The following is a 72089-nucleotide window of genomic DNA, read 5'->3' on the forward strand; positions in this document are numbered from 1 at the left end:
TCCCAACAGCATTTCTTGTAGAAATAGATAAAGCAATCATGAAATTCATATGGAAAAACAAAAGACCCAGAATAGCAAAAACAATGCTAAGCAGGAAGTGTGAATCAGGCGGTATAGCGATACCAGATTTCAAACTATATTACAGAGCAATAGTGACAAAAACAGCATGGTACTGGTACCAAAACAGGCGGGTGGACCAATGGTATAGAACAGAGGACACAGAAACCAATCCACAAAACTACAACTATCTTATATTTGATAAACGGGCTAAAAGCATGCAAAGGAGGAAGGATAGCATCTTCAACAAATGGTGTTGGGAAAACTGGAAATCCATATGCATCAAAATGAAACTGAATCCCTTTCTCTTGCCATGCACAAAAGTTAACTCAAAATGGATCAAGGAGCTTGATATCAAATCAGAGACTCTGCATCTGATAGAAGAAAAAGTTGGCTCCGATCTACATATTGTGGGGTCGGGCTCCAAATTCCTCAATAGGACACCCATAGCTCAAGAGTTAATAACTAGAATCAACAAATGGGACTTACTCAAACTAAAAAGTTTTTTCTCAGCAAAAGAAACAATAAGAGAGGTAAATAGGGAGCCTACGTCCTGGGAACAAATCTTTACTCCTCACACTTCAGATAGAGCCCTAATATCCAGAGTATACAAAGAACTCAAAAAATTAGACAATAAGATAACAAATAACCCAGTCAACAAATGGTCCAAGGACCTGAACAGACACTTCTCAGAGGAGGACATACAATCAATCAACAAGTACATGAAAAAATGCTCAGCATCGCTAGCAATCAGAGAAATGCAAATCAAAACCACCCTAAGATACCATCTCACTCCAGTAAGATTGGCAGCCATTAGGAAGCCAAACAACAACAGGTGCTGGCGAGGATGTGGGGAAAAGGGTACACTTGCTCATTGTTGGTGGGACTGCAAATTGGTGCAGCCAATTTGGAAAGCAGTATGGAGATTTCTTGGAAAGCTGGGAATGGAACCACCATTTGACCCAGCTATTCCCCTTCTCGGTCTATTCCCTAAAGACCTAAAAAGAGCATGCTACGGGGACACTGCTACATCGATGTTCATAGCAGCACAATTCACAATAGCAAGACTGTGGAACCAACCTAGATGTCCTTCAATAGATGAATGGATAAAAAAATGTGGCATCTATACACAATGGAGTATTACTCTGCATTAAAAAATGACAAAATCATAGAATTTGGAGGGAAATGGATGGCATTAGAGCAGATTATGCTAAGTGAAGCCAGCCAATCCCTAAAAAAACAAATGCCAAATGTCTTCTTTGATATAAGGAGAGTAACTAAGAACAGAAGAGCGTGAGAAGAAGATTAACATTAAACAGGGATGAGAGGTGGGAGGGAAAGCGAGAGGGAAGGGAAATTGCATGGAAATGGAAGGAGACCCTCATGGTTATACAAAATTACATACAAGAGGAAGTGAGGGGAAAGGGAAAAATAATACAAGGGGGAGAAATGAATTACAGTAGAGGGGGTAGAGAGAGAAGAGGGGAGGGGGGAGGGGAGGGAAGGGGGGATAGTAGAGGATAGGAAAGGCAGCAGAATACAACAGACACTAGTATGGCAATATGTAAATCAATGGAAGTGTAACTGATGTGATTGTGCAATCTGTATACGGGGTAAAAATGGGAGTTCATAACCCACTTGAATCAAAATGTGAAATATGATATGTCAAGAACTATGTAATGTTTTGAACAACCAACAATAAAAAAAAGAATGTGTTATAATTTCCAAGCAAACATTTTAAAGAAATATTTTGGAAAATAACCCATTTCTAAATTGGAGATTGGTTGACTCATTTTTTAAATTTTTCTTTTCTTTTTTTAATATTTATTTTTTAGTTTTAGGTGGGCACAATATCTTTATTTTTTTTTAATTTTTATGTGGTGCTGAGAATCAAACCCAGTGCCTCACACATGATAGGCGAGCACGCTACCACTTGAGCCACATCCCCAGCCTCATTTTTAAATTTTTCATAATTTTGTCTTAAACTCATGGGTGCCCACATAAAGACTAGGAAAGAGTCTTACAGAAGATGGGTTTCAAACTAAGATTTAATTTGATTCAAACTTTAGAACATGTAATTACTGATTTATATAGCTCTAAGTCTCACTGAGTAGTCTTTTTATTGTTTGCTGTGTCTCATAATATACAATGAAAGGCAATTCCAAACATTAATGTACATTATATGTCTTTATTAACATTGCATATATCACATATATACAATGTATTATGTCTCAAATAATAACAATGTATTGCACGCATTTTATATGGTACAGTATAATCCATACATATATTCAATTTAGGAACAAACAGCATTATGAGATGCTATGTGGCAATACACTATTTTTATGGCATTGACAATGAAGATATTAGGCAGAGGTAAGCATTAAGTTCTGTTATTCATGCCACTATCCAAAACAATATTTTTAAAATTAACCATTTATATTTATTCTTTGAAAGGAATATTCAACATAACTCTCTTTCTTTTTTATTTTGATGTGATTTTAAGGATCGAACCCAGTGCCTCATACTTGCAAGGCAAGGGCTCTGCCACTGAGCCACAATTCCAGCCCTTGACATAACTGTTATAACCTTTGAACATATCTTATAGCTTTGCTCTCCCAGAATATTCCAAAACTTGAATGCTAAAAAGACCCATTACCAAATCTATGTTGTTATTATCATTATCATTATTATTTTGGTGCCTCACACACACTAAGCAAGGGCTCTATCACACCCTGGCCCTCAGATGCTAGATTCTGGGCAGTAAATGTGGCCTGTAGAGTCCCAACTGCAACTGATAAGAAAGTGTACTTCTCTGGATTCTTGGAGAATCCCTTCCCTGCCCTGCAAAAAACAATTCAAAGCAACTTCATCTCCAAAGGAGGAAAAAAAATCATTGTATTCTAAAACAGCAACCCAAAATTGTTAGCCTAAAATATTTCCTCTTTGTACCCCTCTGGAACTCTAACTTTTTTCCTTCTTCCATAACTGCTTCCTGCCAAGCTTCCTGGACAGGCAGGTCAGAAGGGAGCCTCCATTAACGGGGCTGAGTTTTCTCTGTATAGGAAGAAGTAGGTTGTGGTTAGTAGGAGGAAAACCCATACTCAAGATCTACTGGGCCAAGCCAACCCCCATCACACATACCCCTGGGAATGCTTTTGGCAACCCCTTGGCTCATGGACTACATCCAGCTAACACCCCTTGCCGAAACCACTGCTGCTTTTCGCTGATCACACTCCTTTGCATTCCCAATTTAGGTTCTGTTTTGAGTGTTAAGGGTCCCCAGGTGTCTATTTTAACATGGAATCTGCATTTTTTTTCTCTTGGTCTTTTGAAACATCCATAAACACCTAATAACTTTTCTTACCAGAAATACTGCAGCAATTGTTTAAAAAAAAAAAAAAAGTCTAACATAATTCAGTGCGTGGGGGCCTCCCCCTCCTGCCTCCACTCCATTCTTCCCAGAGAGCCCTTACAATGGCTCAGGCCATTCCAAAAAACTGTCAGAACAACTAAAATCACAAACAAAACCAAAACCCAGGGCATTTAGGTAGTAAATACTGCATTTCTCAAGAACACTCCCAGTAAAACCTCAGTAACTTTTAGTAAAAGCAAAAGCCTTCCCTGGTAAGAAGGAAGATGAATAGTGCTTCAGAGATAAAGTAGGCCTTTTCATTCAGAAGCAAATGTACTAGGAATTAAAAGCTCTATAAGGTCAAGGATGAAAAGGTCTAAGAATTCAGCTTTTCAGCACAAGCCCAAAGGTGACTGGAGGCTTTCGTCCCTTATGAGGGGCCGCCAGTTCTTGCCACAGAGCAGCAGCACCACCTCGTGTACAAAAGCGTTCTGCTTTGTTTCCCCAAGAACAATTATCAGCCTACATCTCTCTGCACTCTGAATTGCAAAATATTCATCAGGTTTTGGAATAGAAAGGCCCTGACTTCTGACAGGAAGGAGACATCGTGGAGAGCTTCTGAAGGCACTATCTCTAATCCAGTCTTTAGCACCTTGTATTGTAACTGTTTGCTCAGTTAAGGCACCTGACACCCACTGGCTGTGATGAGCTCCTTGAGAGATGATTCTGTCCTTCATCACTTTGTGCCCACAGCATCCCAGCCTTTAGCACATAATCTGGGAAATAATAGAGACTCAACAAATGCCTAATAAATGAAAGGACTCAGTAGGATTTTTTCCTTCAGCAAAATCAATCAGATCTACATCAATAGCAAATGTTAACTAGCTCTGCAGGTTAAAAACTAACCTTTAGGGGGTGGAGTTGTGGCTCAGTGGTAGAGTGCCTGCCTAGCACGTGTGAGGCCCTGGGTCCATCCTCAGCACCACATAAAAATAAATAATAAAGTAAAAATAAATCCAAACTAAGTATAAAAAAATAACCTTTAGAATTTGATCAAATCCAACAAATGAAACCAACTTCAAAACGTTAAAGTACATTGAAGTGGCTGGAAATTTCAATGGAAAACTAAATTTTCCCAATTGACTTATCTGATATAAGTGAGAATTTCTTAAAAAAAGCAATCCAAGTCCTGACACTCATATAAACTCACCAGAATTATTCTACAAATGTTCATAAAATTAAGTTACATCTCATATATCAGTGCACATTTAGAGATCATTTAGCGAATCTTACAGTGATAACACAATCTAGGGTCACCCAAAATAACCCAACTTCTTTCTAGGAGTTCTATGTAATGTTCTAACATTTATAAAGTAAACAAAATTGATTTATTAAAAAGCCACTCGATGTAGAACTTTGCTTGTTACAATGAAGAAATTACAGCCAATTCATGCACACCCTTCATCTGTCAAGAACCACAGCAGTGAATTCAGCAAGCCAAAAAGTCTTTAACAAAATTATACAGGCCTCAGCTTCCAAGAACAGTCTCTCCACCCAAAACCTTGCAAATTCCAAGGCCAGAGAACTGTGTGACTAATTCTAACTAAAATAAAAACCAGCTGTCTGAAGCACTGTAATAAAATTTTAAGAAAAATGCTTTGGGATTCAAGTGGGATAGAACAAGGTACAGAACAGAATAGTAGTAAGAGGTGAATTTAATAAGCCCAACCTGCTTCCTACTCTCAAAATTCTACTTTAATAACAGTTCATAGGGAAGACTCTTTGATGTACTGATTTCTGACCCCAAACCTTCAAAGGTAACAATAATTCCTAGTGGGATTCAATGATAAAATTATGTAGAAGGCATCATTACAAAACCCTAATTACTGAAACAATTGTACAAAAGTGCTAGAAATAAGGTTTATGTATTATACCATGGATGAAAAACAGGTTTTATCTGTTTAACATATTTGGATTAAGTATGTTAAATAAGCAATCCAAGTCCTGACACTCATATAAACTCATATAAACTTGGATTAAGTATGTTAAACAGATAAAGTACATAAGTATATAAAATATATATGGTGACCTGATGTGCTTTTAAAATTAATTATTTTTCTTTTTAATATTTATTTTTTAGTTATGGGTGGATGCAATATCTTTATTTTATTTTTATGTGGTGCTGAGGATTGAACCCAGTGCTTCACGCATAGTAGGCGAGTGCTCTACCTCTGAGCCACAACCCCAGCCCTAATTATTTTTCTTTTTAAAGGTGCCAGATAAACCTTAAAGAACCTTTGGCTCTTCAGGAGGAAGACAATAAAAAGGTAACATTAATACTTTAAAAAAGTTTTCTCTGAATATTTAATTATTTTATAATTGGGAATTTATACAATTCACGTTAAAATGTCCTTTCATGATGAACTATCACAAGGAAGGAGAGATGTACTAGGGTTACCTGGCAATACGAGTAATGTCTATCTAAAATAAATACTCAGCTTTCCAACACCAGCTGTGGGGAAACTTTGTTTTCTTTGAATATTTGCAAATTGAAGGCACACTAGAAACGCTAAGATGCTATATGGATATTTGTATTTGTTGTTTCTCACAGTAACCTTGGGAAGTAAATTGAAATATCTAAACAATCTTTCTCCCTTTCCCAGATGAGAAAACCAAGAAACAGGGAATTCAGAAAACCCAGCAGATCACACTAGTAAGACTGAGATTGGCATTAGGAGCCTGCGTTTCAGTCAAGCTTATGTGCTCTTATATATCCAGCACTCTACAAAATATAAAAAACGATCCCTCCACGCAAGAATTGAAATCTAACTGGAAAGAAAAGAATACACTTATTAAGCCCTTTGAGCAAGAGGGCAAGATATTAATTTATAAAGCACTTCCCATCTTGTATGTTTCTGCAGGTGCTCTAGAACTTAGTCATTACCATCAGAATTAGAGAAGACTGATCATCCAGATGAAATAGCATACCTAAAAGTTGAGAGATTTACATGGTTTCTGATATGAAACATAAAGTAATTCCAGTAGGACCCAACCTATTCAGCTCCATGGCTCCTAAGTGTTAGTGTGCATAAAGAATCATAAAGGTCCTGGTAACATTCATTAAGAACTGACTGTGGCAAGAGCCCTGTCTTGAGCCGCTCTTGACATATACATCATCACCTCATTTAACGTTCATTGTAGACAAGACACTGAAACTTAGAGTTAATTTGCCCAAAGTCACACTGCTAGGAAGTGATGGTATCAAGATTAGATAGAGGGGCTGAGGATGTGGCTCAAGCAGTAACTGCGAGGGGCTCTGGGTTCGATCCTCAGCACCACATAAAAATAAAATAAAAAGATGTTGTGTCCACCTAAAACTGAAAAATAAATATTAAAAAAATTCTCTCTCTCTCTCTCTCTCTCTCTCTCTCTCTCTCTCTCTCCTATTAAAAAAAAAAAAGATTAGATAGAGGTCATTCAACCCCAGCGCTCATGTTCATTTGTAAGTGCAGTGATTCTCTACCTGGGCTGTGAGCTTTAAAAACTACTCATTCCAGGCCCCACATCAAACCCAAACAATTTGAATCTTTTGGAATAAAGTCAGAACACAAGTTATTGTTTTTAAGTCCTGCCCAGGTCCTGCTAATATGCAACACAGTTATTTGAAACCACAGTTATTTCATGCACCCATAGATGTTGGGATGGGATCTGGTATGTTTAAAACAACCAGCCCAAGTGATTCTAATACAGGGGTCCACAGTAACATAAGGCAATGGTTCTCAAATTTTAGCATACATCAACATCACCTGGGTGTATGAAGCTGAAGAATCTGTATATATATATATATATATATATATATATATATATATATATATATATATATATATCTGTAAAGGAACACAATAGCTTTATTTATTTATTTATTTTGAGAGAGAGAGAATTTTTTTTAATATTTACTTTTTAGTTTTCGGCGGACACAACATCTTTGTTGGTATGTGGTGCTGAGGATCCAACCCGGGCTGCACGAAAGCCAGGCGAGCGCGCTACGGCTTGAGCCACATCCCCAGCCCTATTTTATTTATTTTTTATGTGGCACTGATAATCAAACCCAGTGCCTCACACATGCCAGGCAAGTGCTCTACCACTGAGCCAAAACCTCGGCCCCAGAATCTACTTTTTTTTTTTTTTTTCCCTAACAAGTTCCCAGGTTATGCTGCTGATACTGGACCAGGGAGAACACACTCAGATAATTACTTTGATTTTTTTTAAATCATAGAGGAAAAATATAGGTTGATAGTCACTTGAGTACCTATATTTATATAGTTGTAGGAATTTGTTCATTCTTTTGATAAAATTTGTAAGTTTCTACAGTATATTTACCATTGTTCTAAACTCTGGAATGTGAATATTTCCTGCTCTCAAGGAGCTTTTCACCTGGAATCACAGTTATATGCTATGACTAAAGACCATAAGGGTACATGAGAATCCAAAGAAGGGAGTGCTCAACTTTGCATGACTTAAAATCTTCTTTCAAAGTGGCAATTTAAGTTGAACCTTGAAAGTGACGTGGAAGCTGCCTAGATTGACAGGGTGGGAAAGGGCATTCCAGACTATCTTGGAAATGACAAACTATAATAAGGTTGGTACATGTGGTTCATGGTAGGATGGGTGACGGTTTAAAGCTGGGCATACAAGTGACCAGGGAGGAGTTCAGATTTTACCCAGCAGATAATGGATAGTCCTTGTATGATTTTAAAGTGGGGAGTAACACAATTAGATTTTCATTTTAGAATATCCACTAAAGTAGTAGTGTGGAAAACAAAGAAACGAGGACAAGATTTGAGTCAGGAAGCAAGTTAGGAGAGATTTCAGTCAGGAGAAGATCAGGGTGTAAACTAAGTCAGTAGCAGTGGCTCTGAAGGAAAAAGGATGAACATCCTGAGTTTCCTGTGGGTAAAGTCAACAATAAATAAGATATAAGGCTTAGAATGACTCCTAAGTTTCTGGGTTGGGTGACCAGTGGACCATGCAGTCTTCACACAGATAGAAAAGACAAAAAGATATGTGTAATAAGAATTGTAATGCATTCCACTGTCATATATAAATTAAAAAAAAAGACAAGACAGGAAGAAGAGAGAGTTTGGGAAGAAATAAAGATTTAACATTTATGAGGTAATTTGTATCAGACATTACTATGTTAAATGTCTTATATGCATTCTCTTTTAATCTACAAAAACCTTATGCAGTAAATATAATTCTCATATTATGGATGAGGAAACCAAAGTGAGAGAAATAAAGTAATTCAGACAGGTTACATGGAGAGTAAATGAGGTAGAGCTGAGATTCAAAGCTAGATTCATGTAGCTACATGCGGGGTCAGCAAACTTTTTCTATTAAGGGTCACACAATAAATATTTCAGGCTTTGTAGACAATATGATCCCTGTTGTAGCTACTCTTGTCTGCTATTATTATAAGAAACCTGTAGCCAAATCTAAAAAAATAACATAAACAAATAAATGGGTCCATGTTAGAATAAAAGTTCTAATGAACAACATAGTTTGAATTTCATATAACTTTCAGTTCTCATGAAATACCATTCTTCTCTTGTTTTTTCTAGCTGTTTAAAAATGTGAAATTTGGGACTGAGGTTGTGGCTCAGTGGTAGAGCACTTGTCTAGCATGTATGAGGCACTGGGTTCAATTCTCAGCACCACATATAAATAAGTAAATAAAGATCCATTAATAACTAATAAAAATATTTTTTAAATGTAAAATTCATTTTTAGTTTGCAGGCCATAGCAAAACAAACAAACAACAACAACAAAACAAAACAAAAAAGAGGCAGCAGGCTACATTTGATCTGTCGCCTTAGTTTGCTAACCTCTGAGCTATACAATACTATTTCTGAGAAAGACTGCTTTCCATTTTAGAACATCTATGAAATGTCCTGGTAGAGACATACTGTAAACACTTCGTAAATTGATCTGGAGTTAGAAAGGTAGATTTGGGCTAGAAACCCAAATTTGGGAAAAATTCACATCAAAATGGCTAAATAAAGAAGTTAAAAGATTAAATGAGGAGGAAGAAAATAGAGAAAAAAGAATAGAATGGAGCTATGAGTGACACCAAAATTAAGAAGATTGGAGAGATGGGAAAGTCATGGGGAGAGTAAGAAGAATCTAAGAAATAAGAGAAGAACTAGGAGAAAGTATGGTAATGGAAGCCAAAAAAAAAAAAAAAAGTCAAAAGGGAAGTAGGATTGGTCAGTAAAGGTAATGGCAACTGAGAGGTCAAGAAAGATCTGAGAAACATGAAGATTCCAATGGATTTGGTAATTCGGAGATCAATGGTTGCCTTTGTCATAGCCGTTTCAAAGAAAATTGTAGAATTAAAATTTCACTGCAGTGGGTTCTAAAGCAAGTGTAGGATGAGAAAGGGAGATAATAGGTTTAGTTCCATTTTTTGATAAGCTTGGCTATGAATAAAAAGATATAAATAAGGAGGTAGCTGGACAGGCATTTATCTACAGATATCAGAAAAGAGTACCTTGAAGTCTTTCTTCCTTGTTCATTCTCAAAACTATCTGTCTCTTCTGAGTCATGGGGGCTGTTGAGATATTCAGACAACTGTATATATAGGTGTATAAAGCTATGCAGGGTCCCAGTGGAGTGACATGGTATTGGCCTTTCTTGCCTGTGAACTGGACTCAGGGGTGAATACCAGTGAATGTGGGGAACAACTTGGCATCCTGGAAATGACCACCCTCAACCTTGTGTATGGTATGCTGGTCTTCCTGATATACAAGGCCAGAAGGAGGCAATTAAAGGGCTGTGTCTTCTATGACTTCCATAAAAGTATGAGCAAAGCAAAGAACAGAAGGTATCTGGCAGGAGGGGCTGGCTGCTGGGCCTTAGACCCTTTTTTCATGCACTTCCTGTAGAATTCCTGTCATTTATGAACACGTCAGCAATCAGGCCTGTTGTGCTTTGGATCTGGAATTCCTCTCAAAGGCCCAGGTGTTGAAGGTTTGGTCCCCAAAGCAGCAGTGTTCAGAAGTGGGACTTTTGAGAATTGGATCACGAGGGTGCTAATCTCATTACTGCATTAATCCAAACTATTGGGAAGTGGCTAAAACTATCAGAGGTGGGTCCTGGGGACATGTTCTTGGAGACTATATCTTGTCCCCAGACCCCTTCCTCCCTCCCTCTCCCTCTCCCTCTCCCTCTCCCTCTCCCTCTCTCTCTCTCTCTCTCTCTCTCTCTCTCTCTCTCTCTCTCTCTCTCTCTCCCTCCCTTCTCTCCCTCTCTTCTCCTGCTCAACTGCCACAAGGCAGGAAGCTTTCCTTTGCCCTGCCTTCCATCCATGATGCACTGCTTCACCAGAAACAGTGGAGCCGGCTGACAATGGACTTAAACCTCTAAAATATGAACTGAAATAAATTTTTCCTCCTTTAAGTTGTTTTCCCATGTATTTTGTCACAGCAATAGAACACTGACTAACATAGAGCCTGACCCACAGAGTTATCTCTAGAGAAAAATAACCCCTTATCTCAGGTGATCTAGCAGCCAGAGAGATGAAACAGGCAGAATGACTAGAATGCAAGCCTAATGTGATAGCACTAACTGCTCCTAGAGGAGATTAAACACCTGAATAAATAACAACAAGAGCAATTAAGATGCCGTAATGCAGCACCTCTGCCTGAGACCAGCTAAAAGAAGGTGAGAAGGAATGTAGAATAATAAGGTTTCATACGTGAGGCGGGAAGTTAAAGGAGTATATCCCCAAATGCATGCATGCTGATACATCTGCAGAGAGGAGAAGGTGATTCAATGGGATGCATGGAGCGCTGCTGGATAAAATCACACAGTTGAGAGCTCCGACCTCTACAAACATATGTTCTCCAGCCTCCACCAGTCTTCATCAGTGTGTGACTTTTCACCAGCAGTACTGAGCAGCAAGGGAATAGAGAGAAGGTGATGATGGTATGTAGAGATTTGCAATGAGAAAAGCTTGGAATTTGCGGTGAGAAATGTTTTTCAAATCCAATGTCACAACTCATTAGTGGGTCATAAAATCAATTTAGTTGGCCATGATCTGCACTTAAAAAAAAAGTTAAATATAATGGAATAGAAAACAGTGTGAATCACATTTAGTAACTGTTATGGTTTATATATGAGGTGTCCAAAAACTCATATATGTGAGACAATGCAATAAAATTTAGAGGTGAAATCATCTGGTTATGAGAGTCTTAACCTAATCAGTGTATTAATTCACTTGAATGGATAGTTGGAGCAATGAAGATGGCTGTCTATGCATTGAGACCCCTAAAACTGTGAGCCCCCAATAAACTTACTCTCCTTTAAAATTTTTCTTATCAGATCTTTTGGTCACAGCTATGAAATAACTGACTAAAACAATAATTTTGTCTCAAGTTATATGCATTCATATTTGTATTATATGTTGAGTTGTGACAGAAAAGATACTTTTATAACAGGATATGATCCAAATACCTGAAAATCTCTGGTCAAGGCTGTTCACAAAATAAAGTTGGCAAATATTCTGGTTCCCTCCTATGTTAGTTAGCTTTCTGTTACTTTAATCAAATACCTGAAGTAATTCACTTATGAGTGGAAAAGGTTTATTTTGGCTCACAGTTTTGGAGATTCTAGTCCATAACTGATTGGCCCCATTGCCTTGAGTAGTAAGGCAGCAGCACATCATGGAGCAACTGTGTGACAGAGAGCAAAATCACTTATATCATCAGCCAGACACAGAAAGAAAGAAAGAAAGAGAAAGAGAGAGAGAGAGAGAGAGAGAGAGAGAGAGAGAGAGAGAGAAGGGAGGGAGGGAGGGAGGGAGGGAGGGGAAGGAAGGAGAAGGGTCCCCATAATCCTGGACAAGAGCATGCCTCCAGGGACTTACAGACCTCCCCCTAGTCTCCACCTCTTAAGGTCCCACTACCTCGCAATAGCACCACCCTGTGACCAAATCTTTAACACATGTAACTTCAAGGAACACTTACCTAAAATAGAGCACCCTGCTTTTATGAACTCCACTGAATACCATAGAATCTACCCACAATACCAGGTAGGAATAAAGCCTGTGACTTCTGAAGGGAAAACAAACCAGGCTGTCTCCTGGTAACTTTCCTTCCTAGGATTTAGTTATATAAGTTTGCATCCATTTCTGTGTAGAAGACAAGCATTCCAATATACTGGCACATCTAAGAACTTTAGCCAGTGTCACCAAGACCAACTGGCCTTCTTTCAAAAGTTTCCTCACTTAAAAAAAGTTTATTCATTAGTTTACCTCTATTAAGTAACTATATAGTGCTGCAGTTACAGCAAGTAACTTACAAACAGTGCCTCTGATTCTTTTTTTTTTATTGGTTGTTCACAATATTACAAAGCTCTTGACATATCATATTTCATACATTAGATTCAAGTGGGTTATGAACCCCCAATTTTACCCCAAATGCAGATTGCAGAATCACGTCGGTTACACATCCACAATTTTACATAATGCCCTATTAGTAATTGTTGTATTCTGCTACCTTTCCTATCCCCTACTATCCCCCCTCCCCTCCCCTCCCATCTTCTCTCTCTACCCCATCTACTGTAATTCATTTCTCTCCTTGTTTATTTTCCCATTCCCCTCACAACCTCTTATATGTAATTTTGTATAGCAATGAGGGTCTCCCTTCATTTCCATGCAATTTCCCTTTTCTCTCCCTTTCCCTCCCATCTCATGTCTCTGTTTAATGTTAATCTTTTCTTCCTGCTCTTCCTCCCTGCTCTGTTCATAGTTGCCCTCATTATATCAAAGAAGACATTTGGTATTTGTTTTTTAGGGATTGGCTAGCTTCACTAAGCATAATCTGCTCTAGTGCCATCCATTTCCCTGCAAATTCTATGATTTTGTCATTTTTTATTGCTGCATAGTACTCCATTGTGTATAGATGCCACATTTTTTTTATCCATTCATCTATTGAAGGGCATCTGGGTTGGTTCCACAGTCTAGTTATTGTGAATTGTGCTGCTATGAACATCGATGTGGCAGTATCCCTGTAGCATGCTCTTTTAAGGTCTTCAGGGAATAGTCCGAGAAGGGCAATAGCAGGGTCAAATGGTGGTTCCATTCCCATCTTTCCCAGGAATCTCCAAACTGCTTTCCAAATTGGCCACACCAATTTGCAGTCCCACCAGCAATGTACAAGTGTACCCTTTTCTCCACATCCTCGCCAGCACTTGTTGTTGTTTGACTACTTCATAGTGGCTGCCAATCTTACTGGAGTGAGATGGTATCTTAGGGTGGTTTTGATTTGCATTTCTCTGACTGCTAGAGATGGTGAGCATTTTTTCATGTACTTGTTGATTGATTGTATATCCTCCTCTGAGAAGTGTCTGTTCAGGTCCTTGGGCCCATTTGTTGACTGGGTTATTTGTTATCTTATTGTCTAATTTTTTGAGTTCTTTGTATACTCTGGATATTAGGGCTCTATCTGAAGTGTGAGGAGTAAAAATTTGTTCCCAGGATGTAGGCTCCCTATTTACCTCTCTTATTGTTTCTCTTGCTGAGAAAAAACTTTTTAGTTTAAGTAAGTCCCATTTGTTGATTCTTGTTATTAACTCTTGTGCTATGGGTGTCCTATTGAGGAATTTGGAGCCCGACCCCACAATATGTAGATCGGAGCCAACTTTTTCTTCTATCAGACACAGAGTCTCTGATTTGATATCCAGCTCCTTGATCCATTTTGAGTTAACTTTTGTGCATGGCGAGAGAAAGGGATTCAGTTTCATTTTGTTGCATATGGATTTCCAGTTTTCCCAACACCATGTGTTGAAGATGCTATCCTTCCTCCATTGTATGCTTTTAGCCCCTTTATCAAATATAAGATAGTTGTAACTTTGTGGATTAGTCTCTGTGTCCTCTATTCTATACCATTGGTCCATCCGCCTGTTTTGGTACCAGTACCATGCTGTTTTTGTCACTATTGCTCTGTAATATAGTTTGAAATCTGGTATCGCTATACCGCCTGATTCACACTTCCTGTTTAGAATTGCTTTTGCTATTCTGGGTCTTTTATTTTTCCATATGAATTTCATGATTGCTTTATCTATTTCTACAAGAAATGCCGTTGGGATTTTGATTGGCATTGCATTAAACCTATAGAGAACTTTTGGTAATATCGCCATTTTGATGATGTTAGTTCTGCCTATCCATGAACAGGGTATATTTTTCCATCTTCTAAGATCTTCTTCTACTTCTCTCTTTAGGGTTCTGTAGTTTTCATTGTATAAATCTTTCACCTCTTTTGTTAGGTTGATTCCCAAGTATTTTATTTTTTTTTGAGGATATTGTGAATGGAGTGTTTTTCCTCATTTCCGTTTCAGAAGTTTTGTCGCTGATATACAGAAATGCCTTTGATTTATGCGTGTTGATTTTATATCCTGCCACTTTGCTGAATTCATTTATTAGTTCTAGTAGTTTCTTTGTAGACCCTTTTGGGTCTTCTAGGTATAGAATCATGTCATCCGCAAATAGTGATAATTTAAGTTCTTCTTTTCCTATTTTTATGCCTTTAATTTCTTTCGTCTGTCTAATTGCTCTGGCCAGTGTTTCAAGAACTATATTGAATAGAAGTGGTGATAGAGGGCATCCCTGTCTTGTTCCAGATTTTAGAGGGAATGCCTTTAACTTTTGTCCATTCAGAATGATGCTAGCCTGAGGCTTAGCATAGATAGCTTTTACAATGTCAAGGTAAGTTCCTGTTATCCCTAGTTTTTCTAATGTTTTGAACATAAAGGGATGCTGTACTTTGTCAAATGCTTTCTCTGCATCTATCGAGATGATCATATGGTTCTTATCTTTAAGACCATTGATGTGGTGAATAACATTTATTGATTTCCATATATTGAACCATCCTTGCATCCCAGGGATGAATCCTACTTGATCATGGTGCACAATTTTTTTGATGTGCTTTTGTATTCGATTCGCCAGAATTTTATTGAGGATTTTTGCATCTAGGTTCATCAGAGATATTGGTCTGTAGTTTTCTTTCTTTGAGGTGTCTTTGTCTGGTTTCGGAATCAGGGTGATGTTGGCCTCATAGAATGAATTTGGAAGAGCTCCCTCTTTTTCTATTTTCTAAAATAACTTGAAAAGTATTGGTATTAATTCTTCTTTAAAGGTTTTGTAAAACTCCACTGTATACCCATCTGGTCCTGGGCTTTTCTTGGTTGGTAGTCTTTTGATGGCTTCTTCAATTTCATCCACTGATATTGGTCTGTTCAAATTGTGTGTATCCTCCTGACTCAGTCTGGGAAAATCATATGACTTAAGAAATTTATCGATGTCTTCACTATCTTCTATTTTATTGGAATATAGGTTTTCAAAATAATTTCTAATTGTCTTCTGTATTTCTGTAGCATCTGTTGTGATATTGCCTTTTTCATCCCGTATGTTAGTAATTTGAGTTCTCTCTCTTCTTCTCTTTGTTAGCATGGCTAAAGGTCTGTCTATCTTATTTATTTTTTCAAAGAACCAACTTTTACTTTTGTTAATTTTTTCAATAGTTTCTTTTGTTTCAATTTCATTGATTTCCGCTCTGATTTTAATTATTTCTTGCCTTCTGCTACATTTGCTGTTGTTTTGCTCTTCCTTTTCTAGGGCTTTGAGATGAAGTGTGAGCTCATTTATTTGTTGTTTTTTTATTTTTTTGAGGAATGACCACCAGGCGATGAATTTCCCTCTTAAAACTGCTTTCATTGTGTCCCATAGATTCTGATATGTTGTGTCTGTATTTTCATTTATCTCTAAGAATTTTTTGATTTCCTCCTTTATGTCTTCTGTAACCCATTGATCATTCAGTAACATATTGTTAATTTTCCATGTGATGTAGGATTTTTCCTTCCTTCTTTTATCATTGATTTCCAGTTTCATTCCATTATGATCAGACAAAATGCAAGGTATTATCTCCACCCCTTTATATTTACTGAGGGTTGCCCTATGGCATAATATATGGTCTATTTTTGAGAAGGATCCATGTGCTGCTGAGAAAAAAGTATATCCATTTGATGATGGTTGATATATTCTATATATGTCAGTTAAGTCTAGGTTATTGATTGTGATATTGAGTTCTATAGTTTCTTTATTCAACTTTTGTTTGGAGGATCTGTCCAATGGTGAGAGAGGTGTGTTGTAGTCACCCATAATTATTGTGTTGTGGTCTATTTGATTCTTGAACTTGAGGAGAATCTGTTTTATGAATGTCGCAGCACCATTATTTGGTGCATCAATATTGATAATTGTTAGGTCTTGTTGGTGAATGGTTCCTTTTAACAGTATATAATGTCCTTCTTTATCCCTTTTGATTAACTTAGTCTTGAAGTCGATTTTATTCGATATGAGGATGGCCACCCCTGCTTGCTTACAAGGACTGTGTGCGTGGTATATTTTTTCCCATCCTTTCACCTTCAGCCTGTGTATGTCTTTTCCAATCAGATGTGTCTCCTGGAGGCAGCATATTGTTGGATTTGTTTTTTTAATCCATGATACCAGCCTATGTCGCTTTATTGGAGAGTTTAAGCCATTAACATTCAGAGTTACTATTGATATATGGTTTTTACTTCCAGCCATGTTTGATTATTTATCCTTTTTTTAAAAAATTTAGTTTGTTTCTCCATGATTATCCTTCCCCTCACCCTCTGTCTTTACCGAGGCACTTCCTACTGATGGTTTTGGTTATTGTTTTTCATTTCTTCCTCGTATACTGTTTTGCTCAAAATGCTTTGCAATGCTGGTTTTCTGGCTGCAAATTCTTTTTTTTTTTTAAAGAGAGAGTGAGAGAGGAGAGAGAGTGAGAGAGAGAGAGAGAGAGAGAATTTTTAATATTTATTTTTTAGTTCTCGGCAGACACAACATCTTTGTTGGTATGTGGTGCTGAGGATCGAACCCGGGCCGCACGCATGCGAGGCAAGCGCGCTACCGCTTGAGCCACATCCCCAGCCCCTGCAAATTCTTTTAACTTTTGTTTATCATGAAAGATTTTTATTTCGTTGTCATTCCTGAAGCTTAATTTTGCTGGATACAGGATTCTTGATTGGCATCCATTGTCTTTCAGTGTTTGAAATACATTGTTCCATGACCTTCTTGCTTTCAGGGTCTGTGATGAAAAATCCGTTGTTAACCTTATTGGTTTACCCCTGAATGTAATCTGTCTCCTTTCTCTTGTAGCTTTTAATATTTTCTCTTTGTTCTGTATATTGGATATCTTCATAACAATGTGTCTTGGCGTTGGTCTACTGTGATTTTGTGTGCTCGGTGTCCTGTATGCATCTTCAATTTGTATATCTGTTTCCTTTTTTATTTCTGGAAAGTTTTCTGTAATTATTTCATTCAGCAGGTTACTCATTCCCTTGGTTTGAATCTCTGTACCTTCTTCTATCCCGATGACTCGTAAGTTTGGTTTTTTTATGTTATCCCATAATTCTTGGATGTTTTTCTCGTGATTTTTTACCAGCCTTTCTGAGTTGGCTACACTCTTTTCAAGATGATATATTTTGTCTTCATTATCTGACGTTCTGGCTTCTACTTGCTCCACTCTGTTAGTGATACTCGCAATTGAGTTTTTAATTTGGTTTATCGTTTCCTTCATTTCTAGAATTATTGTTTGATTATTTTTTATAATCTCTATCTCCTGATAAAGATGCTTAACTTCTTATTTTATCTGTTTATGTAATTCATTCTCAATGTGTTCTTTTGCTGCTTGAATTTGCTTTCTCATATCCTCTTTAAGGTTCCATTCCATCTGTCTAAGGTGTTCCTTGAGTTCTTTATATGACCATTTTTCTGATGACTCTAGGTCCTCCTGAATATTTAGGCTGTCCTGCATTGTTTGTACTCCTTTTCTTCCTTGCTTTTTGAAGCTGCTCATGTTACTTCTTGTTCTGTTTGACTGATGAGTTACTGTTTACTCCTATAAATTTATTAGATGCTTGGGAGGAAAGGTATTAGAAGGGAAGGGAAGAAGTCACTAAAGAGAATGAGAGTAAGCAGGTAGAATTCAAGGAAGGGGGGGATAAGATAATTGAAAAGAAATGAAAAGACAAAAGAAGAAAAAAAATAGGAAATAAAAAAAGAAAAAAATTTAAAAAAATAAAAATTAAAAAAAATTAAAATTAAAATTAGAAGAAAAAAAATTTTTAAAAAATTGTACAAAAAATTTAAAAAAACAGCAAGAAAGAAAAATGAAAATGAAAGAAAAACCCAAATCAAAAAAAAGAGAAAAGAAAAAAGAAAAAAAAAAGCTAATAAATGCAGTCTTAGAGTTTGATTAACTTCTCTTCCAGTAGGTGGCGCTGTGCCCACCAGGCCAAGTTTCTCCTGTCAATACGCGGGAACCAATCACTGTGCAGCAGCTCCTCCCAGACTGGGCGAGTCTGCAATCCTGAGTGCCTAGGGCCTCCTCTTGTGTCTAGTCTGTTCCCACTTTTCCTCTAGCCAGGCCCCTCTCACGGGTGCCGCTCACCACAATACTGGCTACACGCCAGGTCTGCTGCTCCCGGGAGCCTTGTTTTCATGAACGACTGGGCACACTCTTCCAGTTTGCCATTCCCTCAGACCCTAAGTTTGTAGAGCTTGGGGCTGAGAATCCTCAGCGAATTTTACTTGCCCTCGGGTAGCCACGCCCCCAGTAGCTGGTGCAAGAGACCTCAGCTGTCAGCACTCGTGGGAGCGGTAGTTCCGCGCCGCGGGTCCCGAGCCACCTCTGATTCCCTCGGTCTGGCTATCGTGCTCATGGGAGAGCTGGGAGGGGCCCTTACGGGAGAGCTGGGAGGGGCCCTTACGGGAGAGCTGGGAGGGGCCCTTAAGGTTTCCCCGATGTGTGGACAGGGAAGGCTAGGGAATTACACACCTGTAGCCGCAGGTTTCAATGAAGTTATCTCCTCCACCGCAGTCTGATGACGTCAGTTCTCTGCCATGGTGGTATCTCTTGCAGATGGCGACAGTTCGTTTCCCTTTGCTGGGCGACCAATGCAGCAGGTGGGTCCTTACTGTCTCTCCCAAGCCCCGTTTCAAACCTGTGGCCACTACCTATGAAGGCTCGGTAGGCATTTACCTCCGTAGGATCAGAAGGGCTGACCAGTTGTTTCAGCTGGATGGATTAGTGCTGAGTCACAGCTGTTTGTCTGCGGGAAGCAGGCGAACGGGAGCTTGAATTCAGCCGATCCGGTCTCAGTGTGTGTTCTGAGAGGACCAGACTGTTCGCCCCAGATCCACGTCAGCTCAGCATTGCCTAGTGATCCTGGACTTGAAGACTCAACAGATGGCTGGTAATTTGACAGGAAAAGAGTCCACAGACAGTCTAAGTTTATCGAGTGACTGTGCCAGAGAGTATTCCAAGACATTAGTCAAGACCCAGAATATGTGAGGTACTGGCCTCCACACCAATTTGATGGGGATCAGGAACCAGATTCAAGTCCACCTCTGATTCTTAATGGCACTGTTCTAAGGTGATCTAAGCAGCTTCCAAACTGTTTTGTGTTTCAGTTTGCTGTTCTGTTTACCAGTAACATAATCATATTCACTTCACAGGAAAGATGCAAGCCTTAATGTTTACAAAACACTTTGACATCCTTTAATGAAAAATACTATATCTAAGTGACATATAATTAGAGGCTGCTTTGTACCTATGATCATTGAGAGAGAAAAAAAGCACATAGAAGTGATAATTGCACCGTTATCATTGTTTCTTATTCAGTCATCAAATTCTTGACAAATATATATCACCATCCTAATGTTCTAGTTAAGGAAGCAAGTCTTTAATGTCTACAAATAAAACACATGAAATTACCACATTACCTTCTGCTTCCAAAGCAAAGGACACATTTTCTCTTCTACCAAACCAGAAAATCTGGGACTCAGTCCAATTTACTTAAACACAGCAAGAGAAAAAAAATAGACCTGAAGAGGTAAATGAATGACTTGCCCAAGGTCAATCTAAATTTGGATGCAGAAAACTTTTATTCCAATCCTAGGCCTCTAATTTTTCATTTTTAAAATAATCAAAATTGATAAATCAAGTCACACAATAGATTTTTAAGAGGCAGAGGGGTTTGGAGTGGGGTTTGGAATATCGGACTGTTCAAGTAGAAGTTTTTCTCTATGCCAATCAGAGAACAGACTCTTTTTTTTTTTTAAAGAGAGAGTGATAGAGGGGCTGGGGATGTGGCTCAAGCGGTAGCGCGCTCGCCTGGCATGCGTGCGGCCCGGGTTCGATCCTCAGCACCACATACCAACAAAGATGTTGTGTCCACCGAGAACTAAAATAAATAAATAAATAAATAAATAAATAAATAAAAAAAAGAGAGAGTGATAGAGAGGGCGACAGAGAGAGAGAGAATTTTAACATTTATTTATTTTTTCTTAGTTCTCGGCGGACACAACATCTTCGTTGGTATGTGGTGCTGAGGATCGAACCCGGGCCGCACGCATGCCAGGTGAGTGCGCTACCGCTTGAGCCACATTGCCAGCCCCAGAGAACAGACTCTTAAAATATCTTAATTAAATGGCTATGAGGATTAAGAGTATAACTGAGTGGTAGAGTGTTTGCCTAGCATGCATGAGGCCTTGGATTCCATCCCAGCAAAAAGAAAAAGAAAAAAGGTGGCTATGGGCCAATGACTTGTCTTCCAAAATATTTTAGTTTTGCTAGTAATGTCCTTTCCATATCTGGAAATATGAGAAATAGCAGATTTCTCATATTTTCTCTGGAAGCATTCCCTAAGCTGTTTCATAATAGATGTCTTGCTACTAAAGCCTATGATGGTCCCACAAAGCAAAACTCTCACAGCACATTCAGCTTCTTGGCCACAGAGACATGTGAACCAAGATCTGGAACCAAGGAATCATCTTGAAAACTTCCACATTTTTACATTTAAATGCCCAACTTTTGTGCTCTTTCATCAAAAAGAGCTTTGTGGAAAATAGCTAGAGAAGTAGATTTTAATATTTGCATCAAATGAGTTGATGAATATGTTAATTGCTTGATTTGATCATTATGCAATTATACATGTATTGAGATGCCACAGTGTACTCCATAAATATATACAATTATTATGTGTCAACATTTTAAAAATTTACAAAGAGCTGTGTGAGAGGTAAAGTTATTTTTAATCTCATTTGCTTATCAAAAAATGTAGAGACTGAGGATATAACTCAGTCAAATGTTTGTCTAGCATGTGCAAAGCTCCAGATTTGATCCCTAGCATACACACCCGCGCACATGTGCACACATACCAGTGCACATGTGTGTGTGTGTGCGCGCGCACACACACACACACACACACAGAAAAGAAAGGAAGGAAGAAAGAAATGTGGTTTTGCTCTGAAACTATCATGATTTATACACAATAACTACTTAAGTACTGAAAACCATTTTCCTTCAAGATAAATGTCCTGTCCATCCCTACATAGCACATTTTATAATTCCTATAAGAACACCCTTGAAAAAGTGAATTAAATTTCATGTTAATAGCTTTTAGACTGCAATGTATGAAACTTAAAGGGCCTAAATTTATTTACATATGTCAGTGTGGATAATGTCCTATTATTTAGTTATTTAGTTTTAAATATATTAGAATCCACCTATTTTATTTTTTTCTAACAGGAAATTACAATGATTTTTCTTTTGGTATTGGAGAGGAAGACTCTGAATGGAAAAGTTGCTCATTTTTAGAAAAGAAAAAGTAAGATATTCCTCCTATGATAATATACAAAATGTGTTTTTGCTTCAGTGAAATGAAAATAACATTAATTATAGACATATTTACAAACTTCATTGCTCTCTACAGTTTTTTAAAGTCCTGATTAAATGTATAATAATTCTGAAATGTACAATTGGCTCTTTATTATTTAATCCAGAGGTTGGCAGTACCAACAAAAAAGCAGAGTGACAGAAAGGGTACCACAACTTAATGACTTGGTGAGAATCACATGTGGAAAGAAACTCTCGTAACAAAAACCAGGTTGGAAATGCTTGTGGCTCTTGGTATTGCTCTTCCAGAAAAGTTTTCATTATATTAGTTAACAGTATTTTTAAAGGAGAGAAAACAGAGGGAAAAATAAGCAGAAAATAACCTTTGTTTGGGGGCAAGGTTACGTGGAGGTAAGAGGGATCCAGGAACATGGATAATAGATTACACTATTATAGATGTGCAGCTTTCCTCCTGGGAACTTCACCAACCTCTGCCTCTCCCTAGAGCCAATGTGGGTTCTATGCATCTATACTAGATTCAAACTCCAGTCCAAACCTACCAGCTTTATGACCTTGTCGTGCTACCTTTCCCCTCTCTGCCACAGTGTCCTTATTTGCAAAACAGGTTATTAGGACCTACCTCATAATGTTAATGATTACATAGGTGATATATGAAAAGCACTTAGAATACTTCACAGCATACAGTAAAACTGTCTGTATATTAGCTATTTGTATTATTATTAACATTTCTATTTAAAATGCATTGATTTTAAACTAAGTCCAACTAAAGGGTCTTTCTCAAATAAAAATCACTGCTTGCATGCCAAATAATTATTTTTGCTATCTTTTCTATGCAAATATGACATTGCTTCTCCTTTCCTATCACATCAGCTACACTCCCACCTCTTGGAGGGTCACTTACAGAACATGGACATTTGAGACACAGACATGAGTAGAATATAAACCATCTGTGATAGCTACAAGATCGACAGTCATACAAAGTGCTGGGGATGGATAAAAGGGAGAGCAATTTTGTCTAGTGGGGGAAATCAAGGAATACTTTAAAGAAGGAGAAATATTCAATCTAAGTTTTGTGGTCTTCACACAGTGTTTTTAAAGGGAAAGTGGTAGCAAAGAGTCTACTCCAGGACATGAGAACCAATACCCCCATGTGAAAGAGACAAAGAAGGGAAATGAGAAGAGATGAGCCTAGAGAGTAGGCCCATATTATGGAGAGCTGTGGGAAAAGAGCAAGTGGGATGAGGGGTGATGGCTAATTTCAGATCTTAACTTGATTGGGCCAAGGGGTGTCCAGACTTTTGGCTAAATGTGATTCTGGGTGTTTGTGAGGGTATTTCTGGATAACAGTAACATTTGATTCCGTAGACTGAATAAAGCAGATTGCCCTCCCTAAAGTGGATGGACCTCACCTAGTCTATTGAAGGCTCAAATAGAAAAAAGAAATTACCCTCAAGTAAAGAAGAGGGAATTCCTCCTGCCTAACTGCCTGTAGGCTGGGACATCATTTTTTTCTGCCTATAAATTCAAACTGAAACACAAATTCTTCCTAGGTGTTGAGCATTCAGACTGGAACTACCTGGAATTACACCATCAGCTCTCTTAGTTCCCCAGCCTATGTCCCACTTGGGACTTCTCAGTGTCCCTAATAACATGAATCATTCCTTATAATAAATTCTTCATATATACATTCATCCTATTCTTCAGTTTCTCTGGACAACTTGACAAATATATGTGGGAAAGTATTCAAATGTCCCTATTCACAGCTCTCTCCCTCAATTGCCTTCTGAGGATAATTCTGTGACATCACATAGATTCTTAGATGTGTCACTGGGGTCCATAAGTAACACTGAAAATTTAAGAAAAAGAGAAGAGAGCCCAGCACAGTGGCACATGCCTGTAATTCCAGGGGCTTAGGAGGCTAAAGCAGGAGGATTGCGAGTTCAAAGCCAGCCTCAGAAAAAGCGAGGCACTAAGCAACTCAGTGAAACCCTGTCTCTAAATAAAATACAAAATAGGGCTGGGGATGTGGCTCAGTCGAGTTCCCTTTATCCAAAATCTCCAGTACATCCCCCCACACACACCAAAATAGAGGAAGAAAAAGAGAAGAGGAAAAATTGATTTCCAAAATAGGTAGCAGCATCAAGCTTCTTTTATTTATTTATTTTTAAAAAAATATTTATTTATTTATTTTTTAGTTCTCGGCGGACACAACATCTTTGTTGGTATGTGGTGCTGAGGATCGAACCCGGGCCCCACGCATGCCAGGCGAGCGCGCTACCGCTTGAGCCACATCCCCAGCCCCATCAAGCTTCTTTTAAAGAAAAAAATTGACTAAAAGGAAGAGTAGGAAAGAGAGGTGCACAGAGTTTGGAGTAGCAATTAGCAAAAAGAGTTGAGGAAGTAAAGATAGCTTAATGTGTGACTGGAGAAAGAAAGCTGTGTAAAAAGGTTTTGGGGATGTTTTGCAGTAAGCTGCAATTTCCCATGCCCAGGAGTCTCCTATGACACCAACACTGCTTTTTGAAGTCAGATTTGTATTTCTTGAATCACCATGCTGACGGAGGCCTGAAGGGAGGGGCCCAATGGCCCAGTTTTATTTGAGTTGTTCAAAATAAGCCTTTCAGAAAGGAGAAAACCACAAGAAACAAAGAAAATAAACTCCTCACTGGAACTCCTTTCAGGAAGAGCATTGTCAGCCAGGATGACATTCAGCTGCATAACAGAAACCCAATAAAAAAATGGCATAGTTAAATATGAGATTCTGTTCTCTTTCATAACAATAAGTCCAGAGGTTGATAACTAGGGCAAGAGAAGCAGCAGCTCAAAGCACCCTCAAGGTTGCCCTGCCTTCCACCTGCTCTGCCATTCACCTCCATGGTTACAAGGCAGCTGCTGCCCCACAAATCATTGTATCTGCCCACACAGGAAGAAGGAGAAAGAGCAAAAGGAAATTGCTAGCTGAGTCTGTCCCTTATATCAGGAAGTCATAGTTTTCACAAAAGCCCTGACTAACCTATCTATATTTCACTGGCTATAAGAAAAGCTTGGGGCTAGGAGAGGTGGCACATGCCTGTAATCCCTGTGAGACCCTGTCTCTAAGTAAAATACAAAATAGGGCTGGGCATGTGGCTCAGTGGTCGAGTGCCCCTGAGTTCAATCCCTGGCACGCCCTGCCCCAAGAAAAAGAAAACCTTAGGAAAAATAATATTTTTATCTATTGCTAAGGAATGTTGGTGTCCCTCCAAGATTCGTAAGTTGAAATCCTAACACCCCCCAAGGTGATGATGTTAGGAGATGGAATCTCTAGGAGGTGATTGGGTGATTAGTCCTCGGGAATGAAATTAGCACCCTTATAAAAGAGGCTACCAAAAGATCTCCCTCCCACTTTCTGCCATATGAGACTATAGCAAAAAGATACCCATCTGTATTAGCTTTTCATGGCTGTGACCAAAATACCTGATAACAATAATTTAGAGAAGGATACATTTATCAGGGACTCACAGTTTCAGAGGTTCAACTCCTGGTTGGCTGACTCCATTGCTCTGAGCCAGAGGTGAGGCAGAACATCATATGGTGGAAGAGTGTGATGTAGGAAAGCTGTTCAGCTCATGGCAGCCTGACTATAGAGAGACAGCAAAAAGCCAGGGACAATATATAGTCCCCAACGCATGCTCCACCATGACATATTCTCTCCAGTCACTTGCCTACAATCACCACCCAATAATCCACTCAAATTATTAATCCATCAAATGAATTAATCCACTGATGATTTATAGTTCTCTTCATTGCTAAAGGTCATACCTCTGAATTTTCCTGTACTGGAGATCATGCTTTTAAGACACGAACTTTTTAGAGGATATTTCTCAATCCAAACCATAACACCATCTAAGAAGTGGGTCCCCACCAGAAATAGAATCTACTGTTGCCTTGATCTTGGACTTCCTGGCCTTCAAGACTGTGAGACATTTCTGTTGCTTTCAGGTCATGAAGCCTGAGATATTTTGTTATAGCAACCCAATTGGACCAAGGCATCTGTATTCTGTTGTAAGAAAAAGAAAGTGAACAAATATTGAATAGTCAAGTGGAAGAATCTTCCACATCCAAAATATTTATCTGGGTGGAATTTCATAGTTAGTCAATTCAGAGAGAGACTAAGAATTTGAGTGGATCCAAACAAAGGAAAGAAGTGTCAAACATGAGAAAGAGAATTCTCAATCACAGTGTTACCTTTCTGTCACTGTGACAAAATACCTGAGTTAATCAACTTAAAAGAAGGCAAGGTTTATTTTGGCTCATACTTTCAGAGGTTCCAATCCCCATGGTGGTTTGGCCCACATGCTTTGGGCATGTGGTGGCATAGTATATCATGGCAGAACAGCATGGCAGGTATTACTTTTTGTACTCAGGAAAGTTACAGAACTAAAAACATCTGTGCAGCTTTTCCACAGTTGCAATGTGCAATGTTAGGAGCTTTGTGTAGGGCTCAAGGAGGTCCATTGTTTAAAGTTACTGTTAAGGGGGCAGGCTCAGGAGTAACAGAGATGGTGAAATATTGTGGTTGTCTATCATGAGAATTCCTCTATCCCTGGGAACTATGTGCCTGAGATCAAGGTCAAATCTGTGAAGACTCTTGCACAGAGTCTCCTCAGGCAGGGCTTTGCCATAGTAGCTAGGAATTCTATGCCCTTGCACAGAAACTTTCCCGGGCACTAAGCACGCCACAGCCATGAGGTCATCAGAGAACCCCAGTCTCAGTCACTGCTTTCCACATATTATGATCTCCCACTTTAATTCTCTCTAAACCTTCAGTGATAGGGTATTTCCCCTCTCCCCAAACCCCAAGTTGCCGCAGTCTTTGCTGGGCACAGAATCACGAGCCACCACACAGCTTTGTAGATTCAAACAGCAATTCTTTATTCCCGAACTCACACCGGCCTCCACACACGCTCTGGGGCAATCCCAGTTCTGCTGCCACCCAAATCACCTACTCCACGAGGCTTTTTTTCCCAAAATACTCTCTGAGTCTCATGAGAGCTCAATGGGAGCTCTGGCAGCAGGAACGCCCTAATCCCGGCAGCAATAATCTTCAACCTCCAACTTCCCTAAAACCCTTGTCTTAAACCGGGAACGCCCTTAACCCAAGGACCGGGATACTTCCTCAAACCTGATCAGCTCTAAACCGGGATCCGCCTTGGTCTTTGAGCAAGGTCACCTTACATGCAATGTCAACAGCGAAATCATTAACATGGGGTACGCTAGCAAGGAAATTTTGATGCGTCATTTCTACTTGGTAATGGCCCTCAGCATCTCCCCCCTTCTGATTAATTAAACAACAAGCAATGTGGCTTAAGGACCATGCCTGGTAGGTTGTCCAATTCAACATATGGGTCTTACCCATCATGGGAAAACTGACCTTTAGGCGTCAGCCTCCTGTCTTAGGTTGAATCCACTGCAATCAGATCAACCCGTCACTGATTACCGGTCCAGCATACAGCCATGCTTGTGGATAGGCCTATGCACCAGTGGGGGGGTGAGGTTCTTGCCTCACCTCTGTTGGCCCCCAAATTTAGCCTTGGTGCCAGTGGGGGGGTGAGGTTCTTTGCCTCACCTCTGTTGGCCCCCAAATTTTAGACCATCACTAGTAGAAGGGAGGAAGATACAGAAATGCCACAACACCAAGGCAATTGACGGCTCTTTTGGAAAAATTGCATCACTGGTGACACCATCAGCAAAGATATGCCAGCATTACCACAATTAACATGGGGTGCGCTGGCAAGGAGATTGCATCACTAGTGACACCATTAGCAAAGATATGCCAGCAGTACCATAATTCGCTGCATCAGACGATATTTCACAATGCATGCAACTGATATATAGTCCAGGCAAGTTCTGCAAGCAGTTCAAATCGGAGGAGTCTATCAATATGTCCATTTCCTCCCAAAGTAAATCGAGTCCTTGATTGAGCATAACTTGTTGAGTTATATTCATTGATGCATCAGTTTATACAGTTACTGTGATGGCTATCATAGAAGCTGTAGTTTGGTTTTATCTTAGTCTTCACCGGCACTGGGATGGAGATGGGAATTCTGGCAATGATGCTAAAGAGACATTATCCTGAACAGAATTATTAAATATAATGAAAAGGAAAGGTGAAAGTAAACAAACAGATCTGTTAACCTCCTTAAAAAACAATCCTTAACAGCTGTTTACCTAATTTAAATTAGTAAGCAAACAGATCTGTTAACCACCTTTAAAAACAATCCTTAACAGCTGTTTACCTAATTAAAATTAAACCATTTAAATCACGTGAATAAAAAAAAATTCGGATCCATTTTTTCATGAGCGCTCCTCATAAATGAAATATGGACATACACACATACAGACATACAACACAAAACAGAAATGTGCACACAACATACAACACATAAGACAATAGTAAATAAAGGCCTTGTAGCTATACCTAGGTGAAATCTCCATTGCAATGTTTAAGAACTCCACAGTCAAAAAATAAAACACAGTCAAAAAATAAAACTGATCAGAAAAACATTAACCTAGGTTTGTATGAGCTCAAAAAATAAAATAGAACTTTATGATGTGGGAAAAAGCAATAATAAAATAGATATTGAAAAAAGCACCGTGGTTAATCACTGTCGAAGATGTAAGAATAGCCAAGCTGGAGCTCTGGATATCAGCTGTTATGGATTTGAGTCAAATCATCTTCTTTTTCTGTAGAAATTGCTTTAGTTAATCTCTCTGGAATCCAAATCGGCTGCTGTTCTCCCTGTGGAAACACACAAAGGGAACCCCGATTCCAGACAATAACTGGATCAGGGCCTTTCCATTGTCCTGTTAGAATATCTTTCCAAAGTACCTTAGGCTTATGTACATTTTTTGGGTACATATGTCTTTCCGCAGCACTAAGTCCTGATGAATCCAAATTTAAAAAGTTTAGAGTAAAAAGGGTTATTTTAAGTTTATCTTTGGGGGATATATACCCCTTTCCAATTCCCTCTTTTTGCTTTAATAGGTACGTTTTAATAGTTTGATGAGCTCTTTCAACTATGCCTTGTCCCTGTGGATTGTATGGGATACCTGTTATATGAGTAATACCAAATGATGAGCAAAATTGTTTAAAAGAGGCAGATGTATAACCAGGACCGTTATCAGTTTTTAACTGTTTTGGAACACCCACAGTGGCAAAATTTTGTAAGCAATGAGCTATAACATCTTTAGTTTTCTCTCCGGCATGAAGGGAGCCCATCAAAAATCCAGAAGAAGTATCAACTGTAACATGTAAATATTTTAATTTTCCAAATTCTGGCAAGTGTGTGACGTCCATCTGCCAAATATGGTTAGGTATCAGTCCTCTAGGATTGACTCCAAGATTAACTTGTGGTAGAAAGGTCACACAATTTTGACATTGTTTTATTATATGCCTGGCTTGTTCCTTAGTTATTTTAAAACGCTTTTGTAAAGTATTAGCATTAACATGAAACCTTTTATGAAAATTTGTAGCTTCTTCTAATGTAGAGAAAATATGTACGTCATGTGTAGTTTTATCTGCTAAATCATTGCCCAAACTAAGGGCTCCAGGCAATCCTGTATGTGCCCTAATATGTCCTATAAAGAATGGATCTTTTCTGTCCCATATTAGACTTTGTATAGTGGAAAACAAAGAAAAAACACCAAGTAAAAACTCACAAATGCTGATGTTCATAGATTTTTTTTTTCCAAATGAAAACCAGAGAAGTTTCAGAGTTCTGCATAGAATATAAAAAGCTTTTGTGGTTTTGGGAGCCAGAATCAGAAAGAAGTAAGCCACCCAAAATGGAAAGATCCATGAAAGTGCTTTACTCAACTATACACATGAAGCACATAATTTTTTTTCATCTATCAACCTTCAGAATTTTTAACATTATACCAGAAACTCACCAAAACTTCAATTCAAAACTTCAACCTATTGCCACAAGTCTGCATTTATTTTCATGGTTTTCTTCAACCCTGAGTCAATCAAGAAATACATTGTTGGCCACCAGCTAAATTCTGTGTGAGTGAGATGTGAAGTTTGAATGCAACCGCTTTTGTTTGCTTAGCAGTATTCTTCCCTGCTGGACACATAGGTGATACATTAACCCAAATACCAATTTTCCTGCACTTGTATTCTACTGCTACATCAAATTACCACAAATTTCATGGATTAAAACAACATACATTTATTATCTTGCAGTTTCCACAGGTCAGGAGTCCTGGCACAGTCTGTCTGAATCCTCTGCTCAGGGTTCAATAGGGCAACATTCTCATCTGGAGGCTAAACTGGGGAAAGAATCCACCTCCAAGCTTTTCAGGTTGTTAGTAGACTTCATTTCCTTAGGATTGCTTATGATGAACATGCCTTTTTTCTGGAAATTGGCTGGAGGACTCCCTCAGGATTTAGAGGCTGCCTGGAGTTCTTTGCTATGTGAGCTTTCTTTATAGGGCAGTATGTTCATTCAGCAAGAGTCTCTAATTCCAGTCTGCTAAAATGTCGTCCTACACAAGGTAACATAACCACCCAAATGATACCCTATCACCTTTACAACATGATATAACCTAATCCATCATGTTTTTATATATGTGTTAGAAGCAGTCACAATTCTGCCCACACTCAGGGGAAGGGATTACCCAGGGTGTGAACACTAGGAGACAGGAGTCATTGGATGTCATCTTGGCATCTATCTGACACAATTCATATCATACATACAGATTGCCATCTAGACGAAAATTCTTCTATAGCAAGAACACAGATAAAAGGCCTCAAGCATATATATAAACACCATACCCTTACTGTATATCACAGAGCTTAAGAGAACAATGTATGAAGTTAAACACCTAGTGTCTCAAACACCTATCACTACAGGACTATCTGACTACCTCAAAACTTAGTGGCTTAAAACAATCACCATTTTACCTTGTTCATAATCTATGAGTTAGTTTTTGGACAGGGCCCAGCAGGGATATCAGATCTATATGATATTGATATCTTCAGGGGCTGAAATGCTGAAGATGGCATCTTTACTTACACATCTGGAGTTCAGTCAGGATGACTCCAACAGCTGGGAGCTGACTGAAACAACCCCCTGGGTCATACTTGTAGAGTCTTGGCTCTTGAGGAAAGTCCTCAATACCTACAATATCAGGACCTCTCCCTCTCTGTGTGACTTCTTCACATGATCTCTCCCTGGGTTCTCTCCATCAGGGAAGGTGGCCATTTCATACAGTGTTTGGATTCTTAGAAGCATGAAATAGAAATAGTCTGTTTTCTTAAGGTCGGGCTTAGGAGTTCCATAAAGGCAGTTCTGCCACATGCTACTAGTTGAAGCCAATCTTTATGCCTCCAGTGCCTCTTTCCTGTCTTCTAACAGTGTCTTGGCCCCCAAACCAATGTTAAATACAAGTGGTGATAATGTGCCAGTTCTGATTTTAAAGACACCACTTCTAATGTTTCCCCATTTAAGATGATGTTTTGGCTTTGTTTTTTGAAGTTTTTAATTAAAGTTAAAAAGCTCCCTTCCATCTCTATTTTCTAAATGTTTGTTTTTAATTATAAATGCTTTTGCTATAAACTTTGAGATTATCACATTAATTTTTCTCTTTTAATTTATAATTGTGAATTCTTTATATGAGTTTTCTAATATTAAATCATCCTTGCATATCTGGGATAAATCTAACTGGATTGCTATGTATTGTCTTGTCATACAACATTGAATTCAGTTTGCTATTTTTAAAGATTATTATATTTATAATCACTAACGAAATGGGCCTATAATTTTTCATTCTCATAACGTATTAATCCTGGGTTTATTTTGAATATTGGGCAGCATTCTCTCTTTATTAAAATAATTATTAGAGTTTATCTGTTTAAAAATTTCTTAGAACTTTTCTACAAAGCCAACAATGTTTTCTCGGTGGGAAGATTTTTTAATTGACAAAAATTATACTATACATGTCTATTATACTGTACAATATATGTATAATATATGCATACATTGTAGAATGGCTAAATCAAACTAATCTATTTTTTACTTTACATAGTACTATTTGTGCTATTTGTTACACAATGCATATGTTGAAATTTAAACCTAAGTTAGTGGTATTAAGAAGTGGTGCATTAGCCAGCTTTCTGTTACTATTAAAAAAAAAAACAGCTGAGATGATCAGCTTATAAACAGAAAAGATTCATTTTAGTTCACAGTTTGGGAGGTTTCAGTCCATTACTGGTTGGCTTCATTGCTTTTGGGTCTGTGGTAAGGCAGCACATTATGGCAGTGGCGGGTGTGGTAGAGCAAAAACCTGATGGTTGGAAAGCAAGAAAGAAAGAGGAAGAGACCAAGGCCCATAGCCTCCTTCAAAGGCATGCCTCCAATAGGCAGAAAAACTCCCTTTAGGCCCCATGTCTATGGCCTCCCACTGTGGACCCTGTCTTTTAACACATGAGACTTGTGGGGACATTTCAGACTCAAACTATAACAAGTGGAACTTTAGGGGAAGTGATTAAGTCATGAAGAATCCATCCTTATGAATGAGATTAATGTCCTTATAAAAGAGGCTCCAGGGAGCTGCCTGGCCCTTCCATCTCTTCTGCACATGAGAACAGTGATTTCACCTTTTGCTTTTTCTACCATGTAAGGACACAGCAACAAGGCACCATCTTAGGAACAGACAGAAAACCTCATCAGACACTTGATCTGTTGGCAGCTTGATCTTGGACTTCTCAACCTCCAGAACTGTGAGAAATAAAGTTTTGTTGTTTATAAATTACTCAATCTATGATATTTTGCAATAGCATCAAGAATGGACTACACCCTCTAACCTATTGAATTTTGTATAGTGAGAACACAAAACGTACTCTTTAAGACGTTTCCAAGTTTATAATAAATTGCTATGTGTAGTCATCATGTTGTTCAACAGAGTTCTTTAACATATTCCTCTGATGTAACTGACGTTTCATATCCCTGCCTTAACCCAGCACCAATCTACTCTCTTTTTCTATGAGTTTGACGTTTTTAGATTCCACATATAAGTGAGATCAGTTGTCTCTGACATACTGTTCCTGGCTTATTTCACTTAACATGTCTTTCAGGCTTATCCATGTTGTCACAAATTACTTCCTTCTTTTTTAAGGCTGAATGATATTCCTTTGTATATGTGTGTGTTTGTGTGTGAGAGTGAGAGAATATGTGTGCTGCTACACATATCACATTTTCTTTATCCTTTCATCCTTTGATGAAAATATAGGTTGATTTCTTACCTAGGCTATTGTCAATAAGGCTACAGTGAACATGGGATTGTGCAAATCTCTTTGACATGCTGATTTCCTTTTCTTCCCAGTAGTGGGATTACTAGATCATCTAGCAGTTCTATTCTTAATTTTTTGAGGAGCCTCCATATTGTTTGTATACTGGCTATACTGATTTATACCCCCACCAACAATGTACAATGGTTACCTTATCTTCATATCCTCATCAATAGGTATCTTTCATCCTTTTGATAACAGAAGTAGAAAGTATAAAATGATAGTGTGATTTTAACTTGTATTTCCATGGTTCTTAGGAATATTGACCCCTTTTCCTTATACCTTTTGGTTATTTCTGTCTTTTGAAAAGTTTCTGTTCAGGTCTTTTATTGACTTTTAAAAACGTTTTTTAAAGTTTTCTCCTTTCTTAGTTATTGATAGACCTTTATTTTATTTATATGTGGTGCTGAGAATCAAACCCAGTGCCTCACACATGCTAGGCAAGTGTTCTACCACTGTGCTGTAGCTCAGCTCCCTTTTGTTGATTTTTAAATATCAGGTTACTTGTTTCTATGGGAAGATTTTAGACATTGTTTCAGTTATATTAATTATGTCAATAGTTTAAGACTCTTTGAGTTAACTCTTCTAATTACATTTTTCTGAAATTTTGTTCTTTTCAACATTTACAAAATCATTGGCATTGAGTATTTGATAGGGTTCTCTTAAGAGTGCTTGTTTCTTTCTTGTCTCTTTCCTCTTCTCTATTATCCCACTCTTTTCTTGGCACTAACAATTTGGTGATTGAACCCGGGGTACTTTACAACTGAACTATGTTCCCAATTCAGTTTATTTTTATTTTGAGACAGAGTCTCACTAAATTACATACTGGCCTCAAACTTGCTTTCCTCCTGCCTCAGCCTCCTGAGTCGCTGGGATTATAAATCTTATGTTTTAATCTGTTCTTTGTCTTGGTTAAATTCCCCATTTATTCAAAGAATTAGTTGTATCTTCTTCATTCTCTTGATAAATCTTGTCAGTGATTTATTTATATTGTTAGTTGTTTTGAAAACCAACTTTTGTCTTTGTTGGACTCTATAGAATCTTTGTTTTCTATTTCACTTTTAGTCATCTTTACTTCTATTTTCTTTTGACGTATTGTTCCATTCTTTTATCAATACCTTAAAATGAGTATTTACCTCATTAATTTTCAAGACTTTGTTAAATTTTCTAAAAGCATTTTTTTTTTGCATTTCACAGATTTTTCTGAGGCACCAGTTCTAGGAAGTTTTTGTTATTTGTATTTTTTAAATTATGAATTATTTTGGTTATGAAATGTTAAAAAAAAAGTGTTTTATAGATTTTGAAATATGCAGAGGGTTAATTTTTTTGTTTTTGTAACCAGCTTCTAACCTATTTGCATTAAGGTCAGACATAATGTTGCATATGATAATTTGTATTTGAAATTTGTTGGGGCTTTCTTTTTCTTTTTGTACTGGGGATTGAACTCAGGGGCACTCAACCACTGAGCCACCTAACCTAGCTTATTTTTTGTGTGTGTGTGTGGTGCTAGGGATGAAACTCAGGGCCTTATTCATGCAAGGCAAGTGCTCTACCAACTAAGCTGTATCCCCAGCCCCTATTGGGGCTTTCTTAATGGCCTAGTGCATGAATAATTTTTGAAGATATTGGACTAGAGATGTAGCATCAGTGGTATGGTCTTTTTTTTTATTGGTTGCTCACAACATTACAAAGCTCTTGACATATCATATTTCATACATTAGATTGAAGTGGGTTATGAACCCCCAATTTTACCCCAAATGCAGACTGCAGAATCACGTCGGTTACACATCCACAATTTTACATAATGCGCTATTAGTAATTGTTCTATTCTGCTACCTTTCCTATCCCCTACTATCCCCCCTCCCCTCCCCTCCCATCTTCTCTCTCTACCCCATCTACTGTAATTCATTTCTCTCCTTGTTTATTTTCCCATTCCCCTCACAACCTCTTATATGTAATTTTGTATAGCAATGAGGGTCTCCCTTCATTTCCATGCAATTTCCCTTTTCTCTCCCTTTCCCTCCCATCTCATGTCTCTGTTTAATGTTAATCTTTTCTTCCTGCTCTTCCTCCCTGCTCTGTTCATAGTTGCTCTCATTATATCAAAGAAGACATTTGGTATTTGTTTTTTAGGGATTGGCTACCTTCACTAAGCATAATCTGCTCTAGTGCCATCCATTTCCCTGCAAATTCTATGATTTTTGTCATTTTTTATTGCTGCATAGTACTCCATTGTGTATAGATGCCACATTTTTTTTATCCATTCATCTATTGAAGGGCATCTGGGTTGGTTCCACAGTCTAGCTATTGTGAATTGTGCTGCTATGAACATCGATGTGGCAGTATCCCTGTAGCATGCTCTTTTAAGGTCTTCAGGGAATAGTCCGAGAAGGGCAATAGCAGGGTCAAATGGTGGTTCCATTCCCAGCTTTCCCAGGAATCTCCAAACTGATTTCCAAATTGGCTGCACCAATTTGCAGTCCCACCAGCAATGTAAAAGTGTACTCTTTTCTCCACATCCTCGCCAGCACTTGTTGTTGTTTGACTTCATAGTGGCTGCCAATCTTACTGGAGTGAGATGGTATCTTAGGGTGGTTTTGATTTGCATTTCTCTGACTGCTAGAGATGGTGAGCATTTTTTCATGTACTTGTTGATTGATTGTATATCCTCCTCTGAGAAGTGTCTGTTCAGGTCCTTGGCCCATTTGTTGACTGGGTTATTTGTTATCTTATTGTCTAATTTTTTGAGTTCTTTGTATACTCTGGATATTAGGGCTCTATCTGAAGTGTGAGGAGTAAAAATTTGTTCCCAGGATGTAGGCTCCCTATTTACCTCTCTTATTGTTTCTCTTGCTGAGAAAAAACTTTTAAGTTTGAGTAAGTCCCATTTGTTGATTCTTGTTATTAACTCTTGTGCTATGGGTGTCCTATTAAGGAATTTGGAGCCCGACCCCACAATATGTAGATCGGAGCCAACTTTTTCTTCTATCAGACGCAGAGTCTCTGATTTGATATCAAGCTCCTTGATCCATTTTGAGTTGACTTTTGTGCATGGCGAGAGAAAGGGATTCAGTTTCATTTTGTTGCATATGGATTTCCAGTTTTCCCAACACCATTTGTTGAAGATGCTATCCTTCCTCCATTGCATGCTTTTAGCCCCTTTATCAAATATAAGGTAGTTGTAACTTTGTGGATTAGTCTCTGTGTCCTCTATTCTATACCATTGGTCCACCCGCCTGTTTTGGTACCAGTACCATGCTGTTTTTGTCACTATTGCTCTGTAATATAGTTTGAAATCTGGTATCGCTATACCGCCTGATTCACACTTCCTGTTTAGAATTGCTTTTGCTATTCTGGGTCTTTTATTTTTCCATATGAATTTCATGATTGCTTTATCTATTTCTACAAGAAATGCCATTGGGATTTTGATTCGCATTGCATTAAACCTATAGAGAACTTTTGGTAATATCGCTATTTTGATGATGTTAGTTCTGCCCATCCATGAACAGGGTATATTTTTCCATCTTCTAAGATCTTCTTCTACTTCTCTCTTTAGGGTTCTGTAGTTTTCATTGTATAAATCTTTCACCTCTTCTGTTAGGTTGATTCCCAAGTATTTTATTTTTTTTGAGGATATTGTGAATGGAGTGTTTTTCCTCATTTCCGTTTCAGAAGTTTTGTCACTGATATACAGAAATGCCTTTGATTTATGCGTGTTGATTTTATATCCTGCCACTTTGCTGAATTCATTTATTAGTTCTAGTAGTTTCTTTGTAGACCCTTTTGGGTCTTCTAGGTATAGAATCATGTCGTCCGCAAATAGTGATAATTTAAGTTCTTCTTTTCCTATTTTTATGCCTTTAATTTCTTTTGTCTGTCTAATTGCTGTGGCCAGTATTTCAAGGACTAAATTAAATAGAAGTGGTGATAGAGGGCATCCCTGTCTTGTTCCAGATTTTAGAGGGAATGCCTTTAACTTTTGTCCATTCAGAATGATGCTAGCCTGAGGCTTAGCATAGATAGCTTTTACAATGTCAAGGTAAGTTCCTGTTATCCCTAGTTTTTCTAATGTTTTGAACATAAAGGGATACTGTACTTTGTTGAATGCTTTCTCTGCATCTATCGAGATGATCATATGGTTCTTATCTTTAAGTCTATTGATGTGGTAAATAACATTTATTGATTTCCGTATGTTGAACCATCCTTGCATCCCAGGGATGAATCCTACTTGATCATGGTGCACAATTTTTTTGATGTGTTTTTGTATTCGATTCGCCAGAATTTTATTGAGGATTTTTGCATCTAGGTTCATCAGAGATATTGGTCTGTAGTTTTCTTTCTTTGAGGTGTCTTTGTCTGGTTTCGGAATCAGGGTGATGTTGGCCTCATAGAATGAATTTGGAAGAGCTCCCTCTTTTTCTATTTCCTGAAATAACTTGAAAAGTATTGGTATTAATTCTTCTTTAAAGGTTTTGTAAAACTCCGCTGTATACCCATCTGGTCCTGGGCTTTTCTTGGTTGGTAGTCTTTTGATGGCTTCTTCAAGTTCATCCATTGATATTGGTCTGTTCAAATTGTGTGAATCCTCCTGACTCAGTCTGGGTAAATCATATGACTTAAGAAATTTATCGATGTCTTCACTATCTTCTATTTTGTTGGAATATAGGTTTTCAAAATAATTTCTAATTGTCTTCTGTATTTCTGTAGCATCTGTTGTGATATTGCCTTTTTCATCCCGTATGTTAGTAATTTGAGTTCTCTCTCTTCTTCTCTTTGTTAGCATGGCTAAAGGTCTGTCGATCTTATTTATTTTTTCGAAGAACCAACTTTTAGTTTTGTTAATTTTTTCAATAGTTTCTTTTGTTTCAATTTCATTGATATCCGCTCTGATTTTAATTATTTCTAGCCTTCTGCTACATTTGCTGTTGTTTTGCTCTTCCTTTTCTAGGGCTTTGAGATGAAGTGTGAGCTCATTTATTTGTTGGTTTTTACTTTTTTTGAGGAATGACCACCAGGCGATGAATTTTCCTCTTAAAACTGCTTTCATTGTGTCCCATAGATTCCGATATGTTGTGTCTGTATTTTCATTTATCTCTAAGAATTTTTTGATTTCCTCCTTTATGTCTTCTGTAACCCATTGATCATTCAGTAACATATTGTTCATTTTCCATGTGATGTAGGATTTTTCCTTCCTTCTTTTATCATTGATTTCCAGTTTCATTCCATTATGATCAGACAAAATGCAAGGTATTATCTCCACCCCTTTATATTTACTGAGGGTTGCCCTATGGCATAATATATGGTCTATTTTTGAGAAGGATCCATGTGCTGCTGAGAAAAAAGTATATCCATTTGATGATGGTTGATATATTCTATATATGTCAGTTAAGTCTAGGTTATTGATTGTGATTTGAGTTCTATAGTTTCTTTATTCAAATTTGTTTGGAGGATCTGTCCAATGGTGAGAGAGGTGTGTTGAAGTCACCCATAATTATTGTGTTGTGGTCTATTTGATTCTTGAACTTGAGGAGAATTTGTTTTATGAATGTCGCAGCACCATTGTTTGGTGCATAAATATTGATAATTGTTATGTCTTGTTGGTGAATGGTTCCTTTTAACAGTATATAATGACCTTCTTTATCCCTTTTGATTAACTTAGTCTTGAAGTCGATTTTATTCGATATGAGGATGGCCACTCCTGCTTGCTTACGAGAACTGTGTGCGTGGTATATTTTTTCCCATCCTTTCACCTTCAGCCTGTGTATGTCTTTTCCAATCAGATGTGTCTCCTGGAGGCAGCATATTGTTGGATTTGTTTTTTTAATCCATGATACCAGCCTATGTTGCTTTATTGGAGAGTTTAGGCCATTAACATTCAGAGTTACTATTGATATATGGTTTGAACTTCCATCCATGTTTGATTGTTTATCCTTTTTTTAAAAAAAAAAAATTTAGTTAGTTTCTCCGTGATTATCTTTCCCCTCGCCCTCTGTCTTTACTGAGGCACTTCCCACTGATGGTTTTGGTTATTGTTTTTCATTTCTTCCTCGTGTAGTGTTTTGCTCAAAATGCTTTGCAATGCTGGTTTTCTGGCTGCAAATTCTTTTAACTTTTGTTTATCATGAAAGATCTTTATTTCGTTGTCATACCTGAAGCTTAATTTTGCTGGATACAGAATTCTTGGTTGGCATCCATTGTCTTTCAGTGTTTGAAATACATTGTTCCATGACCTTCTTGCTTTCAGTGTCTGTGATGAAAAATCCATTGTTAACCGTATTGGTTTACCCCTAAATGTAATCTGTCTCCTTTCTCTTGTAGCTTTTAATATTTTCTCTTTGTTCTGTATATTGGATATCTTCATAACAATTTGTCTTGGCGTTGGTCTACTGTGATTTTGTGTGCTCAGTGTCCTGTATGCATCTTCAATTTGTATATCTGTTTCCTTTTTTATTTCTGGAAAGTTTTCTGTAATTATTTCATTCAGCAGGTTTCTCATTCCCTTGGTTTGAATCTCTGTACCTTCTTCTATCTCGATGACTCGTAAGTTTGGTTTCTTCATGTTATCCCATAACTCTTGGATATTTTTCTCATGATTTTTTACCAGCCTTTCTGAGTTGACTAGACTCTTTTCAAGATGGTATATTTTGTCTTCATTATCTGACGTTCTGGTTTCTAATTGTTCCACTCTGTTAGTGATACTCTCAATTGAGTTTTTAATTTGGTTTATCGTTTCCTTCATTTCTAGAATTATTGTTTGATTATTTTTTATAATCTCTATCTCCTGATAAAGATGCTTAACTTCTTCTTTTATCTGTTTATGCAATTCATTCTCAATGTGTTCTTTCGCTGCTTGAATTTGCTGTCTTGTATCCTCTTTAAGGTTCCATTCCATCTGTCTAAGGTGTTCCTTGAGTTCTTTATATGACCATTTTTCTGATGACTCTAGGTCCTCCTGAATATTTAGGCTGTCCTGCATTGTTTGTACTCCTTTTCTTCCTTGCTTCTTGAAGTTGCTCATGTTGCTTCTTGTTCTGTTTGACTGCTGAGTTACTGTTTATTCCTATAAATTTATTTGATGCTTGGGAGGAAAGGTATTAGAAGGGAAGGGAAGAAGTCACTAAAGAGAATGAGAGTAGGCAGGTAGAATTCAAGGAAGGGGGGATAAGAAAAATGAAAAGACAAAAGAAGAAAGAAATAGGAACTCAAAAAAGAAAAAAATTTTAAAAAATAATAATAATAATTAAAAAAAATTAAAATTAAAATTAGAAGAGAAAGAAGAAGAAAAAAGAAAAAAAAAACTAATAAATGTCGTCTTAGAGTTTGATTAATTTCTCTTCCACTAGGTGGCGCTGTGCCCACCAGGTCAAGTCTCTCCTGTCAGTACGCGGGAACCAATCACTGTGCAGCAGCTCCTCCCAGACTGGGCGAGTCTCCAATCCTGAGTGCCTAGGGCCTCCTCTTGTGTCCAATCACTTCCACTTTTCCTCTAGCCAGGCGCCTCTCACCACAATACTGGCTACAGGCCAGGTCTGCTGCTCCCGGGAGCCCTGTTTTCATGAACGACTGGGCTCACTCCTCCAGATTGCCATTCCCTCAGACCCTAAGTTTGTAGAGCTTGGGGCTGAGAATCCTCAGCGAATTTTACTTGCCCTCCAGTAGCCACTCCCCCATAGCTGGTGCAAGAGACCTCAGCAGTCAGCCCTGGCGGGAGCAGCAGTCTCACACCGCAGGTCCCGCACCACCTCTGACTCCCTCGGGCTGGCTGTAGCACTCACGGGAGAGCTGGGAGGGGCCTTTAAGGTTTCCCCTATGCGTGGAGAGGAAAAGCCAGGGGACCACACACCTGTAGCAGCAGGCTTCAATGAAGTTATCTCCTCCGCCGCAGTCCTGCGACGCCAGCCCTCCGCCACAGTGGTGTCCCCCGCAAACGGCGACAGTTCGCCTCCCCCTGCCGGGCGACCAACGCAACGGGCGGGTCCCCACTGTCTCTCCCAAACCCCGCCTGGAACCTGCGGCCACTACCCACGAAGGCCCGGCAGGCATCCACCTCCGTAGGATGGGAAGGGCTGACCAGCCACCTCAGCCGGATGGATTAATGCTGAGTCGCAGCTGTCTGTCTCAGCTTTTCAGACGCGGCGGCGCGGGGTGCGGAGCACGGAGAGGCTTACTCACTTCCCGCCGCCATCTTCCTCTTCTCGCTATTTCGGGATGATGGCGGGGTGCTCGCTCTGCTCCCTCCGGTGTGTCTCAGCCTCGGGCTCCCGCGCCTCTCTCCGCCGCGGCCTCCACAGCCAGCGCTGCCCCGGTTGCTCTCTCCGCCCCCGGCGTTCCCGGCTTCTAGCCGCACCGCAGCCCGCTCTGTGTCTGTCCGGCTCGCGGCTCCAGCGGCACCCGGGGCCAGGGAGGCGACAGCCCCTCTCCGGCAAGTACCGCAGTCCCCGGGCCCCAAGACCCGGCGGCCACAAACTGACACTTCTAATAAACCTACCAATTCCCGGCAGGACCCCTCTTTACGGAATTTTGCTAGAAGTTCCTCAGTAGGTAGACTGCCACTGTTCCAAAGGGTCTTTCTGATCCCGTTAATGTGGAGACATTGAGATCACTGCTTCCTCGTCGGCGGCCATGTTGGATCCCCCTTAGCTTTTAAACGATGAGAATGTGGAGATGTGGCAAGCCAGCTGTGGGCTGTGTGTGTGTGTGAACTATGAGCATTGAGCACACAAAGTGGACTGAACCCACGTTGCCCCTCTGTTTGGGCAGGCAATATATGCATCTTTTCCATCGCTCTGCCTCTGATCCCCACACAGCACATGAGATGGGCCTGGCCTTCCTAGATGTCAGTCAACTTGCTGACAGCAAAACATCACAAAGCTAGACTCAGCCCCCTGAAACCTGACCCCTTGCCTCATTTGAATGGCTTCTCCTCAATAAAAGTGTTCAGCACATGCTCCTCACTCTCTTTCTTGCCTGCTTTGCCCCCTTGTGGGAGCTACAGCTCAGGAGCAGTCACTGAACCCAAAGAAAAGGTACTTTCTGTGTCTGTGTTTTTATTTATTCCCCAAAGTCACTTGGTGTGACCCTGACCAGTTTAGTCATGTGATGTGACATTACCCCAACTCCCATTTCGGCCTCCCAAGTCATTGGAATTATAGGCTTGTGCCATCATGCCCAGCATTTTTTTTTTTTTTTTTTGTACTAGGGATTGAAGTCAGGGGCACTCAACTACTGAGCCACATCCCTAGGCCTGTTTTGTATTTTATTTAGAAAAAGGGTCTCACTGAATTGCTTAGTGCCTCACTTTTACTGAGGCTGGCTTTGAATTTGCAATCCTCCTGCTTCAGCCTCCTGAGCCGCTGGGATTACAGGCCTGCACCACCACGCACAGTCAAGCCCAGCTATTAATACCGTTTCTTAAGTACTCTTCAGGCTTTCTATTGTTTCTTGATTCCATATTGGCAAGTGATACTTATCTAGGAAATTGCTTACTTAATCTATGTTTTCAAATTTATTGGCAGACAGTTTATTGGCATAGTTTTGTAATTTTTAATTTCTGCAAGTGTGTTTTTTCATTACTAATATTATTTATTTTGCTTCTTTTCTCATAATCACTTTTGCCAGAGGTTTGTCTATTTTATTAGTCTTTCCAAAGAACCAACTTATAGCTTTGTTGATCTTCTCTATTTTATCTATTTCATTAATGCCTGCTTTGATCCTTATTTCTTTCCTTCAATTTTCTTTGGGTCTATTCTGCCAATTTCTTTTTCTAACTTAATTTGTATGCTTAGCTCATTAATTTTCAGCCTTCCTGCTTTTCTAATGTAAACATTCAAAAATAGAAATTTCAGTCTAGGGATGTAGTTCTATGGTAGAATCTCAGGGTTTGCTCTCTAGCACCACAAAAAAGAAAGAGAGAAAAGAAATTTCCCTATGCTTTTGTTACGTTTCACAAGTTTTTTGTTTGTTTGTTTGTTTTGTTTTACATGTTGATGGACCTTTATTTTATTCATTTATTTATATGAAGTGCTGAGAATCAAACCCAGTGCCTCACACATACTAGGCAAGCACTCTACCACTGAGCCACAACCCCAGGCCACTTTCATAAGTTTTGACTGAGTACTTTCTTTGTGGGTAATTCTGAGCATTTACAAATTCCCCACTTTGACAATACTCTTATTCATAAATTCTTATTAGAATACTTTAAAGCACTACATAAACCTTAAATGGGTTTAATTTTAACTTTTCATCAAAGAATAACATGTATACACAAAGGAATATCATTGATGAATTTTCACAAACTAAATGTAACCATGTCACCAACAAGATCAAAAGGCAGAATTTTACCAGCCCTCTGAAGCTATCTGTACACTTTCTTCCAATCTCTACCCTTCCCCAAAAGTAAACAGTATTTGACGTTCAATAGCATAGATCTGCATGCTTTTGTATTTAATATAAGTGGAATCATACAGTATACAAGCTGTTTTGTCTGGCTTCTTTCACTTGACCTTCTATTTGTGAGATTCTTTCATATGGTTGCATGGAAACATAGTTTGTGAATTGTCATTCCTATAGATAGTTTATTGAATGAATGTACCACAATTTCCTTATTCTATTGTTAATGAACATTTGGGTAGTTTCCAGTTTGGATTATTGTGAAAATTCCAGTATTTATTTCCTGTTAAACACAGGCATGCATTTCCATTACAGGAAAGAAATTATTGGGTCATAGGTTACTTGTGTATGCAGTTTAGTTGGTATGGTCAAACATTTCCCCAAAGCTACTGGACCAGTTTATACTCTACCAACAAATAGGTAGGGTTGGGTTTTGTTTTGTTTTGTTTTGTTTCTGTGTGGTGCTGTGGATGAAACCCAGGGCCTCATGAATGCTAGCAAGTACTCTACCACTAAATTATATGGCCAGTCCAATTTTTTTCACATTTTTATTAGTACATTACATTTGTACATTATGATGGGATTTGTTGTTACACATTAGTACCTGCACACAATATAACAATATAATTTGATCAATATCCTCCCCAGCACTTCCCCCACTCCCTTCCAGCCTGCCATTCCCTGGTCCTTTTCCTCTATTCTACTGATCTCCTTTTGCTTTTCATGAGACCCCTCCACACCTTTCTTTTCCTTTTGTTTGGTTATACTGGTTTCTAACTTAAGTGCATTTTGGTCAACAAATGTGATCCATATATTACTAATTCTTTGAAATTTGTGAAGACTTGCTTACTGTTCAATTTTCCACAACTTTTCATGTGTGCTTGAGAACCCCTTTCATCCACTTCTTTAATTTCTTACTTACCCTTCCCATCGTTTTTTTTTTTTTTTTTTTTTTTATACAAGTAGACAAATTCACTGGTGGGAAAAGTACTGAGGACTGAACCAGGGACACTTTATCTACCACTAAGCTATATCCTCAGACCTTTTTTTTTTCCTTTGATATAGGGTCTCACTAAGTTGCCAGGGCTGGCCTCAAACTTATAATCCTCTTGTCTCAGCCTCCTGAGTACTTGGAATTACAGACATGTGTCACCACACCCAGCAAATTCACATATTTTAATATCTCTGTTTCTTACAAAAATGTCTACCACCATATTTTGTACTTACAAGATGCTCTATTTTTATAAACTTTTTTTTTCATTACTTTTGCTGTCTCATTTTGGATTAACTAAGAATCTTTCTAGTCTTTCCCTGTGATGAGAATGGTATGATCTCTCTGTACTTTTGGAAGTCATCCTTAAAATTTAACTCATGCCTACAGGTAATTAGTATGTCAACTTCCCTCTAAACAAAAATGTTTATTAGGTACCTGCTATTTGTTCAGGACTGTTGTTAGAATCTTTCTTATCATGAACGATTTAAGGCTTAAGAGATTTTAGTAATTTGTTCAAGCTTACACAGGTACATTGTAAGATACATCATTAAGACAGATAGATCACAAGACTGGGATTCAAGCCCTAATGGTCTTGTTGTATATTCTGTGCTCTTGTACACAATACTGTATTTCACCTGGAATACTTGAATTAAGATCTGTTGAAGGTAAAATTCTCTATTTTCATTTATCAGGAAGTAGATTTATGTGATAATAGCATAATTGAGATTGATGGTTATTTTCTTTCACCACTTAGAATATATCATACCACTGATTTTTAGTTCTCATGTAACTAACAAAAAGTTTGCTCTCAGTGTAATCGTCATACCCTCTGTAAGTAAATTATCTTTTCCCTTGTCTTGATGATGGAAATTTCTTTTTGTCTTTAGTGTTATACAGTTGTACCAAGACACATCCAAGTGAATTTCTTTTTGAAAATTCTGTTTTGGATTCACTGTGTCTCCTAAATCTAAAGATTTATGTCTTCATCAATTCTAGAAAATTATTTGGCAAAATATCTTTGAATAACATGTCTCTCCCCTTCTATTTTTGTCACCTGGAACTCTAATAAGATGTATATTTGACCTTCTGATCCTATTTTTACTAATTGATATTTGTAATGGCTAGTTTTATGTGTTGTCAAATTGTCTGGTTATGGGGGACAAATATTTGGTTAAACATTATTTATGAGTGTGTCTGTGAAGATGTTTCTGGATGAGAATGACATTTGAATCAGTAAACTGAGTAAAGAATATGACCCTCCTAATGTGGGTGGACATCATTCAATTCACAAGGGCCTGAGTGAAACAAAAAATATGGAGAAAGGAAGAATTTGTTCTCTGCTTTAATGTCTAAGCTAGAATATTGGTCTCCTCCTGCCTTGGACGTGAGACTTACCTCACCAGCATTATTGTTTCTCCACCCTTCACATTTGGACTATAGCTAAATCACCAGTTTTCTGGGCCTCCAGCTAGCAGATTAGTCACAAAATTTGGCATTGTTATTGTTTTATTCAGTCAACATTTACTCAGTCAATACATGAAATCATTATTTCATTTGGTTTTCATAATTGTAAAAGTCATTTGCATTTCTTTTCCTTTGATCAGCATGTGTATTTACTGAGGGTGTGGTCTCAGGTTAGTAGATATTTTATTTATTAACTTTTAAGAGGTTTTTATATACTTAGAAAATTAGCCATTGTCACTATTGTGCAAATCTATTTTTCTGAATTGATCCATTTTTCTCTTGACTTTGTTTATGGTATTTTTTTTTTTACAGTACAGCTATTTCAAACTGATAGGTAGTTAGAGCTAACAATCTTTTGCATTGTGGTTTTAGATTTGGGATGTTGCATTAAAAGGCTTTCTTCATTCCAATTCATAAAAAATTACTTTTTAAAATTCTAAGCCTGGTTATTTGGGGGCTATTTTTCTGTTTTTGTTTTTGTTTTTTTTTTTTTGTATTTTGTTTTGTGTGTCTGTTTCTTTGTTTTGTTTTGGTTTTGGTGTTAAGCTTTTTGAGTTCTCTATATATTCTGGCTAATAATCCTTTACTGGAGAAGCAGCTGGCAAAGATCTCCCAGTCTATAGGCTCTCTTTTCATGCTCTTAATTGTTTCCTTTGCTGTGCAGAAGCTTTTTAATTTGATGCCATCCCACTCACTGATTCTTGGTCTTATATCTCATGATTTAGAGGTCTTGTTAAGCAAGTTTGTCCCTGGGTCAGTATGTTGAAGTGTTGAGCCTATGTTTTCTCCCAGCAGTTGCTAAATTTCTGGTCTAATTCCTAGGTCTTTTGTGCAGGGTGAAAGATAGGGATGGAGTTCATTCATCCATATGTGGATATCTAGTTTTCCCAGCACCATTACCTAAAAAGGCTCTCTTTTTTTCCTCTGTATGTTTTTGGCATCTTTGTCAGGAATCAGATGACCGTATCTATATGAATTTGTCCCTGTGTCTTATATTTTATTTCATCAGTTTTCATATCTGTTTTTATACCAATACCATGCTGGTTTTGTTTCTATAGCACTATAATATAATTTGAAATTCAGTATTGTGATGCCGCCAGCATCACTCTTCTTGCTCAGGATAATTTTAGCTATTCTGGGTCTTTTAGTCTTCCAAATAAATTTTAGGACTGCTGTTTCTAGTTCTATGAAGAATGTCATTGGTATTTTGGTGGGGATTGCATTGAGTATAGGTATAAATAACCCAATTAATAAATGAGCAAAAGTTCTAAATGGGCACCTCTCAAAAGAAGAAACACAAAGGACCAAAATGTATGAAAAAAAAATGTTCAACATCCCATTAACAATTGGGAAAATGCAAAAAAAAAAAAAAACTACACTGAGATTTTTATCTCACTCTTGTTAGAATGGCAGTCATCAGAATACAAACTATAATAAATACAGGAAAGGTTGTGAGGAAAAAAGGTGCATTCATATATTTTTGGTGCAACTGCAAATTAGTACATCCACTCTGGAAAGCAGTAAGGAGATTCCTCAGAAAGACTAGGAATAGAAACACTATATGACTCAGCTATCCCAGTCCTTGGCATTTATCCAAAAGAAGTAAAATCAGCATACCCCAGTGATACAGGCACATCATGTTTATAGCAATCAGGGAAAGAAGGTAGATCAGTGGAGCTGAGGAAGGAGACTGAGGGGGAGGGCAGACAGACAGCAAAAGGAAGAAGGGTAGGAAGGGTAGAATGAAATTGACCAAATTATGCTATGTACATATATGAATATACCACAGTGAATTTCACTTTTGTATATATCTATAAAGTACTAATTTTTAAAAAATACATAAATAAGTAGAAAGAAGACTAGCAGAGTAGAAAAAGGGAAACAGGGAGGGATGAGGAGAGGGAAAAAGTACTGGGGACTGAAGTGGAGCAAATTATAATTCATGCGTGTATGCTTATGTCAGAATAAGCTTCAATGTTATGTATAACTATAATACAGTAATAAAAACATAAAATAAAGAAAGAAACAATAACGTCAGAAAAAGAACACCTATAGGGGTTGGGGCTATAGCTCAGTTGGTAGAGTGCTTGCCTCACATGCACAAAGCCCTAGGTTCAATCCCCAGAACCATAAATAAATAAATTAAATAAAAGAAAGAAAAGAAAAGAAAAGAAAAAGAACACCTATAATCCCAGTGACTTGAGAGATTAAGATGGGAGGATCATAAATTCCAGGCCAGCCTTGGCCCCTCAGCAACTCAGCGAGACCTTTCTCAAAAAGGACTAGGGAGGGCTGGGGTTGTGGCTCAGAGGTAGTATTCTTGCTTAGCACATGTGAGGCACTGGGTTTGAGCCTCAACACCACAGAAAAAAACTAAAAAATAAAATAAAGATATATGTATAAAAAAAGGGGATGTAACTCAGTGGTAAAGCATCCCTGGGTTCAATCCCCAGGATGGGGAAAAAAAAAAAAAAAAAAAAACGACTAGGTTTTTGTCCCATGCCTTTGTGACTTAACATATGTTTTTAATAGTGAATGTATTTAGAATTTCTTTTGGTGTAAAGTATAAATTCATATCTAAATTTAATTTTTACAAATAACCAGCCAATTGTCTTAAAGCAATTCTTTCATTAGTTTATCAAATAAGCCATTTTTTATCCTGTTCCAAAACTCCTTTTTTCATATACTGCCTACATAGTTAGGCCAAATTCTCCTGATCCACTGATTAGTTTCTCATTAACAGAGTGTTATATTATGTCTTAAATACCTGTTAGGGCTAGTTTCTTTCCTCTATCACCTATTATTCTTGATTTTTTAAATATATAATTTAGCTAGTAACTTTTGTATTTTAATTAGTAACTTATTAAACATCATAGTGTAAGTAATTCTTCTAGTGTCTGTCTCTCCTTATTAGACTATAAGCTCCATGATGTCAAGAACTGAGCCTATTCTGTTCACCATTTCCAGAACCCAGCATAAAGTGCACAGCAAGTACTTAAGAAATATTTGAATGGGGCTGGGATTGTGGCTCAGTGGTAGAGTGCTAACCTAGCGCGAATGAGGCACTGGGTTTGATCCTCAGCACCATATGAAAATGAAATAAAAATATTGTATCCACAACCTACAACTAAAAAGTAAATATTAAAAAAAGAGAAATATTTGAATGAATTAAATAATTGAAGCCAAAATCACAGTGTCCTGTTTTGTAACTATCTGATCATCTGATGAATCCAAAGGAAAAATTTATTCACAATTAAACTTTTCTGTTTATTCTTATTTCCTCATGCTCACACATGTTGATTCGCAGGGTATTCCTTTCAATAAACTCCCTGGATACAAATTTTCATCTCAGAGTCTGTTTCCCAGGCATCCTAACCTAAAAAACATGGAAAGAGAGATGACTTGCGCATCCTCAGGAAATAGCCCATGAACCTTATTTTACCCAACAGATATTTAATAAATATTAGGCATCAGAGAATTTCAGATTATATTCCATAACAAGTATCTGAAGTTTTCTTTTGAAAATAAAATTTCCATCTATGTACTTATGAAAACTAGGATCCCTAACAAGTTATCAATCCTTGATAAGATGTATTTCAATGATTACCACTGAATGTTTTCTGAACATGCGTTACATAAAATGCACCGTGCTGGGTACCACTTACATACAGCATCACATTTCATAACGGCAAGAGATAGATATTACTTCCATTTTACAGAAAAGAAAATAAATTGTTGTAGACTGGATGCTTGCATTTCCCAAAATTTGTATGTTGAAACCTAACCCCCAATAAGAGAGTAACTGGAGGTAGGACTTTGGGAGGTGATTGGGTCAGGAGGGTATAACCCTCATGAGTGCACTTAGTGCCCTTTCTTTGGCTGGGCACGGGGGTACCAGAGATTGAACTCAGGGGTACTTGAACACTGAGTCACATCCCCAGCCCTATTTTATATTTTATTTGGAGACAGGGTCTCACTGAGTTGCTTAGTGCCTCACTGTTGCTGAGGCTGGCTTTGAACTCCCCATCCTCCTGCTTCAGCCTCCCAAATTGCTGGGATTATAGGCGTGCACCACTGTGCCTGGCTAGATTCATGCCTTATTAACAGAAGTTCCAGAGAGTGCCCTCGCCCCTTCTGCCACGTGTGGCACAGCCCACATGTGGCACAGCAAGAAGATGGCCATCTATGAACCAGAGATACAGTACCCTATCCAAACACCGAATCTTCTGGCACCTTGATCTCAGACTTCCCAGTCTCTAGAAGTGTGAGAAATAAATTTCTGTTGTTTACAAGCCACCCAGTTTATGACATTTAGTTATAACTAAATTTTATAAAGTTTATGATATTTAGTTATAGTTGCCCAAACAAAGACAAGAATGTTCTGAGATCTCATCGGTAATCACATGGCTAGCCAGTAATAAAATTTGTTTGATTTGCTAAAATCAGATCTATGTGACTCTGAAGACAATGCTTTTTTTTTCCCTGCTGTAAACCATTATGCTCCTAAAAAAAAGAAAAAAAAAATCAAACATTTGGAGCTGGGGTGTGTGTGGCTCAGAGGTAGAGTGCTCGCCTATCATGCTTGAAGCACTGGGTTCGATCCTCAGCACCACATAAATATAAAATAAAGATATTGTGTCCACCTATAACTAAAAAATAAATATTTTAAAAAATCAAATATTTGACATAGTTCTTATCTATTTAGATGGTATTCTAATTACAATTTGTGAGTTTGATCAATTAATGAATCAAAAAGCCTTTAATTGCAAGTTCAAAGCCAGCCTCAGCAAAAAAAAAGCGATGCACTAAGCAAAGTGAAACCCTGTCTCTAAATAAAATACAAAATAGGGCTGGGGATGTGGCTCAGTGGTTGAGTATGCCCCTGAGTTCAATCCTGGTGCAAAAAGAAAAAAAAAAACCTTTAAAATTGACACATCAATAGAGGAAAAATTTAGTGTTTTTAATAAAAATGCTACATCAATTAGATAGTGCAGAGAAAAGGCAACTCCAGAGCCACACAAGAAAAGGCTTGAACTACAGCCACTCTGAGTCTAGCTGAGCATCCTCTGATTCTTTCGGAGCACAAGAGGGTAGGAGGCTTGTGAGGCCATCTCCCATTTGCTTCCCTATCTCCTCTGAGAGGCTATCATGAGACAGACAGTTCACTTCCTTCTAGGTTCTGATGATGTCTGAGACTCTCTGCTCCACCTGCCTCAGAAGAGAGGTGCAGAATATAAGATCACTTAGATGCAATTTAGAATTGGCTTCTCCATAATGGAGTATCCCACAAATTGCATTGCAGTATGTGGTCCCTTTTGTTTTATTGTTGTCCTTTTTGATGTATGGAACAAAGAACATAGAGGAACTTTTATTCTTTCCCTGTCTCTGTAAGTAATAAACTGACTGAATCTAGAAATAGTTCATTATATCTTTACCACCAAATCAGTCAGGTCATGGCATTAGGGAAAAAAAGGATATCTTGATCCCTGCCTCCCACCATACTTAAAGTCAGTTCACAAAGGATTGTAAACCTAAATGTGAATGATAAAATAACAGAAATTCTAATTTTTCAGGACTTCTTTGTGCTGCAGGTGTGGCTCTGTGATAGAGCACTTGCCTAGGGTGTTAGTTAGCCTTTTATCACTGTGACGAATACATGAGAAAAACAACTTAGAGGGAGAAAGGTTTATTCTTGTTCACAGTCACAGAGGTTTCAGTCTTTGGTCAGCCAAGTCTATTTTTCTCGGCCCAAAGTGAAGCAGAACATTGTGGAGAAAGTGGCAGAGGAATGCTTCTCAGCTCATGGCAGCTGAGAACAGAGAAGAAGAGTCAGGAACAAGCTATGGTCCCTGAGTGTACACTCCCAGTGACCTATTTCCTCCAACCTTGCCCCAACTGCCTATAGTTTCCACTACCTCCCAGTAGTCCATTCAGCTTCCCATGAATTAATCCATTGATGAGGTCAGAGCCCTAATGATCCAAGCACTTTCTGCACTTTCTCAAAGCCCCACCTCTGAACATTGCTGCACTGGGGACCAACCCTTCAGTACATGAGCCTCTGAGGGACATTTCAGATCCAAACGATAATGCCTAGAATGCACAATGTCCTGGATTCAATTCAGCACCACAAAACAAATGAACAAAAAGTCTTCTTTGACCCATGGCTTATTTATCAGTGTGTTGTTTAATACTTAGATATTTCCAGCTATATTTCTGTGTTTAAAAAAAATATATATATATATACACATATATGTGTGTGTGTGTGTGTGTGTGTGTGTGTGTGTGTATAAAAGTTATAGGTAGGGCTGGGGATGTGGCTCAAGCGGTAGCGCGCTCGCCTGGCATGCGTGCGGCCCGGGTTCGATCCTCAGCACCACATACCAACAAAGATGTTGTGACTGCCGAGAACTAAAAAATAAATATTAAAAATTCTCTCTCTCTCTCTCTCTCTCTCTCTCTCTCTCTCTCTCTCTCTCTCTCTCTCTCCCCCCCCCCTCTCTCACTCTCTCTTTAAAAAAAAAAAAAGTTATAGGTAGACACAGTGTCTTTATTTTACTTTATGTGGTGCTGAGGATCAAACCCAGTGCCTCATGCATGCTAGGTGAGTGCTCTACCTCTGAACCACAGTCCCAGCCCTATATTTCTGTTTTTAATCTCTACTTCAACTCTGTTGCGGTTGGAGAACATATGAATACACTTTGCATGATTTCTATTCTTTCAGTTTATTCAAGTGTGTTTTATTGTCCAGAATATTGTCTTATCTAGGTGGCTATTCCATGTGAGCTTGAAAAAAATGTACATTCTGGGGACTGGGATTGTGGCTCAGTGGTAGCACATGCAAGGCCCTGGGTTCAATCCTCAGCACCACATAAAAATAATATAAAGATATTTTTAAAAAGAAAAGTACATTCTGTTGTTGTTAGATGAAATATATGTAAACATCAATATCGACCAAGTTGATTGATGGCACTGCTCAGTTCATCTATATCCTTACTGATTTTTTGCCTGCTTTATCTATCAATTACTGAAAGAGACGTGTTAAAATATCCAACTACAATAATGAAGGAAAAACAATCTATAACCCTGTGATTAAATTTCAGTCTCTTAGTGGGCCCCAGTCATTGGGGCTATGATCCCTTTTTCGCTCTTGAGAGAGGAAAGCAAGAGAAGGTTACAGCTTCCTTCCTGTCAGGTAAGGCTGTAGTAGTCCTTTCTATTGCTAAATAGCCCCTAATTATGAAAAAATGCTGTGGGTGTATTTTAAAATTATGGCTTTTTTTTCTTTTCCCTACAAGACTCATGAAGAATCTTGCTTGACTTTTCACCGCGAGGATCTGGTGGAATTCCGAGAGGTAAAACTTAGAAAGTGTGACTTTCCAAGACTGCAGTCCTCAGGAGTTTCTCACTTCCAAGCTCATCAAAACTCAGCCCCCAACAGTTCATCAATATTACCAATTACTTAAGTATTCTTACCCATTTGCCTTCCATCAGTTTGGGTCCTCAGCTATGATTTTCTGTATTCAGTTTTCACTCCCAAGTATGGGCTCATGCTTTAACCATGTAATCTCAATTCTCTGAGAGGTCCAAGAAAGGTCATTGGTTTTCAGTTTGTTCTGTTCTTGTTTCTGTCATAAGGACAATAATGATGATTTCCAAGCTCTTTACATCTAGAGCTAGAAATAGGGTCATTACTGTGACTATATCTGGTCATGTGGTTTCAAAGCCTGTGGAACTGATTTGCAGGAGTTTAGAAAGATTTGGAGATGCAAGCTTGAGAAGCCCTAGAATGCTGTAAGCAGAACTCGGTGGACAATTATGGTGTGTGCTTAGAAGACCAGAATGCTGATAAGATTGCAGACAATAAACACTGTGCTCATGAAGTTTCAGATGATTCCATTGGGAACAGAACCACAAGCATTCATTTTACATTCTATAGAACTTGTCTGCATTTTGTCCATGTCCTGAGACTTTGTGTAAGGTTAAATTGAAAGGTGACAAACTAATTAATCTAGTGGAGAAAACTTCAAAGTAGCTCAGTATTCAGGCTGTGGCATGAGTATTACTGGCTGATTTTTTGCCAAGTATACAATGAGAATATAGAGAAAAGTAGAAATTTTTTAAAAAACTTGTAGTTTGACCAGAAAAGCATGTGTAAAATTGGGGCCAAGGAAGATGTGGTTCCTGAAGAGATGAGTACCACTGAAGAGAGACCAAATACTTTGCAAGTAAACAATAGGAAAGATGCCTTGAGGATACCTCAGGAATTGAGCAGACCCCACCCTTCATAGGCATGAGGGTATAAATATGAAAACTCATTTGAAAGTCTTTTCTTTGAGAAGAGGGACTGGGGCTTCCCTGCTTACACAGAGATGCCCAGGAAGTAGTTTCTTCAGAATTCTTTTCACTGTGCTCAGCTACCCAAGCACTTAGAGACTGGTACATCCATGGTCCAAAGAGGGGCAGCTACTATTTTTGCTTGTAGCAGAACTTGGCATCCTCCACATGATGCTGGTTTTGCAGGAATGCAAAATGTTAAAGAGTTACAGTGTCATGGAGGCTGCCATTAAGATTTCAAAGGAAAACCTGGGAAGCCAGGCAATGTGTGTCAGGGTCTGAACCTCTGAAAGCAGCCCCTGAGAAGGTAATATGTGAAACTGTTGGTGTGACACTGAAGTTGTACTTAAGACCCCAGGAAGTTAGAGATGCCAAAAACATGGATCATCTGCTGAATGACAATTGGAATGGGCAAAAGGGAAGCTTCCAGGGTACTGGTAATATTTTATATCTTGAGTCTGACAGTAGTTACTAGGGTGTGTTCACTTTGTAAAAATTCACTAAGCTGTTCCCTTATTATTTGCATAATTCTTTGTACACATGTTATTATTTAATTAAAAAAATGTTCACCTGCACATCCCCAAAGGCATTTTTTCACACTTCACAATTCAGAACTATATATTGACTGCATTTGTAGAGCTAAACATTCACAGAATCTCATAATTTATGGTCTTTAATGAGGTCTTGTTCTACCCCCTCCCTTGACTCTGAAACCTAACAAAGAGGCAGGTCTTACCAAAACTGTATTTCTTCATATGTTCTTCATATTTGTAGGGCTCCTCTAACCAGGGTAAAAACCAAAATCACAGCTGGAGACTTTCCCATAAGCCTGTATGAGCGCCTTTTAAATTTAGTGTAGTTTTTCATGTATAATAAAGCCTCTTCCTACAGGAGCCAACCTGTTCTTATTTTTTTTCAAACTCTTCCTCTCTCTCTCCCCTGCCCCTTTCTATCTTTTCTCTTCCTTCCTTCCTTCCTTCCTTCCTTCCTTCCTTCCTTTCTTTCTTCTTATAAAATATCTAGAAAACAAATGTGATAAAGCCAGAAAGAGACAGGCTGATGATCACGGTGTCCTGAGGCAAATAGCAAGTGGGAGGTTCACAGATTTGGGTGTGATTTCCAAATTCAAAAGGAAATGTTAAAATAAAATACACCATTTTGTTTCTGTTGTGCTAAAGACACAATCAGATGGCCACAACAATCCAAGACTGACATTGTACAAAAACATCTACATTACCCTTCAGATCCCCAAGGTTATATCAGCATGCCCTTTAGGGTAGTTTAGTCTACCTACCCCTAGTGTTATCTGATTGTCAGTTCAGCAAATGTCTTAGATTAGAAGTTTTAAAGAGTTGCTACTAACACACGTTTTAAATCAATTATAATCATAAATCATAAACTGTGTATTTACACTCTCTCTTCCCATTTCCTTGCTCCTATGTGTTTTGTGTTTGCAGTTACACTTTCAACTATGCATTTTTATATACATAATCTCAGACTTCTTTCAACCTAGTGCCAAAAAGGAGTTCTGCCTCCACTTATTAACTTACAGACCTCATTTTAAGTATGCTTTAGTTTCTTAAAATTCTATAATACACTATATCTTTGACCACAAAAAAAGTTGAAAATGTTACACAATGACTAAAAACAATTATGGCAAAACCTAAGCCTCCAAAGACATTCATTTCTATTTCTCAGCTTTAATAAAGATTTGCTTATTCTTCTAAAAACAAAGAACCCAAGGCTTTGTTAGCATTATAAAGGAAAATTCTCAAAGGTTTTGAGACTCAATTGACTCCTCAAAAATCATGTTTTGCAATTTTTAATAGAAACATTGTACATGAGTTTAGTTCCTGTGAGGAAAGGACATCGAATATACTTGTATCTTCATTTTATTAAAAATTAGAAGATGATTTTAAGTTACAAAATAATTATTTATTTTATAAAAGTTTCCATTATGATAATCTTCAAAAATTAAAAAGTTATCTACTTTTGAGAAAAAAAGTTTTATATAGTTTAACAAAAGCTGATTTATACACACTATTTCAATCAGAGCTTACCAAGGAACATACTCCCCAGATGTCTGTTTTTAAATATCTTCTTTTAATTCCTTCTGAAGCAGGAGATTTTTTGAAATATTTTTAATTGTGGGTGAACACAGTACCTTTATTTTGTTTATTTGTTTGTTTGTTTGTTTGTTTTAATGTGGTGCTGAGGATTGAAACCATTGCCTCACACATGCCATGCACTCCACCTCTGAGCTACAACCCCAGCTCTGAAGCAGGAGATATTTTAATATTAAAACTGGTTCAATTTTATCTATTATTTCTAACAAAAAAAATCATGCATTAGAATTTCAATATTAAAACAGAAACAAATGCTAGAAGTGATATACTTACTTTTTTAGACATGGTCAAAACTATTCTTTCAAAGAACACTTACACAAGTAGTTGCGTACTTTTTAAAATATTTTTTAGTTATACATGGACACAATATCTTTATTTTGTTTGTTTATTTTTATGTGGTGCTGAGGATGGAAGCCAGTGCCTCACATGTGTAAGGCAAGTGCTCTACCACTGAGCCACAACCCCAGCCCTAGTTATGTACTTTTTTAACAGAAAACACAATTTAAAAATTGACCCTGAGACACGGCTTTCTTGGTATCAATGTAATCAGCTATGATATAATAGGCTATACTAAGATTCTGTCAGAACTGACTTAAGAAATGTGGGTAAGATCAAAATTCAAAGTCTATGTTTTATTCTATTTAGGCTGTAATAACAAAATACTATGGACTGGGTGACTTGACCAAGAAAAGGTAATTTCCCACAGTTCTGAATGCTGGGGAGTCCAAAATCAAGGTGCTACAAAGACGATTTTGTTCTGAGACATCTTCTCTTATAGGCATCAATCATCTTGCTGTATGCCCAAATGGCCTCTTCTTTTGTGTACATGCAGCTGCAGCAAACTCTGGTCTCTCTCCCTCTTCTTATAAAGACATTAATCCCATCATGGGGGCTCCACAGTTCTGGTCTCATCTTACCCTAATTAACCTCCAAATGCCCTGCCTCCAAGTACCATCAAATTAGGGGTTTAAGGCTTCAACATCAATTTGGGAGGACAGAATTCAGTCCATAGCAGTCTGTTTCATTAGAAGACATTTGTGCTGATTCATTAAAATACATGTTAATAAAAAACAATAATGCAAATGCATTAAATATAAGACTAATAAAATTAGGTACTTATGTTATCATTCATAAAATATTCAGTTCTTCAATTAAATATATACGCACATACATTTAATACATACAAGTACTTCTGTAACCTAAATGTCCAGTGGGTAACTAGAAGCATGATGAACCTTAGAATTTTCTTTCAGGTATGTGACTTCATAGGACATTGATTATTCAACCCTAAAAGAATCAGATTCCAAGAAGGATGAAGATGAAGCCAATACTTTTGCATAATATTCAAAAGCAAGTTGGCAATTAATTTTGGACAATAAAGCAATAATGTATGATGACCTTTGAAATTAACATAGTTTCAAAGTCAGGTTGCTCTATTCAGTACCTGCCAGAACTACTCTGTAGAATAAAATGTGCATTACTCTCTGTTCTTTTCAATGCCAAGTACAACTAAGGTAAATACTAATGTGTAACATAAATTTCAGAGCAACCAACAGGCCAAAACCAAGGTGTGTAATTCCTATATTGGAAACAAAGCCCAAACACGTGAGCTGTTTGGGCTTTGTTTCCAATATAGGAATTATATTGTCAGAGTTCCCATATACAGAGACCTTTTTTTTTTTCCATGTGTCTGTATTTTGAGAATAAGCATCTTTCCTGGGTAGGCCAAATAACTTGATTTAGGGAAAATTATTTTTTAAAATCTCAAAATAGGAAATATAGAAATTATTACAACCTTAAGCAAGCCATAGATAGTCCTACGACATTTGCTTATGCACCTGGGCATTTATGAAAACTAGAGGAAAAGAAAAGGTGCATTTGTTGTGACAGTAACATCCCACTTTGCTTTGTAGAAGGAGGGAGTTCTGCCATGTTTCCCTACCCACACCTGACAGGCAAGGGCATTTTGCAAAAGAAATCAGTGATAATGAAAATCCAAGTCACTCCATATCTACATGACTCAAAAAGGCAAAACTAGTTTCAGCTCTCTCTTATACCCAAATTGAAGTGAGGTTATAACTTTGTGAATTTACAGAGGACAAGATGATGGTACTGCCACAACCACAGTTCTTGCAGTTTCTGAGATCCAAGGTTGTAAACCAAGTCCAAACCAGATTTCCTGCTGTTTCGCATTCCCAGGGCTTGTAAAGGTGAAAGTTGAAAAGACTTTCCCCTGTGCCAAACAATAGGAAAAATGAATTGATTCTGTAATTTCTCACAACACTAAAATATTTGCTTGTTCTTCATAGTTTGTAAAGCAGCCTTCACATTAACACATTATCTTACTTATTAATTTGAATCTTGCCACCACTCTGGAATGTGGATACCTCTGTATGCCCCATGTATCTAAAGGTGTCTTAAATAAAGTAGGCACTCCATAAATACTTTTTGAATAATTGTGTATGTAGATGAACATTCTTCTTCAAATTAGCCACAGAATGGGTCAGTCATCACATCTCAAATGTAAAGAAGTAGCAGTGGTTTATTTGACAATTGACACACATATATATGCACACAAATAGCATGATACCTTAAATGAAAATAATTAATTACGTTTTATTAAATAAAGCCGAGTGCGGTGGTACACGCCTGTAATCCCAGCAACTTGGGAGGCAGAGGCAGGAGAATCGAAAGTACAAAACCAGTTTCAGCAATTTAGCAAGGCCTTAAGCAACTCAGTGAGACCCTGTCTCTAAATAAAATTTTAAAAAAAAAGCCTGGGGATGTAGCTTAGTGGTTAAGTGCCCCTGAGTTCAATCCCCAGTACAAAAAAAAATTATTAAATAATCACATATGTTACTATACTTTTTCTTTAATTAAGCACATTAATTCTACTTTTTGACTCTACAACAAGGTGTTCTGAAAAATATAGAGATATATATAAAAATATATCTAATAACTTTAAAGGATGAAATAAACATACAGCTGTTTTGTTTGTTTGTTGGGGTTTTGAGGGGGGGATTGAATGAAGTGCCTCATGCATGTTAGGCAAGCACTCTACCACTAAGCTAGACCCCCAGCCTCTGAAATATATTTTTGAAAACCAGATGAATATGGTGTCAAGTATTTAGCCCATTAGTTAGTCCTTGATTGGAAAGCTTGTAGTGAGGGAGATGGACAGTTCTGGAAGTCCATCAGTACAGCATGGTGTCTCACCCAGGTGTGCCATGTGATGTAGGGAGAGTTGAAGGACTGGTGTTGGGGGATTCCCTGCCCTCTGACCTGCTCTACCACTCATAATTCTGGGAGCATGTAACTGAAAACTTGGCAACGGGCAAAATGTAGATAGGAGATGATACACATTTAAGAAAAAACAAGAAATCTTATGCCAAAATGTGGACAAAATAGTATTAAGACAGAGAGGTGCCTGGATGAAAAGTAACAGCATCAGATAATATATGGCATCCACTTTAAGAAAAATAAATGAAAAGATCTTAGATATTTTGGAATTGAGAAATTGAGATCATCAACAGAACTTATTTTGTGTTATGATTTATTTTGCTCAATATTTCTCCCATGGCACTTCTTTAATTCTTCTTTTCTATTGTAATATTTATGGGGTTATTTCTTCCTCTGGAATTTTAGCTCTGACATGTTACCATGCATTATTCATTATATTCACAGGAACAGTAACATTGAGGAAGATCAGAAAAAAAGTTTCTGGAAGAACTAAGTAAACAAACCCATTTTACTTTTTCTTTCCTACTTTTTCTCATATGCAGCCCTTTATCTTTTTTCTTTCTTTTTTTTTTCCTTTTCTCTTGTTAGGGTAGAAATTAAAACACCTGTCTTCCACCCTGGATCTGATATTCACTAACTCTGTGGGTTGCTGTTTACCCTATCAGAAAATGGGAATAATAACACTTGCTCTTTCCTAACTCACTGTTAGAGTTTAGATACTAAGTGCCCTCCAAAGCCCCAAGTACTAACGGTTTGATTTACCAGCCCATGGTGCTATTGGGAGGTGGTGGAACCCTTAGGAAATGGGGCCTAATAGAAGGCAGTTAAGACACTGGGAACATGACTTTGAAGGGAATATTGAGACCCTGACCCCCTTTCTCTGTTTCCTAGCTGCGGTAAGGTAAGCAGTTTCTTCTACCACATGCTCTCCACAGTGATATCTACCTTGCCACCAGCCCAAAAACAATGGAGCTAACCAACCATGGATTAAAACTTCTAAAACCAAGAGCCAAAATAAATATTACTTCCTTTTATGCTGCTTATCATGTATTTTGTCATAGCAACAGAAAGCTAATCAACACACTTACTGACATTCTATATACATTCTATATACATTCTAGTGAAATCATTTTCCAAAAATCATGCTGAGATCTTCATGAAAAGGAAATTAGATAAATTAAAGGTAATGCTGTGATCATTTCTTTTAATATTTATTTATTTTTTACTTTTTAGTTCTTGTCGGACACAACATCTTTGTTGGTATGTGGTGCTGAGGATCGAACCCGGGCCGCACGCATGCCAGGCGAGCGCGCTACCGCTTGAGCCACATCCCCAGCCCTTGCTTTGATCATTTCTATGTACTAACAACCACAGACTGGTCTGCAAAGGTAAGAAAAAAAAATTAGGTAATATGCAAGTGAATAAGTAGATGAGGAAGGAATTAGTGAGGAAGGCTGAGGATGTCATCAAAGGAGCAATTCATGCACCACTAACTTATCTGCCTTGCCCAGTTAAACATATAGCATCATTCAGGGGCTGGGGCTGTAGCTCAGTGACAGAGCACTTGCCTAGCACATGTGAGGTGCAGGGTTCAATCCTTAGCATGACATAAAAATAAATAAATAAAGTAAAGGCATTCTGTTCATATACAAGTAAAAAAATTTAAAAATATACAGCATCATTCAAAAGGTTCTCTAGGAAATTAAACAAAACTAAACCAAAATTGGACAACTGAGCACAGGTTATACCTGTTCCCAAAGGCTCTAAAACCCAGAGGTGCTTAACCACTGAGCAACACCCACCCTTTTTATTTTTTATTTCAAGACAAGGTCTCACCAAGTTACTGAGGCTGGCTTCGAACTTGTGATCCTCCTGCCTCAGCCTTCCTGGGATTAGAGGCACGACTCACTGTGCCTGGCAAGTTATAGCATTTTAAGAAACAAAATTATTTATAGAAGCAACCTTCTACAGATTTTCTTTAAGAGTGCAATCAGGGCTGGGGTTGTGGCTCAGTGGTAGAGCACTTGCCTCGAATGTATGAGGCACTGAGTGCAACTCTCAGCACCACATATAAATAAATAAACAAATAAATAAAATAAAGGTCCATCAACAACTAAAAAATCTTTTTAAAATGCAATCAGAAATGGCACTCTCATCACCACACCACTACCTACCTCCTGCCCAGTTTCCCTCATTCTGTTCTATACTTGAATGTACTTGATCTAAAGATAATTTTAACAGTTCTCTGGAGGCTTTCTCTAATGGAGTGGAGAGAGGCATTCCTAGCTAGAGGTTGCTAAATTATAATTCCATAGCAATTTACTTCAACGGTAAATTGATCTAACCAGTAACTGGCAAATTCACATCATGAAAAAGAGAAACTGTGATGATAGGAGAAAACAAAGGCACACTCGAATTCAACAAGTCTTAACTACTGCCAGAATTCCTCCACATTTGCAATAAAAAAATAAAAAGCAGAAGAAAGGTAACTGCTTTCCTATAAAAATGAACCTGCTCATTTGAGAAACAAAACAAAGCTTTATGTGGATTTATGAGTCTTTGCTTCACACAGGTATGAAAGCTGTGAAATGTTTGCATATGCTGCAGCAGTAACACAATCACATGGAAACATCCAAAGGTGACCTACCTTTCTCTATCAAACTAATAGACTTACACTGTTCTTCATCTGAGCTCTTTCACATTGAACCACATTGTTGGCATCACTTCTTGTATGTATCAAGGGCACCTTAAACTCAAAGTTGACATTCCCAAAACCAAAATCATTATTTCTTTCACTCCTCAAAATGTGGTCCTCCATCATTACCCTAAGTTTATGTATGAAGACCCGAATGCTGTGAATATACTTTGTATACAACCAGAGATATGAAAAACTGTGCTCTATATGTGTAATATGAACTATGCATCCTGCTGTCCTATATAACAAATTAGAATAATAAATAAAATTTTTAAAAATGTGGTCCTCCTCCAGAAGTCTCTGGGTGAATTATGCACCATCCATTTGGTTCTACAAGTCAGATACCTATCATGTTTAGCCTCACCTTCTCATTTTACCATATTCAATATTACAAAGTCCTATTAATTTTACTTCCTCCGTGTCTCTCAAATCACCTACTCCCCTCTAGATCCACTCCTACTACCACCCAAACCCACTGTCTCTCACATGGTCCATAAGTTGAGCTCCAAACACAACCAAATATACACACTACGTCCCCTTCCAACTGTTCTCTACACTTCAAAGTTGTCATTTCTGAACACAAAACCAATCATATCACACATATATCCTGTTTAAAACCCTTATTTGCCTTTGCTTCACGGATCAGGACAAAACCTTTATCATAGTCTATAATGCTCTGCATGATCTAGTTCCTACCTACCTCTCCAGTCTCAATCCATACCATACTCCTCTTGCTAGGGAGAGTATTGTCCCCATCAGGGCACAATCTCTAAAAGTGACAATTTCCCAACAATTTTATTTTAGGATAATTTGTTGACAAGATAGTCATTATGACTGATGAAATTATGTTGGAGAAAATAATGAAAACAAGATTAACAGAGAGTATGCACTTGCTCCAACCTTGACACAGCAACCCCTACATGAACTATGCCCACACACGTACACACAAACACAGTTGTTAGTTATATCTCTGCCTTCACTGTCTGCTCCAGCAATGCTCCCTCCCTCCATAGGAGCTTGGGATGCAGCCAGGATTCAAACCCCACTTGTTCAACTCCTGAGGCAGTGCATTTTCTACCATTTCACCTTGTCTCACAAGAAGTGTTTCTCTATGTGAATAAGGACACTATAATGGCAAATCTTAAATATATTTAAGTCTCAAAATTTTGGAAAATGTACTCTATTTTCTATTCCCTTTTATATGAAAGATTTCAAACACACACACAAATAAAATAGATAATGGACACCACCTCCCCATACATGTCATCCTCACTCAATTACCAAAATTTTGCTTTGGATTTTTATATCTCTTCCTTTTTTGCTTTGGATTTTTCTTTGCTGAGACATTTCTGAATCAAATATAAAACCACATTTAATTTTACCACTATATGCTTCAATAAGCATGTCTGAAAAATTTGGACTCTCTTATCATATTTAACAAAATTAACAATAATTCTTTGATATCATCTAATACTAGTCCCAAATCAGATTTCCTCAATTGTTTTAAAATCTCTTTTTACAGGTGTTGTGTTTGAATCAGAATTCAAACAATAAGTACACATTGTATTTAGTTGTTATATCTTTTAGATCCCTTTCTCTTTTTTCCCTACAGCATTGACTTGCAGAAACCAGGTCAACTGTCCTATAGAATGTCTCATATTCTGGATTTTTCTGATTGCTTACTTGAAACATTATTTAATTTATCCCTCTCTCCTGCTATTTCTTGTAAAATGGAAATTCATTCTGAATCCTTCATTAGATTGAGATTCAGCTATCTGGGCAAGAACATTTATAGATGGTGCTATATCCTTTAAGTTGCATCTTATCAAGAAACTCACAGGGTTCATTGCCCCATTTGTAATGATACTTAATATCCCTTTATTTTTATCATAGTTTGTGAATCTTCATAAATAACAGCCAAATACCTATCATAAACCAGGTATACTTATGTTCTCAGCATAAAGAAGTAAAGAGTAACATCCTACCTTTGCAATTTTTTACAAATTATCATTTTAATGATTGCTCTACAAACTATTTTTAATGTTAATATTCATTGTTTAATAATTTTATATTTAAATATATAAAATTTATATTTAAATAAATAGAAAAACTTTTATATTTACATGTATAGGTAAGCATAATTATTTTTCATCCATTCCTCATATTTATTCAATATTGACTGATTTGGGGTATCTGCCTAGACCATAACTCAAATCCCCTTCAGTGAGAACATAATTCCTCCTATCTGTATTCAAATTCCTTGACTGCTGGGAAGGTGGCCTAGTGATAAAGTACTACTTGCCAAGCATGTGTGAGGCCCTGGCTTTAACATCAAGCACCACAAAAAATATATAAAATTTTAAAAATAAATAAAATCCTTTGGCCACAGCTGCTCAACTGGATATGAACACTCAACCCAAGAGAGCTAAATGTGATCCCTGTATCTGAAAACTCTGAACAAAAAGACACTGAAGCAGGTGGAGAGACCTAGTGCTGACAGATTTCCAACTTCTGGTTCTTTCCTTTCCTGAGGCCTATTTAATGTTCCATTTCTACTTGGATTTCATAATCTATCCCTATTTCTTTCCTTCCTTCCTTTGTTATTTTCTGTTACTGGAAACCAAAATAACTTTGATGAAAACATTGACTATAATCTAGTGTATAAAAAGAGATGTTATAGGGCTGGGATTGTGGCTCAGTTGTAGAGCACTTGCCTAGCACAGGCAGGACCCAGGTTTGATTCTCAGCACCACATAAAAATAAAGGCATTGTGTTGTGTCCATCTACACCTAAAAAATAAAATATTTTAAAAAGAGATATTATATTATTGTCAAATAAAATGAACAGACTTTCTTAATTCCTTTGGACATGAACCTTTTGGCCAGCCCTGTGTGTAAATGAAGTAAGTTACAATACTTAATTGATGCTTATACACTCAAGGCCATGCCTTCCAAAATGTTGTACCCTGGCTTGCCAAGATGTTTCCCTACCTCCCAAACCATGAATCCCCATTCCTGCAGTTGTATTTTTTGTTTCGTTTGTTTGTTTGTTTGTTTGTTGACCCCAGGGACACTTTACCACTGAGCTATCTCCCCAGTCCTTTTTTATTTCTTATTTTGAGACAGGGTCTCACTAAATTACTAAGATTGCTTCAAGCTTGTGATGTTCCTGCCTCAGACTCCCAAATCACTGGGATTACAGGCATGTGCCACCATGCCCATCTTCCTGAAGTCATTTTTTAAGGTTTTTTGTTTTTGTTTTTTATTAGTTATTTTTAGTTATACATAATATTACGATTCATTTTGACATAATTATAAAAACATGAAATATAATTTGCTCTAATTCAGTCCCCAGTACTTCCCCATTCCCTCCCCTCTTCCCTCCACCTGTTCCCTTTGCTCTACTCTACTGATCTGTTTCCTTTTTTAAAAAAAAATTAGTGTCCTATGGATACACATATACCTAGGAAGGTTAAAGTTAGGTCAGATTCTTTCCACTGTTTTGAAGTCTTTTTTTTTTTTTCTGATGGGAAAATAAAGTTGGAAGCATCATCTTTAGATACCAACTATATGTCATCATACAGGAGAAAGGGATCCCAGAATTAGATCTTCCCTTTTCCCTTTCATTTGACATATCAGAAAAATTTGTCATCTTAGCAAAGTGCCATCAGTTTCCTTAAAGATAAGAGAAGGGGCTATGCCAGTAATTATTCCTAAGACGTCAGAGAGCAAAAGGAGGAAGGGGTGTTTTATTATGAAAGAATAAGGTATGAAATTGTCCATATACAATACAAATTCACCCTTCTTGTTTACTCTCAGGCAAAACAAAAGCTCATTTTCATAGAATTAAAGAAAGAGCATTCAAGAACTTGAACATGAAAACTATCCACTTTTTCCCCCTCTCTGTTTAGTTACACTGCTTTTTTCTCAAGAGGCCGATTTTGTTACCAGAAATCATCAGAGCACTAGGTTCTCCCACGCCATTGGGAGATTTGAGACATGGAGAAAAGAGAAGGCAGAAAGAGAGTAAGAAAGTGAAATGGGGTGGGGGAAGACATAAGGGAGCAAGAAAAAGGAAAAATAGGTCTTTGCAAAAGATATTTATATTGAAGGGATCAGACAGACAATACCTGAACCTACCAATCAATCTTATCATCATTAAAAGTGAGATCTCCCAATATTTTGTGCCTTGCAATGTGATACAACTATGAAACACATGGTACCACCTAAATATACTAATATTTCCAGCCATAACTGTTACTTTAGAGAAAACTAGGAGTATTAAAACAAGTCATTGTATAGCCATTTTACAAGGAAACAATCAGTCAAATCTGGGATATGGAACATTATGTGGGCTAAAGGACCCAATGTTTTCAGTAGGGCAGAAGACTTATTAAAGAGTGATCTCAGGGAATATACCCAGAAGGGAGTGAGACAAACATGATTGGGCAAAGGGAGAAGTTAAACTGCACCATAGTTGAAACAAAGAACTTTGTCAATCCCCAAGGAAACTTTGGCCCTTCAGAGATAACCTGCATGAAGACGAGAAGGCTATGCCTTTGAACACTGACAATGGCCTTGCTCATACATGGTAGGTGAGAAAGAGGGGCCAGTGCACCATAGCATAGGGCACATTCTGGCTCCCTACTCATGCTGCTTACTTGGATCCTCTCACCCATTCATGAGCAATTCCAAAAGCACTGCTTCCAAGTTACATTACACTACTGGGCTCCCAATCTCATGACTTGGTGATCTGACAAAATCCAGTTTTTAGATGCTCCAACATTATCAAGGCCCAGTAACTTAAGAGGAGCTATTTTGTGAATGGTATATAGTTCTCTGCTACAAAGGTTATGTTCTTAAGCCAGAACCCTAGGTATCTATGCTGTGAGTTTTCTATTGAAGTTTGCCATACATTCCTCATGATATCCTTTGCCACTATTTTGTATCATAGTCTGCAGGTCATATGGCCAAATTGGTACGACTGCTTTCATTACAGTCTAGACTTGCTACAGATCCCTTGCCTTCTCAGGGCCCAATTTAAATCTGGCAACCCGGGCTGGGGATGTGGCTCAAGCGGTGTGGCATGCGTGCGGCCTGGGTTCGATCCTCAGCACCACATACCAACAAAGATGTTGTGTCTGCCGAGAACTAAAAAATAAATAAATAAATAAAATAAATCTGGCAACCCTCCATGTCACTCAGCAAATGGATCAAAATAGTGTAGAATACACTGTTCCCAAGCACCCAAAGTGAGCTTCTTTCTTAGTTATAGGATGCTATCATTTGTCCCTTAGGTTGGAAGGAATGTCTTAGCATATCCACTCCAAGTACTGGGATCTTTAAAATTTCACTGATGTGGTGGATCCTTGGATATTTGTAGGAATTATCTCCCCTCTCTGGAGCACAGGTGTCTTAACAAGGTCTCTAAGGAGTTGTCACTTATTGTTCATTTGGTATAATTAACATGTTATTGATAAAGTGTGCCAATATAATATTTTGAAGAATTCCCAGTTGATCTAGGCCATCCAGACTATATTATGCATTGTGTTGGAGGTTCAAACAAGGAGAGCAACTTTTTCAAACAGGGAGAAGGTTAACAGAGAAAAATTGACCATTTCTGCTGTCCAAAGAGTTCAGGAGAAACTGATGTCTCGTAGTCCTCCACTGCATTGGTCCAGATGTCTCCAACCCTAGTCTCTAGATCACAGTTCTTCCCAGCCAGAGCCTGACTGAAACATCACAAACTTACCAGAGTTGAAAATTCAATCCTCTCTAGAGCTATGTTACTCTTATATTCAAGTCCTTGATCTGATCATTCACTCCTTCTGCCCTCTGGCTGCAGGAGATGGGAAACCCTTTATATGCTACCAAGTAAGCTCTCTGATAATTAAACACCTTCAGACTTTCGTTGTCTTTTTCTAATACATCAATAGTCCCCAGCAGAAGCCTTCCAAGTACCCACAGTCTTTATGTTTCCCACTATCCCCAAGCCTATCAATCACCTGTGAAACATCTCTCCATTGCTCTCCCTTCCACAGTATCCCCAGTTTACCCCCAGTGAAAGTTTTAAAAATTGCACCTCTACACCATACTGGGGCTATCGGTATTCCACCCACTACCAGTGATGACGTTTGTACTGCCAGCTGGCAGGAAGGTCATCCAGCTCCAAAATCCCATTTTAGATTCTGCTTGCTAGAATGACCCCTGTCATCAACCAAGGTCAGTCTTCCTAGGAAATAAACTCTATCTCAGAATTTTTTTTTTTAAAGAGAGAGTGAGAGAGTGGGAAAGAGAGAGAGAGAGAGAGAGAATTTTTTAATATTTATTTTAGTTCTTTTCGGCGGACACAACATCCTTGTTTGTATGTGGTGCTGAGGATCGAACCCGGGCTGCACGAGTGCCAGGCGAGCGCGCTACCACTTGAGCCACATCCCCAGCCCCAACTATCTCAGAAATTTTGTTCAGTTATTTTACTGGAGAGGAGCTTCAGGACTCTATGTGAAGGGAACATTGGAAACAGGATTGGGAATGGGAGGAAACTGAACTGATGCAGTCACAACTAGGTCTCAGGCAAGACCACAGGGAGCTCTGGAGCTGGAATGGTCCTTCAGAGTTGTCCCAGACTGAGCAAGAGAACATTTTTACCCTCTAAACCACCTGTCATCAGACACATGCTCTGGCTCATCAGCAGCCCACGCTCCTACAGAAAAGAGTGCTCTGATCATAGAGAAGGAATCTGGGCAGCATACCACAGATCTAATACACCAAATTTCTACTAAAATCAATGGCTGGGGGAAAAGTTAGGGGGGAATTATTATAAGAGCTTGAAGAGGCCAAACGACCAAAAGTAGTGTGAGCATTTTAACTTTGATCCCAATCCACACAAACCAGCTATAAAAAGGCATCTTTAAGGTTACTGGAGAAATTTTTATGCAGACTTAGCAAATTAGATGACGTGACAAAATTGTTATGAATTGTGTTACATGTGATAATGGTGGTTATGTAAAAAGACTTTTTGTCCACTTGAAATGCATACTGAAATAAAGGCAGAATTTGCATGACATTATATGAGGAAAATAATGGAGGAAAAGAACAGATGTAACAAGATTGTTGATCATTGTTGAAGCTGAGTGATGGGTGATCAATATCAATCCTCCTGTTATCTCTACATTTGCTTATAATTTCTACAATAAAAATATTTAAGGACATGTGATAGGTAATTGTGGTGTGCCACTAACCATTGCTCATAAACACCACAATATCCACTATTGCCACTGAAGTCCTAGGGTCCCTTTCATGTTTTCTACAAATATAGAAACTAGGTCCCAATTTAAAATAGTAGATATGAGTTGTAGGGAGCTTCTCTTTAGAACACAACTGGAACCATCAAAAGCTATTAATGACAGAGAAGTTCTGTGTTCATTAAATTATACTTAGAACCTAGCACACTCAGTAGTGTGCTGGATCTATGGATCCAGCGTAGATAGTGAATAAATGTTTGTGAAAATTACAATACAAGAACTGCTCCATGGGTTCTCCTTCCTGTCACCATCCACCACGGCCTTAGTTTATTTCTATCCTTTAGATTCTCTGAATTCCATCAGAATCTGTGCCTAATGGACTAGGGTCATGAGCTCTTGCTATCTTCTTTTTGGCTTTATATGAACACTAGTGTGTTCATAACTATTATTGCTAAATAATAACCTCCTTCTCTAAAAAAAAAAAAAAAAAAAAAAATCCCCCTTCCAAGTGGGTGTTCCACACAAATGAAATGTTAAAGAAGAGTAGTAATAGGTAAAACATGTTTCAGAGAAAGCAAGACAGCAGGAAGTTGGGGAGGGAAAAGCTGAGCTCCACTGCAACTGGGTAGAAAAACAGGGAGGAGGGAAAGAGTGAAATCAGGGCAGATTCAAAAACCCTGAGGACCTGTGGGAAAAAAAGTATCAGACTTCTGGCCAAGAACTGAAATGTACGTCTGCAAAATATGTATAGCCAAGCAACTAACCACTTCAACCTCCCAATATCCTTTCTCTAGGCCCCTTAAGAGCTGTCCTCCCACACCTTCCAGCCCCCACCCCTTTCCCCAGCAAAGTCCAAAATCAGCAATCAGTGTTGACATCAATGCACAAAGGGCTTAGAGCCCCAGGTAAAACAAAAGATGCCTGCAAAAAAGGCAAATGAGAAAGGAACTCAAGGAAAGTTCACGATGGAAAAATAAACACAGGCAAAACAAACATCCACAGAGAGGAGAAAGAGGGAAACCAAAGAGACAAGATCAGCCAGAAAAAATAAGAACAAAAACAACGAGAAAAGCCAAGAACAGAGGAAAAAAAGCAGGGGGGTGGGGTGGGGTGGGGGTGGAATGGGCTAAAATAAAATAACAGGCACAATCCTCCACAGAAAAGTAGAAAAACTCAGGGACAGAATTAGCATTTGGGGCACAGGACTAAAAGATTTTTTACATAACATTTTGCAGAGATGAAAACGGAGGCTTAAGGAGTTATTTTCAAAGGCCATACAGATTAAGAATGGTGGAGCTGAATTTAAACACAGTTCTGCAGACTTCAAAACTCATTCTGTCTTGCAAACTATTATCTGGGTTTGAGAAATAGGACTTCTAAATTTGCTTGGTTATATTCATTAATACTAATAACCATATGCTAAACTACTTCCTAAACTTGGATAATTTGGGGTATGTGTGTGGTGCTGAGGATCAAACCCAGGGCTTTGTGCATGGTAAGCACTCTATCACTGAGCTACACACCCAATCCTTGGACAATTTCTTAAAATGAATCCTGAATGTTTTTATTCTTTCAAGAACATAATCCTTCCTACCCCATTCTGGAATCTCTCTCACATGAATAAACCATCTAACAGATCCAAGCAGCTAAGGTAAAAGAGATAACACTGCCCACTTGCTCAGTTGATTCTAAAGCTACCCAACAAGTACTCTGCCAGGGTTGGTCTGAGAAGGGCTAGTTACAGGGACAAGTGGGAAAAGTCTGAGGAAGCATGTGACTGAAACTGTCTCCAATATGAAAACATTTGAACTGATAACAAAATGTAGCTACAATGCATGTGTGGATCTGGTGTGTGTTAGAGGGCCTGAATGATATATACCTCATATCCCCATCAGATCACAAGCTGCTAGAAAGATGTCACATACTGTCTTGTCCAAAGCAGGTTCTGTGATACCTTATACTTCAAAGCTACTCAGAAATTATTCAGATAACTGAATGAATACTGGATCTTAGAGCCTTGTGAATTTAGATTGTATCAAGATATCTTTTCTTGGGCTGGGGATGTGGCTCAAGTGGTAGCG

The sequence above is a fragment of the Spermophilus citellus genome, assembly GCF_964194105.1.
Source record: "Spermophilus citellus genome assembly, chromosome: 4".
Lineage (NCBI taxonomy): Eukaryota > Metazoa > Chordata > Mammalia > Rodentia > Sciuridae > Spermophilus > Spermophilus citellus.